We start from the raw sequence: 72,089 nt of genomic DNA on the forward strand, positions 1-72,089 counted from the left end.
GTAGGCAACGAGTCCCGCTCTAATACCACAAATCCTTTTTGACAAATACCTTTACATGAATCATTTTCGAGTTAAGTGATACAAAAAAAATCCACATATTAATCACTAATACACATACTACAGAAAGAAACCCGACAGCGCCCACATTCACTACGTTCGAACACTCCGTCGCAACAATGGAGAGCTCGGCGATCTATTAGACGTAGACCACGTTCGCGCACTGGGCGATCCGCCTTGTGCAGCAGTTACAGGGGCCGTGCCAAATCAAGCGAAGTTACAACATGGAAGAGTTGGCTAATTTTTGGATGAATTTGATTTTTACGTCATTAAACCAAAACAATTACACAATTGATTCCATTTTCAATTTGATTATATTCGGGGTGTTATCGAAGGATACGGCTAAAGTATATGCTACGTACTGCCTCCTCTTATGAGATGACCCCTGTAACTGCTGCACAAGGCGGAATCGCCCAGTCTCGAAATAGATCGCCGAGCTTTGCAATTGTTGCGACGGAGTGTCACGAAGCGTAGCTGAATGTGGGTGCTGTCGGGTTTCTTTCTGTAGTATGTGTATTAGTGATTAATATGTGGATTTTTTTGTATCACTTAACTCGAAAATGATTCATGTAAAGGTATTTGACGTCAAACATAGGATTGTTGTGGTATTAGAGCGGGACTCGTTGCCTACCGTTTGGTAGTCAGGAATTGCCAAAAAAAGACATAGGTTGGTCTCTGACTGTAATGAGAGCGTGTTTATGTCCAAATGTCCGTCTAGCTCTCTTACAGTCAGAGTACTCGGGCTAGCAAAAGGTATGCTACATTTTTGTGCCTCTATTGTAGTGAATAGTATTCATAATCCATTCATAACAGTTGTAAATAATTTTGAGTATATAAATTGTGTTAATTTAGAATCAATTCATTCAAAAAATGATATTTTACAAACTATTCACAGGTATGAACGTAATGCCTATCAGTATTGACATCAAGTGTGAGCGATGTGTGTTGATAAAACGCGGACCGGACCAGAACGCTTGATAAATAGAATTTTACCTTTAAAAAAAATTAATAAATTAAGTGTTCAGCAATTGTGCATAATTAAGAACATATATTTTTTCATGTAGTTGCCTTAAAAATGGAAAATGACGAACGGTACATGCGCAGTACAATACTTTTTGCAAACGCATGCGCCTGAACGCAGTTAGAAACATCGCACTATTTCCTGTTTACCGGATGGTGTTTCACTTTTGTTTACTAGAATGGATTTATTTTACGTCCACATTGTTGATTTTTTACGTTACTTGATTGCAATTTATTTTGTTTCATGTATTGTAGCTAAAAAAATGTAGAATAGTATTTCCGTAAATATCGTATTTGTGTTTTTGTCGTTAGGTGAATGCAGTTTGGGACGTCGATGGTATGCCATTTTGTCGTTAGGTGAACGCAGTTTGGGACGTCGATGGTATGCCAAGTTTTGGGGCATTTTCACCATTTTCGGGGCACTTGTATTTCATTAAAAATGCACAAAAATTAATTGAAATAAACATTAATGCAATTTATGTGCTTGCTTTAATAAATGAATGGCAAAAGATATAAAAGACATATTTTATTAATTAATAATACATTTTTGGGTGTTTTATAACTCTAGGCAAATTTAGAATTAATTACTGAAAAAGGCTTGTTTAATCTCAGGGCAGCATGGCGCTGATTAAAGCAAGATGGTGCTAGACTATTGAGGCATGGTGCCGCACCATGCTAAAACAAGCTAGGAAAAACACTAATACATATCCTCGAGATAATGGACTATTTACCCCCAAGACACCACAAGATACCCCAAGACACCGCCTATTTACCCCAAGATACCCCCAAGACACCGCCTGTTTATCCCAAGACCCACATGGTTGAAAATTAGCGGTCGTCCGTGGCAAGTTTTATTGGCTATGGGCGACTAAGAATTTTACAAAGGTGATCCATTGGGCGACCATCGATTTTAAGGTCTTGCGAGTGTGGTACCAGTTAAAAAAAAGAAAGAAACTGAATTGAATGTGACAAACACACATCGTCTGTGTTGGTATGACCTACAGATCTGGTAGCACATGCTCTATATTTTGACAGTGCCAGACTCGGCTTCTATGGCTTTGGGCCGGGTCTTTCTAAAAATGGAGCTCAAAACATATTGAAGCCACTGCATGTATACTGAAGGCCAAAAGAAACTTTACCATAGTTTTAAATCACTCTGGTGTAAAAACAACAAAAGATAGTCGCATGAGGTAAAATATATTGACTAGATCAATATGTCAACATTAACATAACTAAAAATGAGTGTCATTCAGCATCTGATAATGACGTCACATTTTCCCAAAGCGAGGTGGTGTACACAAATCGATCTTTCAACTTCATGGACGACATGCAAAGCATACAGACAATCACTCAAGTCCAATAACAAGTCACATTAATAGCATGTGTGACCACCCCTTGCCCCAATTCAAGCAATAATTCTCCGACGCATAGAAAAAATCAGTCGTCTGATGAGGTCACGTGGGACAATACTACATTTTACATTTTATTGCAACTTTATAAACCAGTTTAGAGATTTAAAAAGTTTAATTAATTATTTTTTAATTATTTCAAGTCAATTTTCAAATTTATATATATTGCATTCAGTGTCGGGGAAAATGCTTGTTTAACAATATAGGCTACGTGTTAGTGGTTGGGATGCTAATTTATGGAAATAAAACAAGCTTTCTGATAATTATCGTAATATTCATCATATTTTAAATTTCATAATACAATTATACTAATATATTATTATTATTATTAGCTTTCTTCTTCATTTTTTCTTTCTCTTTGACCATAGCAATATTTTTAGGGGTTTGTATGTAGGCTAGTGCGTGCCTTAGCGGGTTCTTTTGAGTGGTATATTGTGGAGAAAAATTAAATTATCCGGTCATCAAGTGCCTACATGTATACATGTATATTAAAGGTCACTTCCGTCCTTAATGATTACCAATTTGCATGCCTTTTCTATTATTATATACCCGAGTTCGACCAAGTAAGTTTTTTAATTACTTTGTATAATATCTACATTTTATTGCAACTTTATAAACCAGTAAAGAGATTTTAAAAGTTTAATTAATTATTTTTCAATTATTTGAGGTCAGTTTTCAAATTTATATATTTGTGTTTAGTGTCGGGAAAATGCTTGTAACAATTTAGGCTACGTGTTAGTGGTTGGGATGCTAATTTATTGAAATAAAACAAGTTTCTGTTAATTATCGTAAATATTCATCATATTTTAAATTTCATGATACAGTTATACTAATTGTATTATTATTATTATTATTATCATCTATCTTCTTTTCTTTTTTTTCTCTCTTTGACCATAGCAATATTTTTAGGGGTTTGTATGTAGGCTAGTGCATGCCTTAGAGGGTTCTTTTGAGGGGTATATTGTGGAGAAAAATTAAATTATCCTGTCATCAAGTGCCTATGGAAAATGGCTACAACACACACGCATTGTAATCGCACAATCAATTTGATTATTTGATCTATTACCTTATAAATTAACTACAAATATCAGTTAATAAAATGTTTATAACCTTACCAGTGTATTCTGTCCATAAAACACATGCCACAGTTGAATGTATATATTCCAAGGCCTGAATCAGAAAGTGTCCTATACGTAAGATGGGCTTCCATAATTCATTTTTTGTTGAAAGAATACGTACGTCACGTGACCTGACCCAAAGATGAAAGCAGACGTGACAACCAAGTTGCTTGCCTTTTCTATATAAATTATATACCTTGTTTTGACAAAGTAAGTTTTTTAATTGCAAACTTCTCATGTCATTCTAAAGTACTAGTGGAATCTATATCCATCCATTTGTAGTTCTATGATACTCTCTGTAGTCATTGCATGTCATATTGATATGGTAAATCCACCATCTTCTAATCAACCTTTTTATCTTCTTGTTTCTTCTGTTTCTATACCAGGGACCCGTTCCACGAAGCAATTTTAGCACTACTATCTCCGTAAATACCCACTATCGCGACCTTTATTTTTGTCTACGATCGCCAGCCCGTTCCAAGATGCGGTGTAGCTTACTATCGTCGTAGATTACTGTGGAAAAAAAAATAAAATCACATTCGCCAGTTGGCGACTGTCCAATAATTTTACTTTAATCGGCAAACAAAACTGGACATCGGAAAACACAGTGGACCAGTAGCAATTTATCTTCTATAAAACTTGTTTTCTATGAGTGGTTTGTTTGAAACAAAGTTTGACAAAATTTAATCGACTATGAATAAAGATTTTCCAGTATTCAAGAGTAAACACGTTAAGGGAGCAAATACTTCGTTATGATGTTATCTCCCTTAACTTGAATTTCAAGCATTTTGAAATAATTCGGCCCCAGTTCAGTTTTAGACCAAGTCAGTCCTGTCCCATTTAGAACCCGGTTTTATTTATGTATTAAAATAAGATTGTGGAGTCACTGTGTGTCTTTACTTGTCTGTTTGAAACGTTAATTATTTTAAATGTTCGACTTATATATATGTTATGCTGCACTCCAATTGTCTCGTGCTTATTGTGATAACGGGTCCTTCCACGATAACGACTACTCCAGTCGTGAATGTTGTTTTAATCACGTCGGAAGTCATGTTCACCAGTGGGGGATGAAAACATGCTTCTATTTTCATGACTCGACTTTAGACGGCTTTAAAGACAAAACTATTTACAAAACAGTATTTATGGATTTACAAGGCAGTGTGTGACGAAAATAAATTTTATTTAAACCAAAAGTAAGGTAGCCGATTGGTAACTACTAATAACACACTGAAGGCTGGCAGATACTATTACAATGCTTTTATTTAACTTTTAAAGAATACTGCAATTTAAATGTATATCTTAGCAGTGCCATTAAAATATTAATTCGCTTAATTTCGTTTAATAAAATTATTAGGTACGGAATTTGCAAATGACAGTTAACAGTCATTCACTGTTTTAATGGAACCAGACACAAACAGTAACTATTTAACAGCAAGGAATTACCCCTTCACAAGTTCATTCGAATGCGCTCTTAATAACAATTACGACATTAGTAATGTGCCATAAAATGGCACTAAAAGCACATGGTTTACATCTTGTCATTTCGGGGGGGGGGGGGGGGGGGGGGGGGGGGGGAAGAATACAGATGAATTAATTTAATTACAAGTATATATTAGCTGGCTACTAAATATAAGTGGCTGGTGACTAAATATTATATTTTACTGGCCAGGGAAGAGTAAATTTGAACTTGCTTTGTAGAGCACTGAAAATTATCTTAAAATTCCAACGTTTCATTTAAAACCTTTAAACTTCCTCAGGGGAATAAAAGACAAATGAAATGAAGTTAAAAACAGACTGGCTATAAGTGAACAGAATATATTATTATTATTAAGTAATTTAACGGGTCCATGTACCACTATGGTTTCGAACACGCCTATCCCGAGTTCAGCCTCCGATAAGATCGGGGCTTTGACTCGGGACAGAATATAAAGCAACACCAGCTAAATAAACAAAGGGAACTAATCAGGTAAATTGGTAATGAAAGGGACTGATGAAAGCCACAAAGGGAGAGTCAAAGGCCACCCAAAGCCACTGGGATGATTTTCATTTAGTCCACGTGGCCAAACTGAGTTCAGTCTGTGAATTCAAAGGGACTCTGCTATGTTGAGTTTCTTTTTATCCCGACTGGATACCTTTTCAAGTAGTTGACACACATAACAGTGTTCAGACTGATTAAAGTGTGGAGCTACATGAGGGGCTTTAAAAGTTTTATTGTATTTTATATTGTGAATGTGATCTGAAAGAAGTGTACTAAAGGGGGTGATAAATATATTTTATAATTTTAGATGGATGGTAGTGAAAGAATTGCTGTTTAAAATTTGTCAGAAAGAGTAGCTCAATGTGTTGCGGAAGTGGGTTTCCTCTTTAATTTTATGTGCTCCTTATGCCAAATAAACAGTAATTAAAATGTGTTGAAGATCCATTCAACACAACTGGTGAAAGGCCGTGGTATGTGCTATCCTGTCAGTAATTAAAATGTGTTGAGGATCCATTTCACATAACTGGTGAAAGGCCATGGTATGCGCTATCCTGTTAGTAATTAAAATGTGTTGAGGAACCATTTAACATAACTGGTGAAAGGCCATGGTATGTGCTATCCTGTCTGTGGGAAAGTGGATATAAAAGATCCCTTGCTGCATGAGGGAAAATGTAGTAGGTTTTCTCCGACTACGTATCAGAATTACCAAATTTCTGACATTCAAAATCCGACAATTAATTAATCAATGTGCTCTAGTGGTGTTTTTAAACAAAATTTAACTTTAGCTTGGAATGTACGACAGAGCTTATAAAACAAACCTGTTCTTCCTGACCAGTAGTTTCACTAGTATTTTATAAAAGAAAGAAATGTTTTATTTGACGACGCACTCAACACATTTTATTTACAGTTATATGATGTCAGACATATGGTTAAGGACCACACAGATATTGAGAGAGAAAACCTGCTGTCACCACTTCACGGGCTACTCTTTTCGATTAGCATCAACGGATCTTTTATATGCACCATCTCACAGCCTTGATATATCAGTCGTAGGATTGATCCCACACTGACCGGGCATTGAGCGAGTGCTGTACCACTGGGCTACGTCCCGCCCTAGTATTATATAATGCCTCACCTTGTACAGTATAGTTATCTGCTGCCCATGCTAGTATTATATAATGCCTCACCTTGTACAGTATAGATATCTGCTCCCCATGCTAGTATTATATAATGCCTCACCTTGTACAGTATAGTTATCTGCTGCCCATGCCAGTATTATATAATGCCTCACCGTGTACAGTATAGTTATCTGCAGCCCATGCTAGTATTATATAATGCCTCATGAATAGATATCTGCTGCCCATGCTATATATAATGCCTCACCTTGTACAGTATAGTTATCTGCTGCCCATGCTAGTATTATATAATGCCTCACCTTGTACAGTATAGTTATCTGCTGCCCATGCTAGTATTATATAATGCCTCACCTTGTACAGTATAGTTATCTGCTGCCCATGCTAGTATTATATAATGCCTCACCTTGTACAGTATAGTTATCTGCTCAGCCGTGCTAGTATTATATAATGCCTCACCTTGTACAGTATAGTTATCTGCTGCTCCCCATGCTAGTATTATATAATGCCTCACCTTGTACAGTATAGTTATCTGTCAGCCGCCCATGCTAGTATTATATAATGCCTCACCTTGTACAGTATAGTTATCTGCTTATGCTAGTATTATATAATGCCTCACCTTGTACAGTATAGTTATCTGCTCCCCATGCTAGTATTATATAATGCCTCACCTTGTACAGTATAGTTATCTGCTCCCCATGCTAGTAGTATTATATAATGCCTCACCTTGTACAGTATAGTTATCTGCTGCCCATGCTAGTATTATATAATGCCTCACCTTGTACAGTATAGTTATCTGCTGCCCATGCTAGTATTATATAATGCCGAAGTTCTTGTGTCGCAAGATCAAACCACCTTGGTGGATCCATTCAACTGGGTTTTTTCTCGTTCCAACCAGTGCACCACAACTGGTCAAAGGCCGTGGTATGTGCTATCCTGTGTGGGATGGTGCATATAAAAAGATTCCTTGCTACTAATGCAGCAGGTTTCCTCTCTAAGACTGACAAGAGTTACCAAATGTTTGACATCCAATAGTCAATGATTAATCAATGTGCTCTAGTGGTGTCGTATGTTACAATGATCAAATGTTTGACATTCAGCAGTGTTGTCTGTCAAATTTAACTTTTATTGCTAAAGCACCTGCCAATGACTGATTTTCTTGAGACTCGTGTCACAAAAGCCATCTATAAAAGGACTCTTCACAGAAACTATGATGCTGTAAACTTCAAGTTTGGAAACTACTGTCGTCAGTATTGTGTATTTAATACTCAATTCATTTTATGTTTCATTCTTGGATGTACAGTGTATCAGCTATGATATTAATAAAAACAAAATCGAAGTTAATCAGATTGTGGCACCAATTTATTGCACTTGTCAGCACGACATATTGAAACATGGGTTAGAAAAAACAATGAAATAGAGAATAACTAGTTAATGACGTCAGATATTTGCTTTTTCCTGTGAAGGTAAGAATGGGGAATTCTAAGTCTCTGCCGAGCGGAATTTCTCATTCGACCTGAACAGGATAAAGCTGATATCCGACATCATTAACTAGTTGTTATCTTTATCCTGCAGACCATAAATATTCAGGGGAAAAAAGCTATTATTTCTGTTATTTCAGCCACATTGTACGATGACCTAGAGGTCAAATGAGCGATTCTGTAATGTAGGCTATGCGTGTGACGTCACTGTGACGTCAGAGTCATATACTACTAGTAGCAGGATACATCTATCACTTTGCTTTATCCGTCATCATATTCTGTCAATAGAAACGGTGGTTTCAGGATAAAAAAGAAACATCATGGTGTCATTTTACAGGATATTACTGTTTTTATCCATCATCATATTCTGTCAATAGAAATGGTGGTTAAAAGATAAAAAAAGAATAACATCTTACAAACAAGACATGGATGTAAAATGTCTAGATCAGCCACATTTCAAGAAAAGATCTATTACTTTTGTTACACTGAAATACATGTATGTAGGATGGGATTGCATATGGAAGGGGGGGATGGATGAGTGGTCGGTTTGGGGGTGGGGGGGGGGGTGTTAGTTTTTTTAACCTGTAGCCTGTAGCATGAAAAAAACCCTAAAAATTGTCTGATACATTTCTACATTAAGAGAACTGCCACTCTGAAATGAGAACTTCAATCTTGTAGATCATTGGAAGTTGGAACTTCATTAAACGTTAGTTTTGTTTAACATCACCACTAGAGCACATTGATTTATTAAACATTGGTTATTGGATGTCAGACATTTGGTAATTGTGACACATACATGTAGTCTTAAAGGAAACCAACAACATTTTTTCATTAGATTCAAGGGATATTTTATGTGCACCTTCCCACAGACAGGATAGCACATGCCACAGCCTTTGATATACCATTCATGATGCAATGGCTGGAATGGGAAATAGCCCAGTGCATCCCCCAAAGGGCATCGATCTCAGACCGCCCCTTGAACTTCATTAATGCAAGTGTATTCAAATTAGTCTAAATCACAGGTACTCTCAAACTGTAAACAACAACACTGGGTGGATGGGGGTGATAATATGGTTATAAATATATTTAAATATATAATGACAGCATTACACACACAAAACACACACACACACACACACACACCCCTACATCACCTCTCCAGGTTTGTTGTTTGTAAGCACCTGTGGTCTAAGCAAACTGCATTCTACAGAATCAAGCTTAAAATATACATGTGCAACTTTACATAATTGAACAGTAGGTTACATACATTCTTTTTTAATAGAGAGAAATATTGCCACAGTTGAGTTGTCTGTTTATAAAACTAAGATTGCTTGTGGTTCTATATATTATAGGTGTGAAGGCTACAAAAGCTTTATAAATTTTGAGAAATCTTCTTTTGGTATTTTTCTCAAAGAGCTGCAGAATAACATTGTGTGTATCAAATCACATACTTGCTACTGTACAGTCTGAATGTCTGCATTCATATTGTGTCATTATGATAACTGATGAAAAGAAATACGAGAACCCACGGTATGTATTTGAGACCAAATTTAATTGAAAATTAGAGTAATTATGCCTACATACAAAGATGTAATGAAAATGAGTACTGTTGAATTGGATGTCAGTAACATAGTTAACTTCCTGATTATGGATAAGGGTTCTGGTAGCAGTCCATTTCGGCTGTAATGTATCTTATCTCTTATTCTTTCTATCAGTTTTTTAAATGTTTCTGCCTGCGTTGTGCAGTATAATTAGTTACCTACTGGTCCAACCGGAGGGGAATATAGGCTTCATCTCTGTGACTGTCTGTCTGTCCATCCATTCGTTTGTCCCTTAAGATGTTTTTCACAATATCTTGAGATATTGATCTGCAATTTGGTGTATAGCTTTATCCTGCACCATTACAAATCAAGTTTGACTTTCATGGCGATTTATCCATTTTTGACAGAGTTATGGCCCATGAACTTATTGATACAAAACTGTGTTGGGCCTGATAGAGGACATGTATTGCTTTAGCTGTACTCTCAGAATGCTTGCTAAGTTCAAACATACACAGAACATCATATTTTTTCTTAAGCAGTGTTGGATCCATGGAGGGTCCCATTTAGGCATGTTTTCTGCATGTGGCTGCAGCTGTTGGTTCCACTAAACATCAGCTACTTCAATTGAAGATAAAGTTCAAAGCAAAGTAATATTTACATTGATGTAAGTGACAGTTAAGGACATTATTAAACTGCATTTGAATTAAAAGAATCATTCTGGTCTTGGAAATCCTTGAAAGTCATGGAAAATTGCAACGGTAATTGTCCAGGCCTGGAAAGTCAGGGCATTCTGAGTTAATGGGTTGTGGAAATTACATGTATAAGTTATGAATGGGAAATCAGGGAATATTTTGTTCAATGTCACATCACACTTTGCTACAGAGATTCTTCACAATTCTGTAATGTTAGCTACTACTGGTAGCTAGTCAATTTTCAGAGTGATAGTAAATGTTGCTAATCAAAATTTTGTTCGAAAACAAAATGTGCCTGGAAATGATAATTGGTTGATAGTTTTATCTCATATAAATTAACACAAGAAATAGTCCAATAGGCTGACCAATGAGTATCGTTCCTAGAATGACTGGATATCAGGTGAGTGCCTTACCATTGGGCTATGCCACCCCCCCCCCCCCCCCCCCCCCCCCACATGTATAATTACTGATTATGTATATACGTGTAACACATGTACATTGTAGTTGGTAATGTAAACAGTTTATAAGGACAGCATTAAACTAAAATGATAATTTCCTGTTGCCACATGTTGATGATCTGTTTCTACTTTCAGACCCTTCTAGACAAGTGTCTGATTTCCACTGTGTGGTGCTCAACTGGGAAACCATGCAGTGTAACTGGACACTGGGACACTATGAAAACTTAGACAACATCGCTGTGACACTTTTGTGGACTTCTGCAGGAGCTGAAGGGTTAGTTTATTCAATAGTCATGTATAAGTACTCAGATCACAGCAGACATATATGACTATTAATTACCAAATTCATTGTCCAGCTGTTCATGGTTGTAATCAATAAAGGTTGTGTGCGCACACCTCAGCTATCTTAATATACCAATTGATGAATGCTAATAATGTCTGTTTGACAGATTTTCTAAAAAGCCTCTAGCCTAAGGCTAGTGGGTTTGTGATTTTCACTAGCCCACCAAGTTAATCTACTAGCCCAGATTCCTGACCAAGTAGAAATACAAATTGACTCACATAAATACTTTAATTTATTACATACCTATTCAATCTTACTATAGTGATAAAGACATTTTCAAACCATGTGATAAATTTATTTTGTATCGCACATATGTACGATCTGGACCGGAACTTCTAAATGGGGTATTCCCTTTTTCTTTTTACTGCAGTTAGCACCTTTTATTTATTCATTTATTTTTCTACGCGGTCTCGTGGTATATATTCTTCCACAAAATAAACTTGTGCAATAAATAGTAAGCGAAAACAACGTATGTGAAGTTCTATATATTTGTTTTATTGTTTTATTTTACTTTGTTTATTTAATTTAATTATTTTATGATATTTATTTAGTTTTCTATTTTGAAATCAATATTAATTTACAGAATCTGATGTATTTATAGTAATTACTAATATACGTGTTTTTTTATGTACATGGTAGGTTATAGAAAACAGACTCTTGTTGTGAAATATACTGGTTGCCGTGTTTGTAAGAGGGCCTAGTTTCTTTAACAAAAATCTGGTAAAAATAATAGAAACTTAAAGAAAATCCTCTTCTTAAAGGCATACTGTCACAGATTTAAGGACCTTATTCCTCTGAAAATGGATAATAAATAGAAATTACATTAATTGTTGGAAACCAAATCTAGCTATTGCATCACCGTAACTGAACCATGATGGAGCAAAATCCATGTTAACCCTCTCGGCAATTTTAGTTTATGAATTATGGACCATTGCCATAATTCAATTACTTTTACAAAATATCCTTAATAAATGGAGTATGGTGGTTATAAAGATGGTTGAATAAGGTACATTTAGGTACAAATCAAATCATTTTTGCTTAGGTAATACTTTGTTAGACCATTAAATAGGTCAGTGGTCTGTGACAATATGCCTTTAACGGTTTGGGGAGTTTTAGATGTGCTGTTCATCTGCGCGCGTGCCTTTCCCCCCCCCCCCCAAAAAAAAAATCTTAGCTATGGCCCTGCAGATACACTGAGAACTAATAACATTTCAAATTTTTTAGCTGTAACCTTTTAACTTTGTTGCTCTCTTTTCAGGTGGAGTAACTGTATCAGTTTTACAAAAACTTCCTGTTTCTGGAACAAGACTGAGTTTCCAAAGATGAATCCGCTTTGGATGAATGTAACAGTGCACAATCAAAGAAGACCTAGTAGCGTGGCCACATCCATGTTTAACATCAACAAAATTATGATAGGTACGTGCAAGTTTAGTGACACTTTGTTTAGCAAATGGGATACATAATCACGTTTAATATTAAAGCAGATAAAATATGTACACTTATGTGCAAGTGTATTGACATCCAGGGAACATTGTATTTTCAAAATTGTGATTAGCGATATTTCTAGTCGATAGAAAATTTATTAGCAACTACTGTTTAATGTTTTAAAATTGTATAGCGATCTCTGAAACTTGTGTAGCGAATCACGACGTGATATTGAAAACAAAGGCCGTGGTATGTGCTTTCCTGTCTGTAGGAAAGTGCATATAAAAGATCCCTTGCTGCATTAGAAATTTAATCGGATTGCTCTGATGACTAGGTGTCAGAATTACCAAATGTTTGATATCCAATTCATTCATTCATTTCAACTTATTTTCGTGCTTATATCCAATTAAGGTCCAAGTATGCTGTCATGGGCACAATCCTTGGCTATTTGGGCTTTCTGTCCAAGACAGTGGGTTAGTTGTTAGTTGGTTAGTGGTTAGTGAGAGAGAAGAGGGTATAGTCGTCTTACACCTACCCATTGTGCCCTTAAGAACTCGCTCTGGGTTGGAGCTGCGAACTCTGTACCTACCAGCCTATAGTCCAATGGCTTAACCACTGTGCCACATCCAGTAGCCAATTTTTAATTAATCAATGTGCTCTAGTGGTGTAGTTAACCAAACAAACTTTAAAGATTTAATGTGCACCTGTTATATCACATCTATATATAGAAAGCTCAGTTAACTTGTTAATGAACCTTTATTTGTTTTAAATATAATTGACAAGCAGTTAATTTGAACACTTCTGTTTGTAACTACATGAAGTCTGTACAGAAGTTTACAATTAAGAATTAATAATTTGGTTATAGACCCTACTAACACAGAGAGCGCTGATGAATTAATGACATCTCCATCCTTGTGTCTGTCTGTCTGTCCGTCCGTCTGTCCCTCGTACAGTTTTCCGAAGATTTTTGCACAAGGGGTCAATGCCTTGAGGTATTGAGCTGAAATTTTGTATATAGCTTTATCATGTACACTTATAGATCAAGTTTGACTTTCATGGCAAATTACCCAGTTTTGACAGAGTTATAGCCCTTGAACTTAAGAGATACGAACATTTGTTTTCCAGACCTTTTTTTTTGCAATGCCCCAAGATATCAAGTGGTAATTTTGTGTATAACTTCATCATATTCTGTTACAGATCAAGTTTGACTTTAATGGCAATTTACCCATTTTTCACAGAGTTATGGCCCTTGAATTTAGGCGATACAAACATTTGTTGAGCCTGGTAGGGAACATGTGTTGCTTTAGCAGTACTCCAGAATGTTGAAAGTCAGAGACTTTATCAATGGCAGTTTATTACTGTCGGTTGAACAGATAATTTGTGCTTTTTATATTTCTTGCAAAGGCAAGATTTCATGGAAACGATTGTTTCTAGTAACATGTCAGGAACCGAAATTTTGTTTCCCATGATTATTATATTGATTATGACTATTCAATGAAAATAATATATATATAATTATTTTTAAAAAGCTGTTTCCAATAGGTTCCCATGATCACAAGGTACAGAACTGAAAAAGTGTTTCCCATGAAATTTGAAATCCTATGACTTGATAGGTTACTGGTTTATAATTGCTGTAGGCAGGCTCATAATTGCTGTCAGTGAGAATGTTGCCTACGGCAAAAACATTTCAAAATTACCATTGGCAGGCTGTGTACTTTACGGTTGCCCGATTGCCCATGGCGAGTCAAAGTAGTGTCAGGCAAGTCAAAACCTTATTACATGTCGCCCGCTTGACAACTGAAAATTTCCGCATATTGTATTATGTATCCAAATGCAAATAATTAATGTTTGTAAGAGATCAGAAAGTTATTTTTTATTTATTGTTTTCAACTGGTTTCCTATTAAAGCGGCAGTATCCGGAATATTTTAATTATTTAAGCATATAGAACAGAAAATCCAATTACGTTTGATGCATATGTGATGCCACACTCCGCACTGGTTTCACTACGCTGGCTTATCCAGGTCAAAAACAAAGCCAGTATTTCGAAAGTGAGAAAGTGTGGAATTCCCCAACAAAAGATCACGTGAGATTTCACAATTTTTGAACAAATTTAACTGTCTTGATTGAGGAGTCATCTCATATCTCCAAAACATATTTATATCCATAGAGGTATGGTACAACGCCTTTCCCGGGGTCGGTGTGTGGGGGATTTGCCGTGTAATTTTGACAGTGGCCAGCTGTTGGCATACGCGTTACATGTAAGGCGGTGTTACTAATTACGTAACACTCTAGGGGTAGAGGAAGAGGGTACTGTGTTCGATTTACGTAACATTTTTCAAGACTATATGTTATTTTTATTCATTACTTAGACCTAAAAAGGTGTTTTTTGGAAATGCACGGTCAGTCTAGGATCGATCCCCATCAGCGGGTATATAAAAGACCATGGTATGTGATATCCTGTCTGTGGGATGGTACATATAAACGATCCCTTGCTAAAAAATTTTTAGCAGGTTTCCAAGGCGAGAGTGCAGGGATTTCAGCGGGGTTGGAGGTTATAGACTGTTGAGCTAAGTTTATATGGGGCCATGCTTCCCCAGAAAATACATTTCAATTTTTTTTAAGCTTGGGCAAGTAAGGGTTTCAACCTTCAATACCCTCCCCCTGCACATGCACCCAATTCCTCTCTAAGATTATATGTCAAAATTACCAAATGTTAAACATCCAACAGCAGATGGAAGGAAGGATAGGATATGTTTTATTTAACGATGCACTCAACACATTTTATTTATGGTTGTATGGTGTCGGATGATTATTAAATCAATATGTTCTAACTTTGATGTCCTTAAACACACACACACACACACACCCAACTTTACCCTTTCCAAACAAAAGAATATTTATTTGAATTTGTCGATTTTAACACATAAAATTAAGAAGTGAAAACATTCATTGTCTACTTTAGTATATTTTATTTAAAAAATATATACATGATTAATGTGTTACTAGTATACAAACTAAACTTTGAAAGTTCTACTAACCCTTTATAAAATATTAATTCTGAAATAGGAAGGTACGATTGTCGATTATAAGTTCTATATTACTGTATAAGTACTGTATCCTCAACCAAACGTTCTTCGTACAGCGCAAGATTTCGTTTTTTTTTTTTTTTGACGAACCCTACAATTTGAAATCGGCAAATGCACGTGTTAACTGAAACTGACAACAGGCTGTCATTTGTGCTTTGCCGAGCTATGGCGGCACAGGTGACGAATCAAGCGTATACTTTTTACTATCTCCATTCACAGCGAACACACACAAGTTTTTTAAAAGTGCATTTGAGCTTGTATTTCATATTTGTACATGATGTTATAATATGGTAACCAGAGAATGTAACTTTAATATCTGCGCAACCAAATCCATAATAGTGACCGAGGGATGCTCTCAACACGCTGATGTGCGAAACGCCCGCAGACGGACCTCCATCTCCCTCTAAGCCACCGCCTACAAGTAACTGGCAACTGTCACCAGTCTTGTCCGTTCGGAAGGCGGTGGTCCGAGCAGGAGCCGTTGCGAAGAGGAAGGCTGTAGCTCGCCCGAGCAACCAGCCTGACAAAGCAAGGCCTCCACCGTCACCAGCACCGTCAACCTCTGCCTCAGAAGCCGTCTGGAAAGTTCAGATCCGGAAAATCAGGTCCGGCTTCCTGAAGTTCGTGCAGGGGGACACCTCGGATCAGACATCACTGATGGCGGGCTAGTGGAACCAGAGCCCGCCTGGTGGAAGCGCTTACGAGCTACACACCATCAAGTCTACAGCCGGCAAGAAGGGATTGGTACTAATATAGTGCCAAGAAGGAGTCTACAGACAAGCGGTCCTGCTTAGAGAGATGGATAGCCACACCATCCACAGGATCAGCAAGTCCCTTTTCGGCAACGACTACCTGAGTGTCATCACCATCCTCGCTGACCAGAGATGGAAGCACTTCATCCCCGCCGTTGCCGGTTCTCCACTCATCAGTTCGCCATTGGCCAACCTCCGCACCCTAATGGCCTTAACGAGGTCTCTCACATGGACATATAGATCGGACTTTAAACATTTAGACCTTTGTTCAAAATTTTATGTCGGAATTATTATTATTATTTTTGTTTAATATTAAATAGTCCGATCCTCTCTTCTTTCTCTTATTTATTTTTGGCCTGTCCTTCTAAAATGCTCCAAATTATATAAATATTCGGCCAAGCAGTCAATTCTTTTTATTTTTGGCTTGTAACTTTTTTTTTTTTTTTAAATTTATTCTATTAACTTTATTACTAATTGCTATTTTCAAAATTCTGCCCATTTTCAACACTACCCCCCCCCCCCCCCCCCCCCTTAACCTGAGTCAGGCCACCGATCTTATGGGATGTCGGACTCGGGATGGGCGTGTTTGAAACCCTAGTGATATATGGGCACGTTAAACTAGTTATCATCATCATCAATGGGACATAATAGCAACCACTTGCCCAGTATATCGAACAGCCTAAAACCATTCGGAATGCCTCGGCCGGTTTTGATTATGTATTCGGAAAAACTCGGCCACGTAAATGTATTCGTAGTTTCAGTCGGAACACCTCAGCCATGTCCGTCTTTCCTTTTCATTTAGTTAAAATCGGAACAACTCATCACATTCCGTTACGCTATGTTTCACAGAAAGGTTTTGTTTACGAGCCTGAGGTTTTCCGAAGTTACATTGTGTTGAAACGTTTTCGTTTCTTACGGAATATACCGAGTCTACTATACCACACACCCAATTTTCACTGCCAACGATGTCAACAACAGCTATCGTTGCCTGTGCACGTGCGAGTGTTAAATAGGAATGCTGGTCAACTCGCTCCAAAGCTAACTCATCTGAGTGTTTTGACAACTCGCCTCAAACTTTACTGTCTGTAAATAATTGTGACAAAATTAAAAATCGATGTCTACAACTTTGGTGTCATTTTATTTATTAATATTACAGTGAAACTCTGCTATTATTTATTAATATTACAGTGAAACTCTGCTATTACCACCGCTTATTAAATGGTTTTATATTGGGCAGATCTTAATATCGGGTAAATAATAATCTATTGCAATGAACTGTCAAGCCTAATTTAACGACGTTTGTGAGTAAATTTGCCCCTTATTTCCTTCAAGGAATGATCAGGCAAGGCTTTCGAACTCTGACCCGACTGGTGTGCATATTCAACAATATTTAATGCACATTAGCTTAAAATGTTGGTATATTAATTTTTAAGATGGTAAAGATATGAGTTGACTAAACAGTGTGGGGCAAGTTGACCTGCTCCCATTAAATAGTAATAATTATGCCTTTAACTTGTGTTGTATGTTTATTTTTCTAGTGGATGTGATTATTGTTTATATAGATTGCTGTTACGTGTAGCTCAGTAAAAATTTTAAATTTCTCATCACACGGTCATAAAAGCACCTTATTCATTCCAAGACCGAGCCTTGTTTGTATGATATGATAACATGTTTTTAAAGTGCAATTTCAGTAAGTTCTTTTTTAAAACGAAACTCGGTTGCGGGCCATTCAAAAGTTGTACAGGCGAGTCAAAGTGTTGCTGTGAGTGGCCCGATTGGCCAATCAAAACAAATCCCAAGTGCATACCCTGCATTGGTATTCAATTCTGACATTAAGTTTGAGCCCTGCCATCATTAATATATTTTACATGGTGGTGTGTCTTTACAAAATTGTTCATTCTTTCTTTTGTTAGGGGCAGGATTTAGCTCAGTCAGTTGAGTGCTCACTTGAGGTGCTTGCATCACAGGATCAAACCACCTCGATAGATCCATTCAACTGGTTGGAGTTTTTCTCGTTCCAACTAGTGTACCACAACTGGTCAAAGGCTGTGGTATGTGATTTCCTGTCTATGGGAAAGTGCATATAAATGATCCCTTTCTGCGTTAAGAAAAATGTTTTCTCTGATAATTACGAGTCAGAAATAACAAATGTTTGACATCCAATAGCCGATGATTAATTAATCAGTATGCTCTAGTGGTGTCGTTAAACAAAACAAACTTCTTTCTTTTGTTCATTCATTTAGTCATTCATTCATTCATTCATTCATTCATTGTTTCAGTTAAGCCATCACCGGTTCAGAATTTGGTGTCTGAAACGGTAAACTCTGAATGTGTTGATCTCCGATGGGAGCACTCCCAGTCTACTAAAGGAGTTATGTATCGTGTAAACTACACAAGTGGAGTGGAGTGGGTCGTAAGTTTATTTCCATTTGTTTTAGACTGTTACAGATAATCCTTTATATATATTATATACCTAATTGTAGCATGTAAAGTAAATGAACTATATCGAAACTCCTGTGTAAATATGTGAGAATTTAGTTTTGAACCTTGATAGAAAGAAACATTATTTTCATTTGGTTTGTATTGAACCAAATTATTTTTGTGATGTTTTTAAAAATTGAAATTAAAATGTTTTTTTAAAAGTTTAGAGCTAACTTTTTGGGATGTAATTGAAGCTGTAGAAAGGTTTTTGGTGCCTTGTACTGGCACTTTGTAAAGTAGCAGTCCTCTTACAGACCGAGCTGGAACCATATATCGGACAGTAGTCAAAGTACCTGGCAGTGAACCATGGTTGCATACTCTTATGACTGTCGTAACTTCTGTTTGGAATCAGTCTTGTGTAGAGACAATTATTCCGTATGCTAATGGCAGATTCATAATTGCCATGTAATATATTACAACTTCTGCAAATTCTCATGTTAAATTTTATATTGTTTTGGTGTATTACTGGTGAGTAGATTAATTCATAATACGGTGAGTATCATCATAAAAAAAATATTTCCTTTTTAGGACAAAATATTTCCAAAGAGACATACATGTACATACTGTCCATACCTGTATTTATATAACATCAGGCCTGGAAATTGTTATTTTAGTGATGTCTGTCAAAATGACCAATAGGTACATACATGTGTATATATATGAAAATGTGTCTGTCACCATATGTTAAAATAATGTTACTGTTGTCCTTTATTAATAATGTACTGTTACATACATGTATATACCCATAGAACTACATTGCAATTAGCCAGTGAAATCTATCTAAACAGTACACACATGGGCCAAATTGAGCCCAGAGCACTAAGTCTGATTTTGATGGGTATTGAGCTTGCATGGGTTTGGATTGAGGTAAAAGTCTTTTATGTTTTCTGTTAACTATTAAATATAGAACAAGTAATAAACTGTCAAACAACAACTACTATCAAATGTGAATAAAATGATGAAATGTACAAGCACTTGGATGGGGGTGGGGGGGGGTTGATAGGCATTTTGTTCATCATCAAACATTAACATTTTGTGGGACTTTCAGACATGTTGCAATTTCATTTGCAGATTAAAAATAATCAATATCTTTCAACCAAGCCAAGCTGAAGAATTTCCTTGGTTAAATAAATGTTAAAAAAAATCAACTGAAAAATAAAATTCATCACTGTGTTAGGCCTTTGAGATGTCAACAAATTCCAATTTATAATTCATAACTGAAATAACTTTATAATAACAAAGCTCCTAGTTAATGTACGCTGTTAAATAATGTGTTCTGAAATTATTTAAAAAATAAAAGTTTCCATTTAATTTTGATTGCTTTGACATTTGTCAGAACTGCAAACATACATAACTGTTCATAAATATAGACTGACAGCAAACATGGAGCATGCACATATTTCTGTAGCTGTCTAATTAGCCAATGTGATATTCTGCCATAAATAATTACTGCTACCTGCAGGACTGCAGTTTCAGAGGTAAAACTGACATTTTAAAATAAACACAAAGAAACTAGATTATTCATCCACTGTGCAGTTTGGAAGGGTAAACATTCGAGTTAAAAGATCAATTGGTTGTTAAGCAATTTGGAATATATTGGATCATCGGGCTTGCTTGGGTCTATTAATAGACATGAGAAATTCCGGGACAACCAGCAGTTCTAGCAACAGTTCTATAAGCATGTGCAAACTGCATGATATGGTAAAAAAAATAAGAAGATAAATATGCATTTTAAAACGAACTGCATTAACAGCTTCATCACAAAATTACTTCATTTTGTGTCAGACTAAATGACTGTTAATGTTAAGTTTGTGATTGTCAAATAAACAAATGACAAATTTGTACTGGACAACATCTGTGACTGGCCACTTACATGTATTTCCAGGCTTGTAAGTATGTAACATAATGAGTTATTCTATTCAAGTAAATAACCTAGTGCGATAAATTGATTTTTAACTAAATGAAAAAAGAAAAAAGATTGTTTTAGTTTTGTTGAGGTAATGATAGATAGTTCAATGCTAAAAACTTTGGTCTAGTTTTGTTTAATACACACTTACGTACTCATATGGCTTTTCCATAAGAGTGACAAATATACATGTAGGACACATTCTTCTTTCATGAATGTAATTTTACAGATGTTTTCACTGTGATTTTCGCCCCAGTTTATGTCTCGTCTTTATGAAGTTAGGTGAGATATACATGTAGGTATTACTTTTCCAATGGTGGTGTTAGCGACATTGTCAATGTTTGCATTAAAGTTTCGCATTTGGATCTATTTCACAAAAGCTGTAAGTCCTAGATCATTAACCTTTAGACTACTGGATTACTTTTTGACAAAAACCACATTGAGTGGGTACAAGTTTATAATTTTTGCTCACATATATTCACTTAAAATGTTTTATAAATAAATAAAATAAAGTATTATTATTGTGGGTTGTTTTATAATTTATAAATAAATAAAATAAAGTATTATTATCGTGGGTTTTTTTTATAATTTTTATGATATTTTAGATAAGTTAATGTTGATTAAAATTAGGCAAAAAATCTTAAAAGTTGTGTTTAATTCCAGGCATTTGTGGCCAGCTGTCCAGTATTTATGTCCATTATTCCCAATAACAGTGGTTTTCTAAACAGATTTTTTTTTTTAAATTGAACTACGATTCATATCCCAATTTTTGTTGGTTTTCATTGTTGGTAAAATGATCAAATTTATTATCAAATTAGCTGTCACAATCAGCTATTGATCCCTGAAAATGACCATGATGTGCCACCATTGTTGTCAAGCGAAAATACTTGCCGAAAACCAAAGTATTTTCCATTGAAAAACAACAAACAAAATCTAGCATGCTGTCAAATAAACTGTTTCCTGTTTTTAAAAAAAGTTTCCGGTGAGTGTTGTGTGCAAAACGGCGGGAAATGTGAATTGGGGAATGCACTGTATACAGTGTACAGTATGTCGACTGGCGTGATGTTGGGCGAGATATCTCACCTGCAGTAGTCAGAAGGTTAAAACATGGTTTATAGATGCACCTATGGATGTCCATCATTTTGCACTGAAATGGTTTATTGTAGGCGAGACAGTTAATTTCGTTGAATTCTTATTCAAATTATTTTTATGAATTTTTCATCCATTTACTTTTGTTTAAAACCCAGAAGCTGATGCATTTCTTGTGCTGAGGTTTCGTTAAATCTTCATTCATCCATGTTTCAGACTGTCGTGAGCAATATTTCGTTGTGGAACTACCGTGTTTGTGACCTGTCACCTTTCACAAATTACACATTCTTGGTGGAGGCTCATCCAAATAAGAGTGAAGGATTCTGGAGTGATCCCAGACAAACATTGTCCAAGACCACAGATGATGGTAATAACAGTCATCAATTCTTTGGTTTTAATCAGTAAGATAATTGATTATTATAAAAGAAAAAAAAACACAAAAAGCATTGGCATGGGAAATACAGACTATTGCATGATGATATTTTGCTGACACGATCTTTTTTTGACCGGCCTCTGTGGCGTAGTGGTTAGGCCATCGGTCTACAGGCTGGTAGGTACTGGGTTCGGATCCCAGTCGAGGCATGGGATTTTTAATCCAGATACCGACTCCAAACCCTAAGTGAGTGCTCCGCAAGGCTCAATGGGTAGGTGTAAACCACTTGCACCAACCAATGATCCATAACTGGTTCAACAAAGGCCATGGTTTGTGCTATCCTGCCTGTGGGAAGCGCAAATAAAAGATCCCTTGCTGCTAATCGGAAAGAGTATCCCATGTAGTGGCGATAGCGGGTTTCCTCTTAAAATCTGTGTGGTCCTTAACCATCTGTCTGACGCCATATAACCGTAAATAAAATGTGTTGAGTGCGTCGTTAAATAAAACATTTCTTTCTTTGTTTCTTTGTTTTTGATTCCTCTGTATCTTTTTAGTGGGGATTTATTATTTGTCAATCTGATAACTGTTCAGTTAGCATTTAATGTGTTAAATTGTGAATTAAAACATCTTTATGTCACATTATGAGGTGCGTTATGTTTTAAAAATGGTTCATGATGCTTTCGACACAGATATTGGGATCTTTATCATTGTTAGAACAAATATTTTCACTCTCCTTACATATGGTTTATTATTTTTCAGTGCCTGAAGTGGGTCCCAATATAACAAGCGGCAGTTATATCGAAGAGTGTGACAAGGGACGTAGAAACGTAACACTGTATTTTAAGGTTCGTGTCTAATGTACATGTGTAATCATTTGTTTGACTACTTGTTTGACTACTTGTTTGACACTCATCAGTCCAAAGATTGTTATGCATATAATGTTGTGTTCTGGTGTGGTGTGTTATTTTGGGGGTTATGTTATGTTACATTATGTTTTAGGTTATATGTTGTATAATATTAATGTGATGTTAACATAATGTTAATGTAATATAAACGTAATGTTAATGCTGAGCTAGATGCTGCTCCTTAATGAATATTGAATATTAAGAGCAGATTCATAGTTTTCAAAGTAAGTATCCTGTATGCTGTTATGATTTAACCACAGATAACGCTGTCTGGCAAGAGTGCCTGGATCACTAACTTTATGATGTGTTTCCTCAAAACAAAATTAAGGATGTGCCTAGGTGATTTTAGAGCCACTGAAAATCCGCATTTGACGGAGGCAAATTCCGCATTGGAAATCAGTCGATTCTGCGATTTTCCACGTTGTAAAAAATGGCAATTTCATTGATTTTCCATGCAATAATAGCAATTTTCGAGATTTTCCATGCACTAAGAAACCGGTAATTCCGCAATGAACCCATCTTCTGCATACAAACCATCGTCAAAACAGCAATTTCTGTGACTTATATATTGAAGTGCGGACACAAACTATAGCCTAGTATTTGATATAAACAAATAAACAATAAATAATAATACATTGCATTGTATTACAGTATATACTGTAATACATACTGGCATCAATCAATGATGCCAGTCTGGGTTAAATCTGTTTCAACAACAATTTAAATGTTAGTAAATTTAAGATACAATTATTGAATGAAAATGTTTAAATGTTTAGTTGTTAAAAAAATAATCTTTGATACTGCAGTGAATCAGAATATTTTGTTTCGGAAGTATTTAAAAATAAAAACAACATTTAATTTACTATAGATACACAATAATGGGCTAAATAACGGTTTAAGGTTACATTTTGGTTAATACCCTTATTATCGGAAACCGAAAGTGACTGAACTACTGTGCTACATGCCATTGAGTTCAGTGTATTTTAAGTTATTGTCAGTTACCAGTCAACTAAGAAAGCACCAGGTTATTTCAATGAATAAGAAGTCAAACGGTCTCTGTTTATCGACAATTTTGACCCCCAAAAAATGTTTTCCGTGGAAAATGGGAATTTCGTTTTCAACGGCCGATTCCGTGATTTCCGTGGATTTTCGGTGGCTCTATGATTTTTAGTGCCAGAGACGAGAGAGTGGTGAGATGTTTGGAGGTCTGGGGGGGGTGGGGGGGGGGGGGGGGGTACTCACCCCTGTGTTGTTTCTAATTACTTATTGATAAAATATTATGGTTAGCACAGAGCCAAAGTTGATCAAATGTCTGTTTTTTGCTGTTTTCTCAGGCACCAAGAGAAGAACTCAGAAATGGAATTCTTACCAGATTTGAACTGAAGATTAAGAACCGTGAAACAGGCGACACATATTCACAGCTTGCCAGTGTCGAAGAGACAACAGCAGTGCTAAATCTGAAGTGTGACACTGTGTACGATGTGGAGATGTTTGCAATGACTCGGGTTGGTGCTTCAAAGACCCCAAGTACCATTACAATAAACAAATATGCTGCAGGTAAGATTTTTAAACTTACTCCTTTGCATACCACTGTTGTCTTGTTCAATATTTATTTAGAAAATGTGTAAATGATTTGATTGTTTAAAAAATATAACAAAGAATGCAATACTTCTAAAAAAAATCATTTTTGTTATGCATACTATAATTATGATGAAATAACACTCAAAAATATAATCAAATTCTAAACAATGCCCAACACTGACAACTAGTCTGTCAAAGACAATGACTTAACCCAGCTAGTGTCCCACAGCTGATACACCAAGGGCTGTGCTATATATTTTCCTGTCAATGGGGAATTGCATATAAAAGATCCCTTTCTGCGTTATCATTAAGAGTCACCTATATAACAGCAACAGCTTTCCTTCTCTCTGTGGATAAAATGTTGAAATAAATATATGTTAAGACACCAAATTGTCGTAGGTTAAACGGTACTGATGTGTCATTACCAACTGCTGATTTATCATTTGTTGAATTTCAGTAACAATGCCAAGGTTGTTCCGTATACAGACCATTGAGAATGGCTCTTCAAAGGTTATGGCTAAATGGGATGCTCCAGAAGATGGTGAAAGAACCATCACAACTACAGTCTTCTGGTGCATACGATTCAGAGCTCCCAACATATGCAAGGTTCGCATTTCAATCAATACATCTGCATTCAACACCAGCCCCTCCCCTACATCCCCACCTGGCAATAAATATCTTAGATATCTTTAGTCTTAAAGTCAGTGACCTTGGTTCCTGAAGGACATAGCCCACAGGTAAAGCTCTCACTTGATGCAAGGTCGACCTAGGATTTATCCTTGTCAGTGAGCCCATTGGAATATTTCTTGTTACAGCCAGTGCATCACAACTGGTGTAACGAAGGCAGTGGTGTGTGCTATCCTGTCTGTGAGATGGTGCATATAAAAAATCCCTTTCTGCTAATGGAAAAATGTAGCGGGTTTTCTCTTGAATCTTATTTGTCAAAATTACCAAATGTTTGACATCTAATAGCTGATGATTAAAAAATCTGTATGCTCTAAGAGGTGTGGTTATACAAAACAAACTTTCACTTTAACTTTAACTGTTTTTGTATAAAATGCATTTTGAATGACTACAAACATCAGGACAAGAATTACATCAGATTGACCAAACTTGAAGATGAATAATGTTGAATTTATTGTTCAGTAAAGTAGGCTGTCTAGAGTCAGTATTTTTAATCCTATTACAACTGTTTTTTGTGTTTTGTTTCTGAAGATGTGAGGAATTACTATAAAAAATCGCAATGAGGGTATTTTCCATCTGGACAATTTCACTGACCAAGGTGTCTGTAAGTACTGTGTCTAAAATACACACAGTATCCTAACTCTGATGCCATATACCTATGAAATGTACATAATAAAATTATAAATTACTTAATTTGTTTGCTTTAAGAAAAAGCATACTTTAGATACATAATTTCACTCTCTTTATGAGTTATAAAGAAATTAGATGATAATAGCGTGCCATATAACAACGTAAAGAAAGTAACACTGCTTCACAACATCATAAGGCGTAAAGCACTTGCTTGATGTGCGGTCGGTTTGGGATTGATCCCTGTCAGTGGGCCCATTGGGTTATTTCTCGCTCCAGCCAGTGCACCACAACTGGTACATCAAAGGCTGTAGTACATGTATGTTCTATACTGTCTATGGGATTGTGCATATAAAAAATCCCTTGCAGCTAATCGAATAGAGTAACCCATGAAGTGGCGACAGCGGGTTTCCTTTCCTCAATATGTGTGTGGTCCTTAACTATATGTCCGATGCCATATAACCATAAATAAAATGTGTTGAGTGTGTCATTAAATAAACCATTTTCTTCCTTCATTCAAGCAGAGACACAAAAAGGTTAAGTCTGGCCGTATTTGTCTTGAGTATTATGCATACATATAGCAGTTTCAGAATAATATTCAGATTTAGTCTTAATTGAATGACACACATTTAATTTTTATTAGTATTATTATTATTTTCAGGAACCTTTTGAATGGATAGTGGTAAAGGGAAAAAATGAAGTTGCACTTCCACTTGAAAATGTTCTGAATTATTTGTTTGCTGTTTCCCGTGACACTGAAGCTGGGAGTAGTGGGCTGTCGTGGACTCGCTGCCTTTACAGGTTCAACAAAAGTAATGCTCTTGCTTTAATATTTATTTATTAGGTGTGTTTTATAGACAGAATCGCAGAGTGTGGTTTATGGGGGATCATGAAATTTATATACAAAACATAAATCTTTTCAATTTATGATGTCTATAATATAGTATTACACATATTGTATAAAGGTGATGATTAGGTGTGGTGGTGGGGTGGGGATATTATTCACAATTTTGGCAATGTATGTTTCTGATTTTGAAAATTCTTACCATTTTCAAAAGTTTTAAAGTAGTGTCATTTGTTAATTTTACTGCAAATATTCTATAATATCTGTGTGGTCCTTAACCATACGTCTGATGCCATATAACCGTAAATAAAATGTGTTGAGTGCATCGTTAAATAAAACATTTCCTTCCTTCCTTCTAACTAAACATATTCACATGCATATTTTTTATGATAAAATACATTCCTTTAATTGTTTTGAGTCTTGTTTTGTTTTCTTTTTTTACCCCAATATTTGAGATTTCTGAAATATATTTCAATAAAAATATCATTTAAATTGCAATAATTCTTTATCTTTTTTTCAAAACTGGTCATACAGGAATTGACTATAAAATGTTGTTATATGTTCAGGGAATATTTTGTTTTAAAATCTAGATTAGCAATATTTCTAGTCAATTGAAAATTGATTAGCAACTACTGAACAAAATATACTGTGCTTAATTTAGGCAGATGAAAATGTTAATGCTTTAGCAAGATGTCTGGTTGATCTGACAGTAACAGTGTTTTGTTTATCTCTCTAGAACCTGACGTCCCCAGCGATGTCCGTGTTTCGAGCAGTGGTAACGACCTCACTCTGAATGTCATGTGGAACGGCCTGTGGTGCAACTCCAACAGCATGTCTCTGCTATCCAAGTACATCATACTCTACAATACAGTTGGTAGTTCAGGTATGTATTGTTCATCCATCACAAGGATCGTCATTTATTGATGGTAATTTGGGGTGGGACGTTGCCCTGTGGTAAAACAGTCACTTAATGTGCTGTTGGTTTGTGATCGATCACCATCGGTGGGTCCATTGGGCTATTTCTTGTTCCAGCCAGTGCACCACAACTTGTATATCAAAGGTTGTGGTATGTGCTATTCTTTCTGTGGGATAAAGATCCCTTGCTACTAATAGAAACATGTAACAGGTTTCCTCTCTAAAATTACCAAATGTTTGACGTCTAATTCGGTGATTAATAAATCAATATGCTTTACTGGTGTTAAAAAAACAGAAAAGAAAGTTTTTTGCTGTGATAATTGTACATCTATCTTTTTTCTATTATATATAGGTATTATAGGTGTTTTTCTATTATATATAGATTTTATAGGTGTTTTTCTATTATATATAGGTGTTTTCCTATTATATATATAGGTTTTATAGGTGTTTTTCTATTATATATATAGGTTTTATAGGTGTTTTTCTATTATATATAGGTATTATAGGTGTTTTTCTATTATATATAGGTTTTATAGGTGTTTTTCTATTATATATAGGTATTATAGGTGTTTTTCTATTATATATAGGTTTTATAGGTGTTTTTCTATTATATATAGGTTTTATAGGTGTTTTTTATTATATATAGGTTTTATAGGTGTTTTTCTATTATATATAGGTATTATAGGTGTTTTTCTATTATATATAGGTATTATAGGTGTTTTTTTATTATATATAGGTATTATAGGTGTTTTTCTATTATATATAGGTATTATAGGTGTTTTTCTATTATATATAGGTATTATAGGTGTGTTTTTTTATTATATATAGGTATTATAGGGTTTTTTTATTATATATAGGTATTATAGGTGTTTTTCTATTATATATAGGTATTATAGGGTTTTTTTATTATATATGGGTTTTATAGGTGTTTTTCTAGTATATATAGGTATTATAGGTTTTTTTTATTATATATAGGTTTATAGGTTTTTTCTATAGGTGTTTTTTTTTTATTATATATAGGTATTATAGGTGTTTTTCTATTATATATAGGTATTATAGGTGTTTTTCTATTATATATAGGTATTATAGGTGTGTTTTTTTATTATATATAGGTATTATAGGGTTTTTTTATTATATATAGGTATTATAGGTGTTTTTCTATTATATATAGGTATTATAGGTTTTTTTTATTATATATGGGTTTTATAGGTGTTTTTCTAGTATATATAGGTATTATAGGTTTTTTTTATTATATATAGGTTTTATAGGTGTTTTTCTATTATAGGTATTATAGGTGTTTTTCTATTATATATAGGTATTATAGGTGTTTTTCTATTATATATACGTATTATAGGTGTTTTTCTATTATATATAGGTATTATAGGTGTTTTTCTATTATATATAGGTATTATAGGTGTTTTTCTATTATATATAGGTATTATAGGTGTTTTTTATTATATATAGGTATTATAGGTGTTTTCACTTTGATCATGGTTCAATTGTTTGAATACGACAGCTCTGTACCCTATTTCTACAAAAACAAAATAATTTTTAATAATAAAATTAAATAAATTTAAAACATTATTCATTATTCAAACAGCTCCAAACCGTGTTTTGACATTCATCTTATTCATGTACCTACCTTTGTTTGACCCCCAATAGCCCATGTGAAATGTTGTGGAGTGTTGTTAAACATTCATTCATTTATCTGTTAGTTCATGTGGTGGGATTAGCTCAGCAGTCAGCAGAGCCCTTGCCTGAGGTGCTTGAGTCGTAAGACCGAACCAAGTCTGTCGACCCATTCTCTGCTTGAAAAGGTCTCTGATAAAAGCATACCAAAAATTACCCTTACCCACACCTACATGATATAACATGACACTTATACTGGGGCAGTACGTAGACCTTTGTTGAAACGCTCACTTGACACACTCAACACATTTTATTTACGGTTATATGGCATCAGACATATGGTTAAGGACCGCACAGATATTGAGAGAGGAACCTTCTGTCGCCACTCAATGGGCTACTCTTTCCGATTAGCAGGAAGGGATCTTTTCTATGCATTATCCCATAAACAGGATAGCACATACCACAGCCTGTGATGTACCAGTCGTGGTGCACTGGTTGGAGCGAGAAATAGCCCAATGGGCTGCTACTAATGGAAAAATGTAGCAAGGCTTCTCTCTAAGACTGTCAATATTACAAAATATTTGACATCCAATAGCCGATGACTAATGCTCTAGTGGTGTCATTAAACAAAACAAACTTTGACACTTATACTGGAAGCTACATGTAACTAACCACACATCGAGTGAGTGCTTTACCAGTGTATATTATAACAAAAAATATTCTCTTTTTTCCTTTTTTTTTTTTTTTCACAATTGTTGAAGGTTTTTAAGAGACTTTTTGTTTGAAATATTTGTTTTTAGAACCTAATAAGTCTGTGTCAGTGGACAGGTTTGACAGCAGCTATAAGCTGGGAGGCCTGAAGAAGGAAAACTACAGCATATGGATGCAGGCTAAGTCCGACAGTGGAATGCTGGGTCCCATCAGCAGACCTGTGTTTGAAGTTCCGGTAGATAACAGTATGTGTTTAGCTTTTTCTACTTATTTATTTACAGTAATGTGCTGTAGATATGCATGAATGGAACAATGTTAGCTGGATCCACATTTTTGGATTCATAATATGTTGATTTCTGTATTATCCATGTTATTCACTTAGGTGTTGGTTGACTTGAAGTCTTTTTTTATACGCCCATCTATGATGGGTCGTATTATGGTATGGATTTGTCCATCCGTCTGTTCACTTTTGTTTGTCTGGACTATATCTTGCATACAGGACCATCAATTCTCACATGTAGGAACAACATAGGTTGGCGGTGTGTTGCATACTATTACTAGGTCACTGTGACCTACTTTTCACGGTCTACTGCACGTAACAGTAAATTCTTGTCCGGATCATATCTTGCATACAGATGCATACAGGACCATGAAAGTTCACATGTAGGAACAACTTGGGATGTAAAATATCACATACCTGTAATTACTAGGTCACTGTGATACAAATAAATCAAATAATTTGTCTATATTCTGAACAGCATAGGAAAATCTTGTTTATCCTTTGAAAATCAGCACCATTTACCATTGCAAAAATTTCACATAATTAGAATTGAATCATACCCATAACATATTCATAAATATCTATGGTTTTCCATCAAACATCTGACGGGCGTATCATGTACCTCACCGGTACACTTGTTTTTTTGATGGACAAATAAAATATTATTTACTGGTTGTGCATTCTCTTTAACTTAATGTTTCCGGTTTGTCAATTCAACCTTTTGCTGAAGATGGGGTGGGAGGACACCACAGAGGTGTTTGAACTGGGCGGCAGGGGCAGCGGTTGCCACCCCAATATTTTGACCAAAAAAAAAACACAAACAAAAAAACAGTCTAGAAAATTTTTTGGTGCGAGTTCAGTTTATACACATGTAAAATGGTATTTGCATTTTGCATACTTCCAAATATGTCAAAGAAAATGGTACTGATGGTGTCATCATACAAATCAATTGTCATAAAATTATCAGTGAAATGCCCCTTTTTATCAGTACTTTTGACCCCCTAGCACTCCCTCGCTTTGCTCGGGTCCAGATTCGTCTCCCCAATATTAATTTGCTTATGACACCTCTGCACCAGCAAATTGCTAGATGTTTTTCAGTCTCACCCATTGGTATGTATATAAGATAATTTTGTGTTCCGCAACACCATAGAAACACACACCCATGTGAGAGATCACCCCATTTTCATCATATATTGGAGATCACTTTTTAGACTCCAGTCATGAGTCATGACCCATTTGCCACAGCTATACCATCCAATGAAATATGCATGAACAAATTGAGTGCTCTGTGACATAAACGTTAACCTGAAACCATTTGCTCTGTGACTCATATGTTAATTGAATGTTAAGCTCTGTAAATATATTTTAGTTGAATTTGTTTTAAACTTTCTTCTTTTGAAAATATATGAGAAAATAATACATTCATGTCAATTATTACCATTTTTCTTAGAACTCTTTGCTTAAAAATGTACCCAACTTATTTTTTCTCATTAGATGATTTAAATCAACTCGCTGGAAGATAATGTCTAATATCCACTCATTTAGTATTCCCTATGTACAGTATTCAACATAACATGTAGTTAAATGTTATTTGAGACTCTTGTTTATGTTTATGAATGTGTTTCCTCCCCTGTCATTTTGATATTCAGTTCAGTATTTTAAGAACTGTGAGTTTCTTGCTCCTGGTTTTTACAAAAATGAAAGTCTGATGCCATCAAGTCTTCATTCATTATTGCCTTTAGTGTCAACTTCTTGTACCTATAATTTGTTTTTAATGTGATTCTTTCAGGTTTATCGACTGGAGAGATAGTGGGCATATCATTTGGCTGTCTGTTTGGTCTGTTCTTTATTGCATCTGGTGTATTCTTCCTGTTCAGGTAATTAACAAAATCGCCAAGTTCATACTAAACTGGAGTAAGACTTACTGGCCAGTTTCTTCTTCATCAGTAGATGGGATGGGATTTCCTCATTGGTAGGGCACTTGTCTCAAGTGGGGGAGCGAGTTAGCTCATCAATTCACCTGAATTGGTATATCAAAATACATGGCATGTGCTGTCCTGTCTGTGAAAGTGCATATAAAGATCCCTTGCTGCTAATGGGGGACATTTAGTGATTTTCTCTGAAGATTACATATCAGAATTACCTTATGTTTGACATCCAGTAGCTGATGCTTAATTAGTCAATATGCCCTATAGTAGTGTTTTTATTAAAAAGCAAACTTTCGTCTGAAGTGTGACACGTTGTAAGATGGATCACCCTTGCTGGACCTTTCCTGGGTATTTTTACTATCCCAACCACTGCCCTATAGTAGTGTTGTTATTAAAAAGCAAACTTTCGTCTGAAGTGTGACACGTTGTAAGATGGATCACCCTTACTGGACCTTTCCTGGGTATTTTTACTATCCCAACCACTGCCCTATAGTAGTGTTGTTATTAAAAAGCAAACTTTCATCTGAAGTGTGACACGTAAGATGGATCACCCTTGCTGGACCTTTCCTGGGTATTTTTACTATCCCAACCACTGCCCTATAGTAGTAGTGTTATTAAAAAGCAAACTTTCGTCTGAAGTGTGACACGTTGTAAGATGGATCACCCTTGCTGGACCTTTCCTGGGTATTTTTACTATCCCAACCACTGCCCTATAGTAGTGTTGTTATTAAAAAGCAAACTTTCGTCTGAAGTGTGACACGTTGTAAGATGGATCACCCTTGCTGGACCTTTCCTGGGTATTTTTACTATCCCAACCACTGCCCTATAGTAGTAGTGTTATTAAAAAGCAAACTTTCGTCTGAAGTGTGACACGTTGTAAGATGGATCACCCTTGCTGGACCTTTCCTGGGTATTTTTACTATCCCAACCACTGCCCTATAGTAGTAGTGTTATTAAAAAGCAAACTTTCGTCTGAAGTGTGACACGTTGTAAGATGGATCACCCTTGCTGGACCTTTCCTGGGTATTTTTACTATCCCAACCACTGCCCTATAGTAGTAGTGTTATTAAAAAGCAAACTTTCGTCTGAAGTGTGACACGTTGTAAGATGGATCACCCTTGCTGGACCTTTCCTGGGTATTTTTACTATCCCAACCACTGCCCTATAGTAGTAGTGTTATTAAAAAGCAAACTTTCGTCTGAAGTGTGACACGTTGTAAGATGGATCACCCTTGCTGGACCTTTCCTGGGTATTTTTACTATCCCAACCACTGCCCTATAGTAGTGTTGTTATTAAAAAGCAAACTTTCGTCTGAAGTGTGACACGTTGTAAGATGGATCACCCTTGCTGGACCTTTCCTGGGTATTTTTACTATCCCAACCACTGCCCTATAGTAGTGTTGTTATTAAAAAGCAAACTTTCGTCTGAAGTGTGACACGTTGTAAGATGGATCACCCTTGCTGGACCTTTCCTGGGTATTTTTACTATCCCAACCACTGCCCTATAGTAGTAGTGTTATTAAAAAGCAAACTTTCGTCTGAAGTGTGACACGTTGTAAGATGGATCACCCTTGCTGGACCTTTCCTGGGTATTTTTACTATCCCAACCACTGCCCTATAGTAGTGTTGTTATTAAAAAGCAAACTTTCGTCTGAAGTGTGACACGTTGTAAGATGGATCACCCTTGCTGGACCTTTCCTGGGTATTTTTACTATCCCAACCACTGCCCTATAGTAGTGTTGTTATTAAAAAGCAAACTTTCGTCTGAAGTGTGACACGTTGTAAGATGGATCACCCTTGCTGGACCTTTCCTGGGTATTTTTACTATCCCAACCACTGCCCTATAGTAGTAGTGTTATTAAAAAGCAAACTTTCGTCTGAAGTGTGACACGTTGTAAGATGGATCACCCTTGCTGGACCTTTCCTGGGTATTTTTACTATCCCAACCACTGCCCTATAGTAGTAGTGTTATTAAAAAGCAAACTTTCGTCTGAAGTGTGACACGTTGTAAGATGGATCACCCTTGCTGGACCTTTCCTGGGTATTTTTACTATCCCAACCACTGCCCTATAGTAGTAGTGTTATTAAAAAGCAAACTTTCGTCTGAAGTGTGACACGTTGTAAGATGGATCACCCTTGCTGGACCTTTCCTGGGTATTTTTACTATCCCAACCACTGCCCTATAGTAGTAGTGTTATTAAAAAGCAAACTTTCGTCTGAAGTGTGACACGTAAGATGGATCACCCTTGCTGGACCTTTCCTGGGTATTTTTACTATCCCAACCACTGCCCTATAGTAGTAGTGTTATTAAAAAGCAAACTTTCGTCTGAAGTGTGACACGTTGTAAGATGGATCACCCTTGCTGGACCTTTCCTGGGTATTTTTACTATCCCAACCACTGCCCTATAGTAGTAGTGTTATTAAAAAGCAAACTTTCGTCTGAAGTGTGACACGTTGTAAGATGGATCACCCTTGCTGGACCTTTCCTGGGTATTTTTACTATCCCAACCACTGCCCTATAGTAGTAGTGTTATTAAAAAGCAAACTTTCGTCTGAAGTGTGACACGTTGTAAGATGGATCACCCTTGCTGGACCTTTCCTGGGTATTTTTACTATCCCAACCACTGCCCTATAGTAGTAGTGTTATTAAAAAGCAAACTTTCGTCTGAAGTGTGACACGTTGTAAGATGGATCACCCTTGCTGGACCTTTCCTGGGTATTTTTACTATCCCAACCACTGCCCTATAGTAGTAGTGTTATTAAAAAGCAAACTTTCGTCTGAAGTGTGACACGTTGTAAGATGGATCACCCTTGCTAGACCTTTCCTGGGTATTTTTACTATCCCAAGCACTGCCCTATAGTAGTAGTGTTATTAAAAAGCAAACTTTCGTCTGAAGTGTGACACGTTGTAAGATGGATCACCCTTGCTGGACCTTTCCTGGGTATTTTTACTATCCCAACCACTGCCCTATAGTAGTAGTGTTATTAAAAAGCAAACTTTCGTCTGAAGTGTGACACGTTGTAAGATGGATCACCCTTGCTGGACCTTTCCTGGGTATTTTTACTATCCCAACCACTGCCCTATAGTAGTAGTGTTATTAAAAAGCAAACTTTCGTCTGAAGTGTGACACGTTGTAAGATGGATCACCCTTGCTGGACCTTTCCTGGGTATTTTTACTATCCCAATCACTGCCCTATAGTAGTAGTGTTATTAAAAAGCAAACTTTCGTCTGAAGTGTGACACGTTGTAAGATGGATCACCCTTGCTGGACCTTTCCTGGGTATTTTTACTATCCCAACCACTGCCCTATAGTAGTAGTGTTATTAAAAAGCAAACTTTCGTCTGAAGTGTGACACGTTGTAAGATGGATCACCCTTGCTGGACCTTTCCTGGGTATTTTTACTATCCCAACCACTGCCCTATGAATGATATATGAGAGACTGTGCTACAAGTACATATTAAAGATTCATCGCTGCGCATGAATAAGTTATTAACCTTTGTTTGACACCCTTTGGGGCAGGTCGTAACCCAGTGGAAAAACACTATGTGCTATCCTGTCTATGCGATGGTGTATATAAAAGATTCCTTGCTACTAATGGAAAAATGTAGCAGGTTTCCTTTAAGGCTGCATCAAAATGACCAAATGTTTGACATCCAATAGCTGATGATGAATATATCAATGTGCTCTAGTGGTGTCATTAAACAAAACAAACTTTAACTTTTTTTATTTTCATTTATTGCTTATCAGTAGGAGTATCCCAGCAGTCAAGTTTTATCGACATCCTGTCATCTGTGACAACCAAATATTTGGTCAGGCAACCTAATTTCGTTTTGTGTAATCTAACCTGTGACCTATTTCAATTCTACACTAATCCTGTGGAGCAGCCCAAACATCCCTGCAGCTAATCGTATGGTTAGATGTTCCATTGTGTCATAGACTAAAGTTGCTCATTGGATAAATAATGATATTATAATCACAGAAAGCTTGTGTTAAAAAGGGAAGTTTGTTATGCACTGCCATGTAACTTCATCAGTATAAATGCCAGTCCCATTTACACCATGTTGCAGTCAGTTGACTGATAAATATCTGAATCTGTAAATAAAATAAAACAGATGGCATATTTAATTTGTAACATTTACAATAAATATGGAAAGGTTGAATAGAAAGTAGAAAACGTAGGTCTACTAGATAATTATGGCGTATCCAGTCCATTACAATAAGCCAACAACTTTATAAAAACAATTCAAGTGTCTTCAATATGTTTTGAGCTATATTTGTTTACAACCCCAGACCAAAATCGTAGAAGCTGAGACCGAGTCTGGTCAGTCAGGCGCTGTCAAAATATAGGACATGTTTTATAATATCGTCTCCTGCCAGATCTGTTGTTGGCGCCACATTGGTCATTCGATTCAGTTTCAGTGCATTCCTTTTTTAACTGGTAGATACTTGTCAGACTTTAAAATTGATGTTCGCTCAACTGACTACCTTTGTAAAATTCTTAGTCGTCCTTAGCCATTAAAGGTCACTATGGGGGACCAGGCAACTGCTAATTTTCAACCCTGCCATCATACAACCATGATGGATTCCTGCCCACACCATGACATTGCCAACACCAAAACGATTGACTTGTTGCATGCAGGTTGGAGCATAATGTTCCCCTTGACGTCTTTAGACACGTGTGCGTTCATCAGCACGTGACAGGAGAAAACGAGACTCATCTGAGAACAAAACAGTCCTCCACCTGGAATGTTTCCATCTCACCCTCTGCTGCAAATGCTCCACTAAGTGACGTGGGGTCAAAATGTAATGTCGCACTGGTCTTCAAGGGAAAATTCCTGCCTCCCTCAGCCGATTACGAACTGTCTGGTCAGAAATTCTGCATAGTCCAGGGATTTGTGTTGCTGTTGTGGTTCGATTTCGAAGATGAAGCACCTGGATGTATTGATCTTGAGCGGCAGTGGTTACTCTGGGACGACCTGACTTTGGCCTGACATTAACACTTTGAGTGGTGTTATACCGTGCCCATAAAGCAGAGATGGTCTGTCTGCTGATGCCAAAGTGCCTTGCCACAGCTTGTTGAGTTGCCCCTGCTTGCAATCTTCCAATGGCATTATTGCGTTGAGCTGATGTCAGTCTTGGCATTATTGCGTTACCTACAGTGTTGTTATGCAGTCTGTTTGAATAAATGCTGATATAGCCTTTTATACCTCACCAACGGAGCGTTTGGCATGCAAAGTTACAGAACTTCATGATGCACGTGCTTCTCTGAGAGTTGCGCTTTTGCATTTTAGTACAAACATTGACTATGGCTACGTTTATGTGAATCAAACATGTTTTTTAGTGTTTTTCAACATCATTCGCTCACTCAGTTAATTGACCCCTCCGTATGACGAGTTAACCACGCCCACCGAGAGACGTGATGGAAGGTTAGACAAACTTTCAATAATGGCTGCCAATTCGCATAGGTCGATAGCAAAATCATCCGATCTGCCGATTACGTTTTTGCCTTAATTTATTTACAAATATCGTTGTTTAAATAAAAAGCCAACAAGAGGAGACATTCAAGTATTTCACTACAGGGTACATTTACGATGACAACGTGATTTAAATCGACGAAACCATTTTTACTTCAGTAAATTGAAGCACAAGAACCCGGAAGTGACGAACGTCGAATGCAACCAAAAGAACATTTAAAACATCCTATGCTTGTTTTTCTTCTTGTAAGAACTGATAAATTAAAATGTCTTGTTTCTTTCTTTTTTCTTCTTCTTTTTCATCTTAATTATTGTTGTTGTTTGACTTTTATATTAATGGAATCCCGATATGCCGAGGAACAAGAAAATAGAAGGCGCGGCAACGACCCGGCCTCGACCCGTTTAAAACCGTGGCGTCTTTATTTTTGGTCGGGTTGCGTTAAATGTTTTGTTTAAAAAAACAAAAGGGAGGGACGTGAGCAGTAACATTACAATACAAGGCGTGTGGGACTGCTATCAGTGTACCATAATTTTATGCACGAAAGGTTACAAAACTATAGCAAGATACAGTCGCCTGTGCCAAAATGTATGCAGGTAGTGGTTTAGATTGTGAGATTGCGATGTTTATGGGGGTGTATTCTTACATAGCTGCACTGCTTGAATCAACCGATATACAGCCAAAGGCATACACGAAATTAAAAAAAAATTAAAAATTAAAAATAAAAATCACAACTGGCGTAGCCAGAGGGTGGGTTGGTGGGGACCACATCTTTGGCCCTCCAGTTATGTATACTGACATATTGGCCCGTCTTCGTTCTGACAAGACATATTAGGGCTGTTTACGTTTGGATGCCCCATCCCCTCTCTTTAAAATCAGTCTGTCCAGCACACCCTTTTGAGAAAGTTGGGACACAATTAGGAATGAAAATATAGAAAATGTAGGACAAAAGTAGGAAAACGTAGAACAAAAGTAGGACTGAAACAGTACATAGCGACATTATTCATGCTCAAAACACCTTTTTATGTGGTGCTTAGTTTGTACATGTATTTTGTGCTCTATCAAAAATAATGTGAATCTTATGTAACGGTCACATTATACAGTTATTTCAAATTACTGTACACTATAGTAATCAATATACATATTTACATGCATAGGAATGCTGATGCACAGTAAAACAGTTAACATGATTAATTTTAGTTTTCCATAATGTATTATAGATTCTGAAGTCATACATACACATTGTACATTATAATCATGTTAATCATTGGAAAATATGTTGGCTTTGAGGGTGTAATTTTAATATGTTGAGATTATATGGTGCCACAAATTGGGAGATATATCTTGCTGCCAAGAAAAATTTAAATAATTCCCCTAACTGATGACTTTTATAATAACACAAGGAATATGCACACTTTAACAGCAATTCGTGGCATTTTAAAACAAAAAAGTAAGAAAAACTAAGTATTCTGAAGAAAAAGTAGGAAAAATAGGACAAAGACCAAAAACTACGAAAAAGTAGGATAGCTGGACAGTCTGTAAAATAGTTGTCAATTAAGCCAGTACAACACAGTGTTTAAATAAATTATAAACTCATGTGTTGTGGCAACAATGGTTGGGAATCAAATTTGAAGCTTCTGCCCCCCCCAATCTCACACACCCCGCCCATTAGTTATCCTACTGTCACACGAAATGTACTCACAAAGCTTTATTGCTTTATCTGTTCTAGAGGCATAGGCAGATAAAAAAATAGTAATAAATATTATAAGACAACCCATGCCTATAATAATAATACAAAATAAAAATTTAATTTAAAAAATGTGTATATAAAAAAAAAAAAAAAGGCAAATATATATATATATATATATATATATATATATATATATATATATATATATATATATAAAAAACATGAAACTAAACCATAGATTGCAGTTCGCACCATTTGTTTAATATTTATTATGAGAATACTTCGGAACATTTTCTTTTTTCTCAAAGAGGGTCTTTACATATTAATCCCCATGCAATCTGGTACAGGTAAATATATTTATTCAAAAATGTATGTTTCTGTGGCATCCATCTTCAAATCATTATCAATTAAGGATTACCATTTGATGGGTGGTGTCAAACTGAATCCCAAGTCTTGGAAGTCTGAATTACTCCTTAGCAGCAATATGTCAAACACAAAATAAACAATAAAATATTGTATTAAATGAAATTTTTGAAAGTGTTTCATTTTCAGCAGCAATTTCACCCCCTGTCCCAGTTTTTCTTTCACATATCAGTTGAAACTGTTCTATTATTTCTATCATTCTGTTCTCAATATCAAGCTGCAATGTAATTTGTTTAATAGTTTGTCTTCAGAATCTCATGTTCGACATCTAATCATTGACTCCACATCCATTGGTCCAGTTGCTGAAATATATAAAAACAAACATGTTAAGTATTTCACATCCATTTGAAGAAGTACATTAGTCTGTAACTTAATTACATATCGTTGTATTAATTTAAAGTTTCATTTAATTTTAGGAAAACATTTTTTTAACAGGAAACAAAATCAATGTGACTAAACAAAGTATAAAATTAAAAAGTATAGCAGTAAATTAAGAAAAGTAGTAAACAATGTATTTAACTTTGATGATGTTATTTGATTTCTATTAAAAAGTTGCACAAAGCTACATATAAGATGACATGTGGAAGAAGAAAAATGCCTATGCTTTGCTAAAATTTGGGGTATAAAATAATGATAAAAAACAAAACTACTGTCTCCAAAAGAAAATCATATTTAGGGTAGGTAATAAAAACAAAACAGATGTAAGTGCCGCATCTAGGTGGTTATGGGTTTGAAATGTTTTGAAATTAGGGTTAAGACATTACATTTCAAGCACATTACCATTTATAAACAGCAGTTCTTTTACTATCATTTATCTAAACATTAAAAAATATATCTATTAATTTCCCAGATTTTAGAGTACATAAGTTTAACCTCAGTAGCCTGTGGCAGAAATCATTACGTTGAAAATTCTAAGAATAACAATAAAGGAATAATAAAATGTCTGACCAGTATTTATTATAAATTACCCAAGATTGGTAAATGATCTGCTGTTAGGTGAGGAATTGTTTTAATATAAATTATGGTAAAATTGGGTTCTTTTAATTGAGGGGTGGGGTGGAGGGGGACTAATGGATAAGTTAAAGTTTGTTTTGTTTAAAGACACCACTAGAGCACATTGAATTATTAATCATCAGCTACTGGATGTCAAACATTTTGTACTTTTGACATGTATAGTCTAGAGTGCAAACCTGCTACATTAGTAGCCAGGTATCTTTTATATATATACACCACCCAACAGATAGAATAGCACATACCACAGCCTTTGATATACTAGTCGTGATGCACTGGCTTAAATCAATCAAACCGAGAAACCGTAACCGGCAGATTTGTTCCAAAACATTCCAGGGTCCCTACATAAAATTTGCCTAATTTATAACTTTCCAGACAATACTTCCTTATCCCCCTAACGCTCACAATCATATAGGTTACTCCCTCACCCCCGCCCCGCCCCCCCCCCCCCCCCACACACACACATTTCAAAAGCACTCACGCCTACACACATGCAAACAAAAAGAAAAGGGGAAAAAGCTAAGACTTCCAAACATTCCAGCATGCTTGTTAATACTATCACTAACCCTAACTTAAGCCTAAATTAACTGAATGCTGGAACGATTGGAAGTCTTGCCAAAACTTTTATTTTGGCCATTCGTCTGACTGTGTGCAGTTTAACGACAATATATACATCGAACACTGATTAAATGAGTCAGTAAATTCCATTACACTGGAGGGAAAGTGATTCTTAAACTCTTACCTTCGTAGAATTTATATATCAGTTGAATTTTGATGAATTTCGGCGAAACTTCACTTTCAATACCATGTGACGGTTTCACAGAAAAACACTGATTTTACGTCAATCGTAGGCTCCGCATAGTTGTCATCGCTGTTAACACTTGTCAGCAGAAATATATGTTTACTATGATTATAATTCAGTTGGAGGAGAAAATTATTTTAACTAATTTTAATGCTAACTATACAAAAATGTTACACATAAAAAAAAAAAAAATGTTGTCTAACCTAATGGCGTCCAAGCAAAGTTGGGCCCGTGGTTTTTGAACCGCAAAACATGATTGGTCCAGCGCGGTTGTCAATCACGCCATACGGAGGGGTCAATTGTCTTTACGATGTCTTTGATTCTGTAAAAATAATCAGATAGCATTATTTTTACCAATGTCAAGTTTCTTTTCTTTGAAGAGTATAAATACAAATACAAATGCATACATATATATAAATACACACAAACACATACACATGCATATATTGGACTCCAAAAAAATTGTGTTTATAATTTGTTCAGCTGTAACATTACATGTTGTTTTTAAGAAGGGATTAATACATATTGAGATTCAGGAGATTTATGTGTTAATACAGGTATATCATTTATCATTTCACAGAATTGAGCGTTTCATTACAAAATAATCATATTCCTGATTTGCTTTTGTTTTGGTATGCAGTATATTTGGTACACCTGCTAGTATGAATATTTTTGCCAAATATAAACCTAGTCTGATCCTTAATTGTGGTTTGAGTGCATTTATTCAGTCAATGTCATTTTGACAGTCAATGTCATTTTGACATTGGGGTAGTATTATCATTTACTGTGTACTTGTCAATATTTACTATCCTCCATTGTTTTTTTTCAGAGTCTGCAAGCATGGATGCAGAAAAGATAAAATTTTGTTTCCTAGAGATACTAAGGTTGGTACTGTATGTAAACTGTACACAGTAAACATAATATGATGAATGTTTCCTGTTTGTTTATCATGTTTTCTGGTTACCATTTATGGATGAATGTTTGTGGATGTTTTTCATGTCTAATTTAACGTAAGTCTTATTAAAGGTTTTATATGTTATGTTCATTCATTAGATACATTTTGAAACTACTCTTAAAATAAATAGTATCTCAACGCAACTTGTGTGGAATTCTCCACGCAACCACAGGAATCTAATATTACATTTGGAAATATGTCATTTACTCTTAGCAACACAGAATTAAATATGCCTTTGATCTTGTTGGCGATCACACGATGAATGATGTGTTGTTTTGGGTTTTCATTCTATCTAGTAAGGCTACCAAATAAAAGAAAAAAAATATATCCAGGTATTATCATGCTTATTGTTTACCCGTACCAAAATGAATAATAGATATCTGGTGATATATAAAATAATTATATAATCTTCCTCCCTGTATGCATTTAAAAATAAAAGTGATGATAACTAAGAATATTTTTTTTAATAACCTTATTGCACATTTTGGTAGTTCCATAGGATGGAGCTTTCAAGTAAATAGTAATCTTTCTTGAATTATAAAAAAAATTGTAAAATATAGCTCACTGATTTATCATGTGTTATAGACCATTTATTATTTCAAAAAATTACGACTATAAAAAATATACTGTGGGGAGGTGTAGGGAGCTGATACTGGTTTATGCTTTAGAAACAAACAAAAATGTTGATAAACATATTCCTTACAAAATCAACATGATTTTTATGTTTATTACTGTGAATTTATTTAATGTTATATTTAGTCCCTTGTTTTTTTCTCTTTTTTTCCGGATTGTTTTGTTTGTTTTTTTGGTAGTGTGTAAAGGTTGAGATTCAAACACTAATTTAAAATGTATTTTGATAAAATATTTTTAGAAATAATTTGTATACATTGTTTACCTTTTTTCTTCTTCAATTTCAGAAATTTATTTCACAGTATATAGTCCCAGACATGGTAAGTTAAGAGTGTTTTATAATTTTGCAGTATATAGTCCCAGACATGGTAAGTTAGAGTGCTTTATAATTTTGCAGTATATAGCCTCAGGCTTGGTAAGTTAGATTGCTTTATAATTTTACAGTATATAGTCCCAGACATGTTAAGTTAGAGTGCTTTATAATTTTGCAGTATATAGCCCCAGGCTTGGTAAGTTAGAGTGCTTTATAATTTTGCAGTATATAGCCCCAGACATGGTAAGTTAGAGTGCTTTATAATTTTGCAGTATATAGCCCCAGGCTTGGTAAGTTAGAGTGCTTTATAATTTTGCAGTATATAGCCCCAGGCATGGTAAGTTAGAGTGCTTTATAATTTTACAGTATATAGCCCCAGGCTTGGTAAGTTAGAGTGCTTTATAATTTTGCAGTATATAGCCCCAGACATGGTAAGTTAGAGTGCTTTATAATTTTACAGTATATAGCCCCAGGCATGGTAAGTTAGAGTGCTTTATAATGTTGCAGTATATAGCCCCAGACATGGTAAGTTAGAATATTTTATAATTTTGACTTTCCATTTTTCATTTGTGTATTCTTCAATGGTTTAGAATGGTTCTACTTTATAAACTGAGATGAAATAATGACCAGAAGTTGGTTATAGTAGCATAAATCTATAAGTGGGTGTGAGGTGATGTGGATGGGTGACTTATTAATTTGTAATTATTAATATATGTATTGATAATGGATGACTTTATCCCGGGGATCCCTCGCTAAGACTGTCAGAATTACCAAATGTTTAAAATCCAGTAGCCGATGGTTAATAAATCAATGTGCTCTAGTGGTGTTGTTAAACAAAACAAACTAACTTTATCGAGTGTTGAATATTGTCAAGAAGAATTCACAGTTTTAACACTATCCAAAAACTATTTCTTGCCTTGTCCTTTGATGAAAAACTCAGAGTAATGGGGTAGTTGCATTGCAAGTTTTCATCCTTTTAAATATAAATGTCTTTACATGCATTCTCTGTCATTTTATAAATCTACGTTTCTGTCATTTTTAAAAAGGATTTATAATATTTGTTAAATATACTAAGAGAAAGAAAGAAGGGAATTTTTTTAGTCTTATTAGTGTTGTCATGTCTATATAAAGTACAAAGATGTAATTTGGGATTAAATGTCAATAATGTGGGATTGAATGTCTGATACAGTGAAGAGGATTTTGGTTGAAGTCACTCAATGCTATTAGTGTTGGTGTTATCACTTATTTCTTTCCATGACTACATTTGTATAACATTTAAATGCATTACTTATCCTTAAATTCTAAATTAATCTTGTTAAAAAAAGTCTTGTTAAACTTGGCAAAGTAATTATAACTGAAGATGCAATCGGAACTGAATGTAACAATTAAATGTATTATATTGATAACAATTTAGTTTTCTTTCCAGAGCAGTGATTATTGTTTCTGACAATATTTTATTTCAGAATGGTGCATATACTAAAGACAAGCTTGAAGAAGAAAGTAAAAAAGTCTCTGTCAATGGAAATGCACAGGTGACTATTTTCATACTCATAGTTAGAGTACTCACTTGAGGTTCACTGATGTCACATCTACTGTACTTCTCATCGCAACAATACTGTCTGTGGAAAAGTTAATTTGAAAGATTTGTGTTGCCAATCGAGGGAGCAGGGACAAGCTCAATCGAGGGGCAGAGGCTAGCTCAATCGAGGGGGAGAAGAGCTAGTTCAATCAAAGTGGGAGGGGCTAGCTCATTCGCAGGGGAGGGGGCTAGCTCAGTAGTGGAGCACTTACCTGAGGTAACCGCCTCAGTGGCGTAGTGGTTAGGCCATCGGTCTACAGGCTGGTAGGTACTGGGTTCAGATCCCAGTTGAGGCATGGGATTTTTAATCAAGATACCGACTCCAAACCCTGAGTGAGTGTTCCGCAAGGTTCAATGGGTAGGTGTAAACCACTTGCACCGACCAGTGATCCATAACTGGTTCAACAAAGGACATGGTTTGTGCTATCCTGCCTGTGGTAAGCTCAAATAAAAGATCCCTTGCTGCTAATCGGAAAGAGTAGCCATGGCGACAGCGGGTTTCCTCTCAAAATCTGTGTGGTCCTTAACCATATGTCTGACGCCATATAACCATAAATAAAAATGTGTTGAGTGCGTCGTTAAATAAAACCTTTCTTTCTTTTACTAGAGGTGTAATGGGACACAGGATCAACCGTTCTTGGTGGACTTTGGGGGGAGGGTGGTGATGGTCCCATCTCAACTAATACAGATTATACCTCACGACTAGTACATCAGAGACCATGATAGATACCATCTTGTCTGTAAGAAAGTGCACATAAAAGATCCCTTGCTTCTTTATCAGTACGTTTCCTCTCTCTGTCAACCAGGTGTCGAAAAGAAAAGAAATATTATACACCAAATAGTCGTAGTTAAAAATGTACTGAGGTGTCATCGTGCAGTCATTCCTTTCACTTCCTTGTCACTAATCAGTAAGTGTAGGCCAGTTTCCAGTTGATTCGTTGATTTCCAGCTTTTTTGTGGTCATTTCAGATACATAATTGTTCAGAATCTTTTTAAGTCTGTGTCAACACTACTGTTTCAATGTTTTTATGACTTTCCGCATGCTACAAACAATGATTTTTACAATCCTTTGCTTGCATTTTTAGCAGCACTTTCTCCTGTTCACATCCTGAATTTAATTCTTTGTTAGCACTGTAAACCAATGAAAAGAAAGGCATATTTGTTAATAAGACCTCAATAAATTTAACTTAGGAGATACAAAAATTAGTTTTCCAGACTTTGTTTTCGTAATGCCTTAAGATATTGAGCTGAAATTTTGTGGATAGCTCTTTCATGTATTGTTACAAATAAAATTGCATGACTGATGCACAGACGAAACAATTTATTTGTGCAGTTTGTTGAGGCCTGAGATGGTTATTCGGTGAATAACATTTTGTTATTTTTACATTTAGGATATCTAGAGAGTTCAAGGGAACTCTCCATAATCAACTTCTTAATAGTAGCAAGGGATCTTTTAAATACACTTTCCATAAGCACGACAGCACATATTAAGGCTATACAAAATGTGGTACATATTGCCAGATTTTCAAATAAATGCATGTTGCTCCAGTAAAAAATTATGAATATAAGGTTTAATACATTATATTATAATATATTCTGCTATGTGCATATATTGCTGCGTAGTAGCAGTTGTGATACATTCTTACAAACAAGTTAAACAGTTTCATGTTAATTTTATTATTTTTAGACTGTACTCGAGAATGACACGGTTATAGGCCGACAGATAAGCACTGTGAGTACAGACAGTGGCCATGGAAGCCTTGAGGATGGTAAGAAAAGTGGTGGAACCAGTCCACTGTCGGCCAATTTCCCACCGCTCAAAGAAGATGATGAGTGGACGAAGGTGTCCACCGACTCTGACTCCACTAACAGCACCAGGCCTGTGGACTACTCCAGGTTTGCAAAGGCTGAAGACTCGAGCCCTGCACAACATCAGGGCACAGTTGGGTTAGTCTTGGGACACAGCAACCCTGTGTTTGCTCACTCCACTATCTCAAAGGAGAGCATCACTAGTGGTCCTTCTGCAGCAGCAGCTAAAGTGCCAGAACCGGTTTCTGGGCATTCCGTTGACTCTTACGTGACTGTGGGAGGTGATGGTAATGTTGAAGTGAAAACGTCTTCAGATGAATCTTTTACAGCACCAGATGAAGTACCAGAACCAGTCTCTGGGAATTCTGTTGACCCATACGTGACTGTGGGAGGTGATGGTAATGTTGAAGTGAAAACGTCTTCAGATGAATCTTTTACAGCACCAGATGAAGTACCAGAACTGATTTCTTGGCATTCGGTTGACCCGTATGTGACTGTGGGAGGTGATGGTAACATTGCTCCAGCTCAGTTACACATCCCTTTTGATGACAAGAATTCTGATTCTCACGACATCAACGAAATATGTATTAAAACATCTGATGAATCATGTGCTCATGCTGTAGAATCACCTTCAGATCGGCGCACAAATCAAATGTCAGTCCAAGACGTGGACTCTTCCTGTGTACAGCACACTGATCCACCCTCTGCTCAAGGTGAAGATAAACCTGGTGAGGACCTTCCATCTGCAGAGGATGGAGGACCATCCTTGTCACAACAGTGTATATCAGCCGGTGTTGAGAACAGCCACCCATCACATGGAATGATTGACGTAAAGCAGGATGACAACTCCGAGCCACTATACGTTGATACTAACTTTTCACCCTGCACCAAGGACACAGATCCCTCAGATTCCAAGTACCACACCTCAGATCAGGTTCAGAAAATTGATCCACCTTATATTCAGAGCACAGATGCTCCCTATATTCAAAATACTGATCCACCATATGTTCAGAATTCTGATCTACCATATGTTAAGAATACTGATCCACTATATGTTCAGAATACTGATCCACCATATGTTCAGAATTCTGATTCACCATATGTTCATAACGGTGATCCACCATATGTTTAAACATGTATTTTTCTATTCAAATTATGTTGCATAATAATGGATATTTTTAGCTACAAAATTCCTCATTTTTGAAGTCTTTGTTTTTTGGATATTTTGTGGGTATTTTGGGGTATTTCTCTACAAGTTAGATGAACTATAAAGATAGCTCTAGATGAATACTATATCACTGTTCATTTACTGTTAACACTGTTCACTGTATGGATCTGCCATGTATTAAGAATTTCCAATATTTATGCCTTCCATGTATATGTGTATTGTCAGTGTATTGTTAATCATCATTTGTCTGACCCATGCCCAGCAAGTGGGAAGGGGATGACATTTTTGTGGAAAAAATGGAAATGGCAAAAGACATCGCTTTGTGTATTACTATTGCGTCTGGAAAGGCTTTGTGTTTACAGGTGTCAGTTCATACATTCAGTGTGTCATGCTCAGAAATCTGTAAGAAACCGATCTGCATAATCTTGTCATTTTGTGTTGGAAATGATGTGTACATATTTAAAAGAAAAGCTATTCTTGCATTTCATTAAATTGCCCATTAGCAATAGGTCACCATCATCAAAACTCTATGACTAGTTTCTGTGCATCTCAGCCAATGGATTCTCAAGGTTATAGATGGTAACAATTTTGTCTGTTAAACCTGATTAGCTTTTTATTAGTATCAATATTATACATGTACAATAATATGTGAATTGGTGGGACAGATTTACAAGAGAAATAATTTTGTGATCTTTTGCATTTTATTCTTGTTTTGTTGAACACCATGACAGATGAATTAGTTTAGGGGTTGTTTGGAAGGGTAGTGTAATTCTGAATCTCTGTTGATTTTTCTAGTTTCGTTCGAATAAGCCATTGAGTTACTGGATGTTTTTTATATTTACATTAACTGACAGTCAGTTGGGTTTTTTTTTATGTTAGACCCAGGAGGGGCTTTTTTGTATGAGATTAACACAGCTATTGAATTGAACTGCATAATAAATTAATGTAGATACAGTATTAAAGTTATAACTTAGTCACTATATAACTACATTGTATATAATCTATATACTAATCAGAGCTTGTTCATAATAAGATTTTTTGCTTCTTGCTTTCAGTTTGGTTTTTCCACATAATAATAATATGTACTGGTACATTAAAATAATCTGCATTTTGTTTTTGTTCTTTTACAGTTTGTAGATTATTTCAGAACCCTTGTCCCTTTAACCAATTGATATCATGGTTAAAGTTGTGGGGGTGTGCCAATATTTTTTGTTAGACAGTTGTTTTGACTTGTCATGTCTAAAAGCTGATTGATGAAGGTTTTGTGGGGTTTTATTGATCTACACACATGTATGTAAGAATATTTTAGATTTTTTATCAGTAATTAATTTTCATGTTCATTAAAGTTGATATTATTTTGTATCAAGGTTACAAATTGGACTAAGTCATGTTCGATTCAAACTGCATTAAAAGTATTATTAAATTAATTTTATAATTATCACAATGCTAAAAGAGTTTCGTTAAAGTCCCTCAATGTGCAGTCAATTGCCAAAGCATTATAAGTTGACGTGTGTGTATGTCAACATATTTGTAAATGTGACCACCTAACCTCATGTAAATGTTCTTCTTTGCATAATCGTTTTATTTTATATTGAGAAATCTCAATACAGGTCAGTTTTATTTTCTTCTCTTTTTTTAAGATCTAAGCTGACAAGGTATTATATTGCTAAATTTGGTTTACATGTAATATTATATATATTATTTTTAAAGTTGTTTATCAATGGATTTGTTTATGGTACAAAGTACATATATGGAGAGAAAAAAAGGTATGCAGTTCTAAATTTTATATTTAATCAGGCAAAGAAGATTTACTGGTAACAAGAATTTTGTTTACTACATTTGATAATATTGATTAAACAAAGTATACTTGACACACCTGTTTTTGGTAGTTTTAGTGTAACTCTGTCGTTGTTCGGGTTTTGAGTAGGGGTGCTTTTTATAAAAAAATATTTATGGAATATGACTTTCTAAAATTGTAAAAATCCATCGCAAATAGTGTAAAAACATAGTGTAAAACATTTATCTTGTATTATACAGTCATAATACTGTGTCAAATGTATGTGACTTCCTATCCAGTTTTTTAATGTTTACTTTATGGTCATGAAGCCATATTTTATTCAGTGTCCTTATGTTGTTGTTTTTTATAATGAAAACTATGTACATGTATCAGATATAAATATGTTGGATCTTTTTTTAAATGTGTTTATAATGCTGTAAACATAAAATGTTAGCGATCTTAAAATTTAGTGAAATCCAAATACGTGATGTATTAGTGACATAAAACTTTAGCGAGGTCATCATGTCAGAAAAAAACCCAAAATAACAAACCAATTTTGACAATTTGCAGCTTACAGATGACTTAAATTCATTAAAAAAAATTGCAGTACTGTGAATGCTAACTAATTACTGTTTGCTATCATTTTGGTTTAATCAATAGCATCTACCGTACCCATTGTTGTGTGTTTAGTTAATCACTAACAAAACAATTGCTAATAAAAAAATTGTTTTTTGTTGGGTTTTTTAATAGTCTGTTGAGCGTCTCTAAATTTCATAAAATTTTATACTCGCTAACATTTCCTGATTTACAGTAATTTTAGACTTGTTTTGGGGTTTGTGTCGGGGGGGTGGGGGGGTGTTTCTGTTTTTGCAATCTCAAGTTGTTGGTGGTTTTTGCTTTTTAGCATATAGAATAGATCATCAATTTTGATTTTCTTTTTTCTTCTTTTCCTATTTTACCATTCTTTACTTTATTTTGGCTGCTAACTTTTATATACATTACACGTCTGTAGTTCACATAAAATCATCCGTTGGCCATTTCAAGATACCAAGAGCAATATGCTTCTGATTTGTTTACCTGTACCTTGTACTACATAATGGCTATAAGAATTGTGTGTTGTAGTATGATACATCTGTTCATTTTGAAAACTAAAACTTGTTTTGGTCAGGCCCGTAGCCAGGATTTTGAGAGGGGGGTGTCATTTAGTCTTATGGTGAGGCACTTTGTGCCTCACACGAGGGCACGAAGCACCCGAGTTGCTTAGGGGGCTCCGGGGGCATATTGAAAACAAAAATCACCGGGGGGGGGGGGGGGGGGGGGGGGGGGGGTGTTGACTGATGCCCCATTGGCTACGGGCCTGTTGGTGGTTTGCTTTAGTAAGTGTTATAAAATGAGGAAGCGGGAATACAGCTGTAAGTAAAATAATAATTTCTTTTCTTACTATAGTTTCTGCAGACTTTTGTTTTTGAAAAACCCAGGATAGTAAAAAGTTGCACCCCTCAAATTGTTGAGGAATGGAAAGTCACCATCTCTAACTACATGTACACATAAAAATGATTAAGTATCCAAAACAATTGCTCTAATAAATTACTTTTCTCGCAATTGTTTTTTAAAAAAGTGGCACATTCTTTTGCACCTCTCCAAGAAAATTTATTATTGTGTGCATTGTTAAACTCATCCCCCTCAAAAAGTCTTGTCTTCCATTTTCAAGTCTGCTTTCCAGTTTTGAATACTAAAACGGGTCATTTAAAAAAAAAGGTGCAGAATAAGCATGGTCTTGACTTTTACACACGTGTATATATATATAATCTCATGAGTGTTCAGCTCTCCATATGTATCTTTTGTAAACTGAACTTTTACTTTTGTATCATGTGCATTGAACCTTTTCAAATGTTTATCATAAGTGCTAATTGATTTTGCTTCAAATATATCATTGTACAGAATTGTTATATGGATTTCATGTACCATACATTGAACTTTTAAATAAATCATGTTTGCAATGTATAAATCAAAAGTAGGCTAAATTGTGTTTTGTGTTGATGTTCTTTAGAGTACATGTATGCTTCCATATGGATAAGGTTCTCCTACCTACTGTAAAGCTGCAGTGTGTCTGTGATTGATTTGACCTGTGAGTGTAATTGGTTTTAAACTCAGGGCTTCTGCCAAAATATCAATAACTTCTAGAAATAGGACATGTGAGGTTATCGGTGACATCTTTACATCAGTAACCATGCAGAGTCCATAACAGCACCATCTGATGGCATGATGTCTGAAGTTGTTAAAGGCTAAATCATCTGATGGCATGATGTCTGAAGTTGTTAAAGGCTAAATCATCTGATGGCATGATGTCTGAAGTTGTTAAAGGCTAAATCATCTGATGGCATGATGTCTGAAGTTGTTAAAGGCTAAATCATCTGCATATGAAACATTCAAATCCAGTTGTTAAACAAAATTCTACAAACTCAATATTCTTCAGAAATATGTGGATAATGGATTAAAATAATTTAAGTGTCAAATTGCTTTTTAAATTTTTCTTTACAATAATAATAGTAAAAATATTATTGTTCATGTGAAGCATTGAATTAATTTGTTCTATTTTGAGTTCTGAAGTACCACCATATATGTTTTTTGTTCATCCCAATATATTAACTGATTTAGGTTAATAGTTTTTTGATTTGCAGACTTAATATTTATATAACACACAACAATAGTTCCATTGCATGTCATACATTTCTGACATTGGTTGTTTAATACCATGTGAATACTGTGATTATATTTGTTAAAGGTAGACTAAACTCCAACAAGAGCCGTATGTGTTGGAAAGATGCATACCCGTCCCACCAACACATATTTACACTTTAACAAATGAAAAATGCGTAATTTTAGAATTAATAAAAAAATATGATTATTCCTGCTAACTGGGGGCAGCGTTTTTGTGACGTCCGGTGGTATAGCTTGGGGCGAAGTGACGTCAGCTCAGGTCCAACTTCTCTATTATGCACAGTGTAAACAAATGCTCTAATTTACGACAAGGCGCTTCGCTTTCATCAACCTGACTTGTAAAACAACATAAATGACTTGATAGTATAATAAACTATTTAACTAAATATATTTCAGTTTGCATCAATATAACGAAATGGAGTTATAGTATTTGTTTCTTTTAAAAAATCCAAAGAAAAAATGCATATTATTAGGCCTATTGGTAGGATACGTTCGAGCAAAAACTACCACTCAGATACCCAAGTATTAATTTTCTTTTCTCTGGGACTACGTAATTGGTCCGTTTTGTGATTTTAGATGGGAAAGTCTACTTAATCAAGGGTTTTACAGAATTGCTTAAAGTAATAAAGCTGGTAAAGTCCATTACGATTTGAGGTTATCACACAATACCCTGTGATCTTAATAAAAGAGGCACGTCTTTTTAGTGTGTCTAGACACAGTGTCTAGGAACCGTCTAAATATACACCTGCCAATCAAGAACCACAGGTACAGGCCACGGAAAGAAAAGACCAATTAAGCAAGAAAACACTCCGAGTATTGCTGTGTTACTGGGATGGATATTATTACAGAATATTGCAATGTATCCGCAAAAATCAGGTATGTTTTGTTTCTTCAGTTCGAAGTCTAATTCCTGACGTTACACATTGGGTATCACGTAACCACCAGCTCGCCAGAGGGCGTATTCACTGGGATGGTACAAAATGGCTGCACCCGTTATATATAATAGCTGTCACATTTAACCGTTTTATTAATTAACTATACAATTATATTTGTTGATATTAAGCAATGATGTGCATTATGTATCGTTGAATATGCACACCAGTCCAAAAGCCTTGCTTTAGCATTCCTTTAAGTAATAAAAGACAAAAATATTGGTACTATCAAAAACATTTATTTAATTTAGCCTCTACTTCTTATGCTAAATGTTTCCAAATGCTACTCATGGCAAATGAGTTACTAAATTTACACAGAGCAAGCTTATGCTTTCTTATTCCGACTACTATCCATGTTTGCATATATATATAGATTATTACTATTAGAAGTATATTTCATTTTGTATTATTATTATTATTATTAGAAATATTTTAGTTTTGATTTTGTACATATAAATGTTCTCCTGTAAACCCCATCGTGTCACTGTCATATAATTATTGTTAATGTACCTCATATGCTGCTGAATAGCGGCCTGAGTGAAATAAAGTTCTGTTCTGTTCTGCAAACCAGCTTTCCAATTAATTAAAACAACACATGGTATGAACTTTCACATCAGTTCACTGCTAAAACAGCATGCTTGTGTTTCCTGTAACATAACTAGTCTAGTCAGGTCACAGTACTTTCTACATGCAGTTTTGGCCATTATTGATCACTCGCAATATTTTCATGACACAATATTTAGTATATTTACAGTATATACAGGAAGCTTAGATTCCATTTTACTCTACACGTTCCAGTATGTGTTCATACTGTGTGGATGTGTGTTGGCATAGGGACTGCCAGTCCATTACAGCTCCATAAACATTTCTTCATCATTGACTACATGTACATATGATGTATTTATCAATGCCAAAGCCCAGTTCATGAATTAGAGGTTGCAAGTTAAATATATATGACATTTTACTAGAGTTTATGACATATGTAACCGTAATGTTTTCAAAATGTTCAAGAGTTTTGAAACATGTTCATAAACTATTGATTAAGATTCTTCTTTGAGTGTCCCAGTAGGATTTAATTAACCATCTAGTGACATTAATTTGTGTTTTAAGTTTCTGCTCCCATCAGTTAGGATGTAATTAATCATCTAGTGACATTAATTTGTGTTTTAAGTTTCTACTCCCATCAGCTAGGTTTACGTAACCATATAGTGATGATGCTAATTTGTGTTTCAGCTTCCATGATCTTATGTTTTTATGAGAAATTAATTAATTTTTACTGTAAATCCTTCAACAGAGCCCTGGCCTTCGTCTCGGAGCGTTTTGGAATAAGTAGAGGCCTGGCTTGAATATCTGCCTACCTTAAGTAAAGGCCTGTTTCTGCAATTCTAGCTTTATCATAGTAATGATCATGTTATACTCGTTACTTTTGTTTATATTAATGACCTCAAAATCAGATAACCACATGGCGAGAACAACAGAAAAGTTTGTTCATATGATGTTATCTTTTCAATGCAACACAGTCTCTAAGTAAAAGAATGTGAGATAGACGATTGACTTTGTTATAAACTAAAATAGAAAGCTGCCTTGAATAGTGGCCGGGTCTCGGAGCATCGCGAAAATAAATAGAAGTCTAGGCTTCTTTCAAAAGATTTACGGTATATTGATAAAAACAATTTAGATACTGTGTTACCACTAACTAATGTATAGTTGTGTAGCATTTTAACATAATCGGGTTGAAAAAGAGTTACAATATGAGCAAGATTGAATTTAAGCTTAAATATTTTATAAGTGTAAGTACAGCCTTCCAAGGTTTTTTTCCCCCATGAATATTTAAATGTGGAGACTGATTATGACATGCCTCAAAATAAGAGCCAAAATAATCACCTACTGCAATTTTGATCCTGCCTACAGCAAGTTTAGACTAGTAGCTTTTGCAAAAATGGACTTTCAATCAAAGACAATAATATCTATCCAGCAGTAAAAAACCTGCCGTCGATAAATCCTCGGACTACAGCAATTCATATGGCTACTATGGCAATTGTCGTCGGTGCTGTTGTTAAGTTCAAGCCCTGTGATGGTCATTAAGAATACAGTATTTCTACTGAACAGGTAGCAAGTTCTTTGTATATTGGAGGGTTTTTTGGTGTGCTGGAATTTTTCACTGTATTATTGACATCCATCTTATTGTATTGCAAACATGTACTTGAAACATTATGTATAATTGTTATACATTTGTTATTATTTGTTGTCTGTTAGAAGCATTATAATAGAAGATGACAGTTGGAAGAGAGACTTGGCAATCAAAGCATCAAAAAAATTTAATATTTTGTTACAAATTATTTCTTGGATGTTAATATTATGTGGAAGATCTTATCATAAAGAAGAAAATTATGAAAATAATGACTTTAAAAAAAAAACCCTGCGGTATAGTTTGCTTGCAGGACAGTACATGCCATGTCCTTTGATAAACTAGTGGGTGAGTTCTGGTTGGAACAGGGGAGGTCCATTAGGTTAGCTGATGTTAATTCTGTAACTCAAATTTATGCATAACCATTAGACAAATTCCTGTCATGTTTTAAAGTACTGATATTTGGTGTCTAACATATGGTTATTCAATGTGGTCGGTACAGAGAAAGCCTTCTGCTGCCACATGGTGTACTCCTATCACTGAAGTAGCAAAAGATCTTTGATAGACCATTGTTAATAGCTAAATTGAAAACTTAACTTCAGATTATCTGGCAGGTTCAGTTTAGATGAGACTTGGTCTTTGATGTAGCATTTGAGGCGACATTTAGTTCAGTTGCTTCAGGCGCATGTGTCATAGGATCGAACCACCTTGGTGGATCCATTAAACTGATTTGGGTTTTTCTTATTCCAACCAGTGCACTACAACTGGTCAAAGGCCATGGTATGTGCTTTCCTGTCTGTGGGAAAATACATATAAAAGATCTCTTGCTGAATTAGGAAAAATGTAGCGGGTTCCCCTCTGATGATTACGTGTCAGAATTACCAAATGTTTGACATCAAATAGCCACTGATTGATTAATTAATGTGCTCTAGCGGTGTCATTAAACAAAACAAACTTTTTTAAAAAGTTTGATGTACCAGTCATGGGGCACTGGTTGGCATGGGGAAAAGCATGTCCATAGGGAGTGATTATCCTGCAGTCTATTACATCTTTCCTGAATGAGCTACCAATTGAGCTACATCCTGTTCCGTTTTGTTAATGAGGACCGGGGAATATGATACCTGCCCAGTTTAAATTTACAGTCTGTATAATTGCTTGGTTTTTAGTTTTTATCAATATATACTCATGGAAAAAAATAAGGGAACACATAAATAGTAACAGTAAATATTGCCTGCCACCAGAATCCTCATCCGTTTTAACATGAAGTTAACAGTTATTAATGTTCAATCTCACAATACTGACATTCAATCCCATATTAGATTTATGTATTTTATACAGATATATCTTCTCTAATTGTGAATTAAATATGGTTTTAAATACCATGTGTTCCCATATTTATTTCCATATGTATAGACATAGCTACGTTCATGTATAGAGTATCAGATATTTGTTTTGATTTTTGAAAAATGACAAATTGTTTTTTGTTCATTTATATACCATGTATTTTTTATTTCAATTTTACCAATGGTACAATCAAAATCTCTTGAGAAATAACGTATGCTAAATAAATAAAACATATTTTCTCATAATTGGTAGAGTGTGTTTTTTCAGTTGCAATTGTTGAATCCTACGAAATGCTGTGAGACAGCAACATATACGTAGAGAAATCTGTAAAATGTTATGGAAATTTTTAGACAACCCATATTAGTATGTGTACACAGCATGCACATTTGAGTGTGTGCAAAATTTCACCGTTTATCGTCCATAGAATGCTGCAGGCTTTATGTTCCTCTCGAATGGTGTACCGCTGTCCCACCTCAATTAACAAAGGAAATGCGAGTGTTTCAAAGCTCAAATCATTCTGTTTACTGCAGGTCAAGAATAGCCGTACAGTCTGTAAAGTATAACCGAGGCCGTGTTATTGTTTGTTTAGCACCATCATGAAGAATTTGAGACTGCAAAGTCGTGGCAACGACATGGATTGTGTATATTAATAAGAGTTTGGGTTAATAATTTTATGCATGACCGTTAACTACCAATTACTTTACAACGAATTGTTTTAAAACGTATCTAACGAGTGGCAGTGAATTGAATACGTTTTAAAACTAGCTGTAAGATAAATCATATATAATGGACACTGAATTCAGTGTAGTAGTCCGTTTCTAACATATCCTAAAAAAAAACAGGTTTAAAATAAATTTACATGTTTTCCTACTAAAACGTTCACGGCGCTTGCGTTTGCAGTTAACTTCTGTGACACAGAGTAGTTCGTTTCGGGATAACTTACATGTCATAGAGCAATCAATGTCAGTCATGCTTATTTCAGTGGATGGTATGGCTGTGGAGACTTGGACATCACACTGGAGCAACTCACAAGTCACAAAAGTGGGTGGGGGGGGCGGAACGTAGCTTAGTGGTAAAGCGCTCGCCTGGTGCGCGGTCGGACTGGGATCGATCCCCGTCGGTAGGCCCATTGGGCTACTTCTTCTTCCAGCCAGTGCACCACGACTGGATATATATAAAAGATCTCTTGCTACTAATGGAGAAATGTAGCGGATTTCCTCTCTAAAACTCAAATGTTTGACATCCAATAGCCAGTGATTAATAAATGTGTTCTAGTGGTATCGTTGAACAAAATACACCTTTTAACTTTAATAAAAAATAGTGTTTTTACATATCTGTAATGTTGTGGAAAGGAATATTTGTTAAATGGCATCACGACATTTTAAACTTCAACGATTCATGTGGTTATTTAGACAGTTGGTCGTGGGAGACCTGTTAAAGCCGCATTCGCTAATCCTTTATTCATTTAAACTTATTTTTGTTCTTATATCCTATTTAAGTTCAGGGATCTTGTCCTGTGCGCACACCTCAGCTGTCTGGCCTTCTGTCCAGGACAGTGGGTTAGTGGTTAGTGAGAGAGACGTCGGTGTAGTGGCCTTACACCCACTCATCGAGTCGTTAAAACTCGCTGGGAATGGGGGCGAACCCATCCCAGTACCTATCAGCCTTTTGTCCCATGGCTTAATGAGGCAGGTCCTTTTGAGAGAGAGAGAGAAATGTTTTATTTAACGACGCATTTAACACATTTTATTTACGGTTATATTGCGTCAGACATATGGATAAGGACCACACATAAAATATTATATTGAGACTAAACCCACTGTCACCACTTCATGGGCTAGTCTTTTCGATTAGCAGCAAGGGTTCTTTTATATGCACCATCCCACAGACAGGGTAGTAAATACCGCGGCTTTTGATATATCAGTCGTGGTGCACTGGCTGGAACGAGAAATAGCCTAATGGGCCCACCGACGGGGATCGATCCCAGACCGAGCGAGCGTTTTACCACTGGGCTATGTCCCGCCTCGCTTTAGAAAGGTGGCAAGGGATCGTTTATATGTAGATCCCTATGACAGAAGAGTTCATACGACGGCACTAGTTGGGACGGAGGGGGGTCTTTTGGAATACAGTAAAAGTGTGATGTATATATGTTTGCTCTTTTATGCAACTTGTAACAATTATGCAGATAGGAGAGCAATATCAAAATTTCAAGGCCCCACCCTCCCCCAGTTCTGGTAAAGTGCCATCCCATGTACATATATGGAGAGACGTGTTGCAGTTTTTACCGGCCTCGATGGCGTCGTGGCAGGCCATCGGTCTACAGGCTGGTAGGTACTGGTTTCGGATCCCAGTCGAGGCATGGGATTTTTAATCCAGATACCGACTCCAAACCCTGAGTGAGTGCTCCGCAAGGCTCAATGGGTAGGTGTAAACCACTTGCACCGACCAGTGATCCATAACTGGTTCAACAAAGGTCATGGTTTGTGCTATCCTGCCTGTGGGAAGTGCAAATAAAAGATTCCTTGCTGCCAATCGGAAGAGTAGCCCATGTAATGGCGACAGCGGGTTTCCTCTCAAAATCTGTGTGGTCCTTAACCATATGTCTGACGCCATATAACCGTAAATAAAATGTGTTGAGTGCGTCGTTAAATAAAACAATTCTTTCTTTCGTGTTGCAGTTTTTAGACGGCCCCTTAGTCAAAACGTATATAACCCAATTCATAAAATTGGTGTAACCCTTTCATTGATGGAAAAGTGTTTGTATGTGACTTAGCTAAGCGAGAGTAGGGAATAGAAAATTAATTTTAATTGGTGTGAAATATACTGGATGATGTATTCCGACTTGTTAAATATTAAAAATATTCTAGAGTTGTCAGCTTTGAGGACAATCGCGCAACGGGCAATGTATCTTGCCACTGCGAATTAAACCGGATGTTGATGCGTGCCAGCTTTCATAATTGATTTAGTGGATACTAATCACAACTCAATGCCACATTATACATATTACACATATTTTATACACACTTAAACATTCAGGAGGAAGGTCTGCATATTAAATTCCTTCTTTCCAGGCCCGTAAGAACGATATCACAAACCCTAGTGGGGGAGGGACAAGCCATATTTTTTTTATATAGAGTAGAACAACAAAAAATGTACACGTCGTCCTCACGTGGGAGACGCATGACACCCATCCTAGGGGCCTGCTTTTTCTTTCTTTTTATATAAGATGCAAGATTTTGTTTTCGTTCTAAACACAATTGCTAGAGTGTATTTAAACAAAACTGAATTAACATCCTTATATTCGCTCTATCAATTTGTGACTATTCTGGTAAAGATTTTAATCTAAAGCATGATGTAAGGGGAAATAATGGAATATTTATCAACAGAAGAGGGAAATGCGTAGACTAAACATATATATTATGTACTATAGGGTTTACAGGCACCCACAGGCTTATCTCTATACAAAGTAACGACCAAGCAAATCACATGTACAATATTTCTGTAAGATTCTAGTAATTGAATGAAAAGAATTGCTATGCAGTTTTTAACGCCATTAAAATCTTCAAAATATCAGTATCATATTATGGTAAACCATTGGTGCGATCAATTCATATTGGCAATGCGTGCCAGAATATCCAACACAGTGTCATCGATACTGACAGGGGGCGCCACTCCTCTTTCTAAGCCGCCTTGCTCGATAATCAGCCTGGTATCGCGTTCTAGTTTAATGGCGCCCATCACCACCGACATGACGTTTTCGTGCGTCACGCCGTGCACGGCAAACGCCGTGTAGATCTCCTCGGCCAGCTTGCGTCTGTAGAAGTCGCCCCTGTCGCCATACAGCCCCACGTCGTCGTGGTTGCCGCCGAGGAACAGCAGGACGTCGTCCATGCAGGTCATCCTCCTGTGTTTGACTAGCTCCGTGTTGTTCATCAGCAGCATGAGTCGCTCGCAGACGACGATGGCGATGCGGTTGAGGGTGGACACGGCAGACATCCTGTCCACGATCGGCGGAGTGCGGTTGTAGATGCTCTGGCTGCACGGACGAGCCAGCGCGTATTTCACGTCGTACGACATTGTGAGTTCTGCAAAAACAAGAGAAGCGGATGTATAAAATGAATAATTATATATGATGCTAGTTCATATATATAGAAACAAGCAAGTGCTGACAATTTCGTTTTGATTTCAGTTGAATTGTGATGTTTTATGATTGGTGGTGGTTAAAGTTGTTGTTGTTTTTGGTGATGATGGTGCTGCTGCTGCTGCTGCTGAAAATGATAATTAATATGGTGATGACTTGACCCCCCCCCCCCTCTCTCTCTCTCTCTCTCTCTCTCTCTCTCTCTCTCTCTCTCTCTCTCTCTCTCTCTCTCTCTCTCTCTCTCTGCACGAGCGAGATTTACTTATGTTTGTGTTTATATCCAATTATGGTTCAAGCACACTTTCCTGGGACACCTCAACTACATGTGATGGCTGTTTGTTAGTGAGAGAGAAGTCGGTGTGGTAGCCTTACACCTATCAAATGAGTCGTTAAAACTCGCTCAGGCTTCCGAGATGCGAACCCAGTACCTACTAGCCTTAAGTCCCATGGTTAACCACCACACCACTGAGGGAGGCTGAACGAGTGTAACATATGAAATTTACGGATCGAGTTTGTTATATTGTGTTCTTGTCCCAGTGAGAGCTAGGCATATAAAACAGTCCGAAATGAGTTCCATAAATTTAGTGTGGCGCATACTAAGCAAGTACGATAATTTAATAAATAGAGAGGTTTCGTGACTACACCGTTTATGTTACGGATAGTGATATGTTGGTGAGATCACAGCAAGTGAGACGCCATTTTAAAATGTATAGGTGTCGTTGACATATCAAAATGTGTATAGTAGCTATTATTTCAGGTCAACGGGTGCTCCGAGCGATGTGTTTGACGTTGAAACGACCTATCTAACCGTTCATTGGAGGGCGGGGCGTAGTAGCCCAGTGGTAAAGCGCTCACGTGCGATCGGCTTAGGATTGATCCCTGTTGGTGGGCCCATTATGCTATTTCTCGTTCTAGCCAGTGGACCACGTCTGGTATACCAAAGGCCGTGATATGTGTTATCCTGTCTGTGGGATAGCGCATGTAAAAGACCTCTTGCTACTAACAGAAAAAGATAGCAGGTTTCCTCTCTAAGACTATATCAGAATTACCAAATGTTTAACATCCAGTTGTTTAACATACACACACACACACACACACACACACACATACACACACACACACCGAATCAGGTTGGAATATATATATATATATTTTTTTTTTTTTTTTTTTTTTTTAATAAATATTTATTGTCCCAAATAATATAGCAGTGTCGGGGTTGGGATCCCCAAATGACTGCTTTACATATATATCCATATTCTAAGCAACAACCAAATATGTTAAAAATAACAAAACTAATAGAAACTGATTCAGACTAAAGTTGGGCATGGACAGTGATCTGTAATATAGTTATATATTTTTATGATCCGAGATTTAAACGAGAACAGAGAAAATAGCGAATAAGAGGGAAGATAATCAGAAGGGAGAAGATTTAGAAGAAGAAGAATACAAGACAGAGCTAGATGGCATAAGAAGTAGAAAAAAGAAGTAAGAATACTATTAGTATTAAAGGGACATTCCTGAGTTTGCCGCAATGTTTTAAGATGTTATCGACTAATAAAATAGTTCTACGATTAAACTTACATATTAAATATATGTTCTTGTTTAGAATATTAGTGGCTGTATATTAAACGTGTTTCTGGTCGTTCTAATATTTGTACTAGGTTAATTTTCATTTTATTTCCTAGTTTGGGCTTCTTACAAATATTTAGACGACCAGAAAGACATAGAATATACAGACACTGATATTCTAAACAAGAAAATATATTTAATATGTAAGTTTAATCGTAGAAATATTTTACTAGTCTTACAATGCAGCAAACTCAGGAATGTCCCTTTAAAAGATCCATTCCAAGTAATTACATGTAATTGAGGAATACCCATAAATGAAATAAGGAACTGTTGTTGATGTTTGTTGTTTGTTTTGTGGGGGGTGGGGGTGGGGGGTTGGGGTATTTTATATTATTAATAATAATGAATTTCTTTATGGGATTCGTTTCTGTAATGAATTTCGTTTCAGTAATGAATTTCGTAATTTCATTTTTGGGGCGAAACGTCTGGTACCCATTTGTACTAATTGCTACCGATCTGGTCAAGTTATCGGTATCCTATCAGTAATGGTGCGAAACCTCTCTAGTATCCACGAACTATACTTTATAACATTATGTACAATTTACAATTTTATTCGCCAAACATTCGATGTCAATAACAAAGACATCGATGTGAACTACAATAACGTTACACGCATTGAAACTAGTTCAAATTTATTGTAACAATCAAACAACACAACACCAGCTACCATTTATTATTATTTTTTTAATTATTTATTTAATTAATTAATTTATTTATTAATTTATTGTTAAGTTATATTTCAATATTAGATTCATCGCTGATAACATTTTCGCAAATTGCAAATAAAAGTGGCTTTAATCATTAATAACGTTGGGTGTGACCTATACATTATATTGGCAGTGTATAGCAATATCGTTATGGCACATGCCATTAAAAAAAGCATCAAATAATACAATAGTTTGTATACAACCGCTTATTGTATAGTAACAGGTAAAACCAGTATTTGATACTGAATGATTGGCGGGGGGGGGGGGGGGGGGGGGGGGACCAAAAACCACCCACTGTTAGTCCTGTTAGAATTGTAAGGCAGAACAAAATACCGAGGATGAATGCGCTCTCTGGCTATGTCAATGTGGATAATAAATAATCCTTTTTTTCTTTCTTTCTTTTTTTTGCGATTCCTTAAAATTGTATTTAATATATAGATATTATCTAAACAATTATAACTTTTAAAGATGTATATTTTAATAAATATTATTGTTATAGTTTGTTGTTTTGTTGGGGGGTTTTTAATGACATGTTTAAAAGAATATATATTATTAATATCGACTAAAACATACGGAGACCTCTCACCACCCTCTCGCCCCGCCCTTATTCCTAAAATAACCCACACAGTAAGGCGCTTATTACGGGTATATAATGCCCAGTAAACGTAAGCCTATTAAGAACTGAAACAAGCGGGTATTTTACGCATTCATGGAACAACTGAGTTAACAAGAAGGAAATATCATATACTGAATGAACTAGTAGCATACCAGATTATTGAATGTTGCCGTTTAACACCGACATCGACAGGACGAAATCCCCGGACGTAACTAGGAGAATCGATTATGACCAATCACGTAAACAAACACGAGGGGAGATAATCACTTCCTAGCAACTAGGTAGTTTTGCGCTGTATGGTTAGAATGTGTTATAGTAGGTGTTTAAAATAGGCGTGACGCCAGGGAAGTTCGGGGGTGCAAATGAACATCCTTTTGGGAATTATTTATGTTTTTCTTCTTCAGTTTTTGTGTGGGTTTTTCTCCTCAGGTTTTATGACTTCAACAAGTTGATTACATATATATATATATTAAAGAACCCCTTTAAGAAAGTCCTGGTGGCCTCGATAGGACTCCAAATAGGAAGTAAAATATGCCATGCTGGGGTTTTTTTATTTTTTATTATTACTATTTTATTATTATTATTATTATTATTATTATTATTATTTAATAGCAGGTCAAAAAACAGCACGGGGTGAAAGGAGGGTTTGGGACAGTGTGTGAAAACTTGGGACCTCTGAAAATGGCTTTCTTCTTCTTCTTCTTCTTCTTCTTCAGTCTGATTGAAATCAGTTCTACTAGTCCACATATATTAGTTATAGACCAGTGGAGCTGATTTTAATCACATTGCTTCCCCCCCCCCTCTCTCTCTCTCTCTCTCTCTCTCTCTCTCTCTCTCTCTCTCTCTCTCTCATTTACTTTTATTTAATTGTTAAGTACTTTTTTTACAATAAATGTATTCAGTTCTTTGGTTGATGTTGTCGTTTTTCACTTCGTTGGTTGTTATTATTAGTATTGTTAGTTGTTGTTGTTGTTGTTGAATAGCAATGCTAGAAATAGCCTGTTACTAATCCAGCCATGCTCTTAACTCAAGTATTTAGTCATTAGTCAGGGAGCATCCGTGCGGAAGGATGCTAGACGTCCAGGAAATGGAACAAAGATCAACTGAGCGACAAGAGACGGAATTCTGTCAAGTTGTGATATCTGCGCAGTTAAATCGGTGTGTAATTCTAAATACAAATACAACTCAGACAAAATCGAATTCAAGGCTCGTTAAGTATTTATAGATTTAAAAAAAAAAAAAAAAAAAAGTCTCACATTGACGAAGTCCAACAGCAACGTATGTCAAGTTTGTACTAGCCTTCACTCCTACGGACAAAATACGTAGAAATGTCCTTTTTATACATGTATGTCACTTCTGAACTAAACAGGACACTGCAGGCCATAAGAAAAATGGGAGCATAGTCTCGTGTGTGTGTGTGTGTGTGTGTGTGTGTGTGTGTGGGGTGGGGGTGGGTGGCAAAAAACGTACGTTTTCGTACATAACTGGAGTGTTGATGGCACGATAGTCAACGAATTATTATTTGACTGGATCGTATAGTTGTGTTTATATATTCAACGTATATAGGCCTACTTAAATACAAGTTTTATACATCGTGAACAATTTGCATTTGTCAGTATTTGTAAAAGTTTGTTTAAAGTTTGTTTTGTTTACCGACACCACTAGAGCACATTGATTAATTAATCATTGGCTACTGGAATGAATGAATGAATGTTTAAAAAAGAAAGAAAGAAATGTTTTATTTAACGACGCACTCCACATTTTAAGACGGTTATATGGCGTCAGACATATGGTTAAAGACTACACAGATACTGAGAGAGGAAACCTGCTGTCGCCACTTCATGGGCTACTCTTTTCGATTAGCAGCAAGGGATCTTTTATATGCACCATCCCACAGACATGGTAGTACATACCACGGCCTTTGATATACCAGTCGTAGTGCACTGGTTATGACGACAAATAGCGCAATGGGGTCACCGATGGAGATCGATCTCACACCGACCGCGCATCGAGCGAGCGCTGTACCACTAGGCTACGGCCCACCCCTCCCAGCACAAAACAATACATCGGATGTCAAACATTTGACCAGTAATATTTGACACGCAGTCATCAGAGAAAACCCGCTACATTTTTTCATTAGTAGCAAGGGATCTTTTAAGCACTTTCACACAGACTGGTTGGAACGAGAGAAAAAAAACAGTCTGTTGAATGGACCAACAGAGGTTGTTCAGTATTTGTAATGATGAAAATGCATTTCAGACCATCTAGCTTTCAGTTTTCCAGAGGGAGCATGTCCCCGAACCCACCGTAGAAAATCTCAATCAGACAGCCCCCTCCCCAAATGTCCACTTGCTTTCGTCATGCCTGACCATGCCTATCTTTTAATATTAAGTGCCAACATGTCTTGCCCTCCCTGACAAACCCCTGCGGACGTCCATGGGGGGGGGGGGGGGGGGCTAAATATTATTATTATTATTATTATTATTATTTATATAGGCCTAAAGGTGATATCAGTGGGGCAATAATTTAATTTAAGTAGGCTACTGTAACCATTTTATTTTTATAATATACTTTATTATTACATAGTAATTTTATTCCTACAAATATAATACAAATTTTGTTTCTCCGTCTGACCTGTACATTCATATTGTTATTATTATTATTATTAATTGTTGTTGTTGTTATTGATGTTGTAGGCCTGTTTGTTTTTATCTGTTTGCTGACACCAGTTTCTTTAGTAATATACAATAAATTGAATTGAATTGAATTGTCAGAAGACTATTTGAGAATAATACAAAGTCAATTCAACCTCATTTAAAGACTATATTCATATCAATGTCGGGTGGAAATCTGTGAATGATTAAAAGCATAAATAACAAAGCACCTATACACGCCAATACAAATTAAAGCATAGCGAATAAATTAAACACACGCAAGTATATACGTTTGATGGTTAAGTGAAACTTTACTGAATGCATCCAAAACAATAGAAAAATAGTTCAGTTATGTACGTTTCTAGAAAACGTCGTGTACCACTTTAAAAAAAGAAAGACTGACCTTAGATCTAGATGTCAACGTTTAGCTTTTACTATTATTAGCTCTGGGATATATTCCAGATGTGATCACATGGGGTTGAAGTGGGGCGCAGTTCACACTTCCATATATTGCTCACTCTCTGTATTATTATTATTATTATTTATATATATATATATATATATATATATATATATATATATATATATATATATGTTATTATGGTATTAAATGTATGCAAATAAAATGATAAATAAATACTTTACTGACGTAACACGCATGCAGGCCACACAAAAAATCGCAAAATATTAGTTTTTAATTATTATTTTTTATTTTATTTATATTTATATTATTAATGAATTAATTAATATATTTATATATTTGTTATTATTTTATTTGTATAAATATTTAAAAAAACAAAAATTGTTTCTAGAAAAACAAATTATAAATTAAATTAATCATCCACAATATTCAACACTAAATTACCCTGAAAACGCGCCTCAGATTAGTCAGAGAATGTTCTATATACTAGTTAATTACAAAACGAACCCCTTTCAAGGGCGTCATCGGGGGGGGGGGGGGGGGGGTCAGGGGGTACGAACCCTCCCTTTTGAACCATCATATTTTTTTTTAAACTAAAAATGGCAAAAATCGAAAAATATTTGTGCTCATATTTCATATATCTTTAAATTGTCTTCCAAAATACACTAGAATGCAGCATTTGGCTGCTAGAAATACATTTCCCCCCCCCCCCCCCGGACCCCCTCCCCCCAGCAGCCTCAGTTATTTTCGAACCTCCCTCCTTCTGTAAAGCTGGCAAACCAACTTTGATATGAATCTACAATCTCTAAATGAAGTTGAATTATCCGATATACTGGTTTTGCTTTCATGTACTAAATGTACTAAAAAGGTAATAAATACTGAAAATGCACCCAGATGCATTGCCTTCACATGTTAATTAATATTGTGTAAGTTTCTCTCCCTTAATGGCGGACCGATCACGTGATTCTAAACATGGCCGCGCACAGTACTTTGACGTCACTGGCCAATAAACCCATCTATTGACGTCATTTTCTGAGGTTTATCAAAGGATAACAGTCATTCAGTTTTTAGTGACGCCGTCCAAAGAATACATCGTATAACGGCGGGACGTTTGTAGTCATACATGGAAGTAACATACACGTACCTTCAGTTATTTGTTTGGATAAAATAAGAAAAGAAAAAAGGTAAATATTGTGGTTGATTTATATATCACATTAGTAGATGCGACAACGTAGTGCTTGCTTCGACACGGTCTTTTGTTCAGCTAAGACGTTAGACCAAATATTTCTGTAATGCTATTGGCACAAATCTACCGATTTGCTCTGCCCATACTCGACTGTTATGCAAATAAATTCTGATCTGATCTTATCTTATCTTAACGCTCACACGAAAGTCGCGTCGGTGATAATCGGTAGGTGTTCAGGGCATAGATGCGTCTATCTTCAGTTTTGCCTCGATTAGACTATCGCGCCGTTAATCTGTAGGTGTGCGCCAAGCGTAAAGCTACATATATATATATATATATATATATATATATATATATATATATATATATATATATATATATATATTAATAGAATCTATCATCGTTGTGAGGTAGAGGCATGGGCGTACGACCCGGGGGGGGGGGGGGGGGGGTAAATTCGGGCAAAACAGTGGGAAAACAGTGGGGAAAATTTGGGCAGTTTTTATCTTGGTAAAATTTCGGGCAAATCATCCCCTCCAGCCCCCCTAAATCAAAGAGTCCCCATACGCCCATGGGTAGAGGTATAGATAAGGCAGTTCCAACCCGTGGGACAAAATGTTTTTTGTGAGGGCCGAGGTTTACATAGTGGTCCCTTATATATGTTCCATAGCTGTAAGTGGTTTGATTAATAGAAACTCATCCACAAATATTGTTGTCAGACAAGTGATCAAAGATGCTGCCAATCTGAAGGTTTCATGCACATCAGGGTGCTTATCTGGAAGATAGGTAATGTGCTTAATAAGCTGGTGTGTATGTATGTGCCATAATAAAGATTGTCAAAGCAGAGCAACATGGGATCACTGAGCTAATAGCATTAAAGTGCAATTCCCACAAAAGATGCTTGTAGAAGGCTAAGCGAGTGCGAATAATGTTTACATACTCATATACCACTAGAGTTTCGAGCATGTCCGTCCCGGGGCTTGTCTTTGGATAGCCAGGGGCTTGTCCCGGGACAGAAAGAAGGCTAAGTTTGCATCAACAATGCTGAAAGCTTCATTTCTGTGGCACAGACATTTTAATAAATCTTTCCAGAGATTCTTTAACTCTACCAAAACTTGGTCAAATGTTAGGCTGTCTAATTTCTGTTGGTACAAGACTTCAACTATGCTGGTTTTTTCTTTGGTTGGCTTGCTTCCCAAATAGTGCTCTAGTGGCGTCGTTAAACAAAACAAACTTTACTTTTTTGGTTTCCCAAGTAGTAAAGTGGCCAGGTTAGTCTCATAAAGAGCTTCATAATATACAAGTAGTACGTGGTTGTACATCTTGACTGCAATGACTCAACTAAGTCTTCCGCAATAATATTCAATCCTATATATAGGCCCTGAAACCACTTTCACGTGGTGTCTGCAGTATTACACATGATGTGGACCGATCCCATTTTAAAGGTAATAGTGGCATAGTCTTTGTGACATTGCTTGATTCATCGGTACGGCAATTGTTTGTAAAGGTAGTTTTATTTTGATATGCTGTGGTTCAAAATTCCAAATATAATCGTCAGCTATGTACTGGATACAGTGATAGTAGGCAGGTATCTCTGATACAGTTTCTATCCAGCTAAAATGGTGATAGGCCAATAAGGGCTGCCCAACAAAAATGATGACGGGCAAATCAAAATGTAATGTTTGGATATCAAGTGTCATAAAAAATGTTTAAAGAGTTTAATCTCCTCTATAACTGAAATTTTGTGTCTGTCTAGTCGACTGTTGTTTTTGGGTAGCCGCGAATTGGAAAAAAACCACATTAGCTTTGACGTATCATTAAAAGTAGGCAAATTTTCAATTAACGTACATATTTAGGCAAGTAAGAGATTCATATTAGAAATCTACACATATTGTTACATAAGAATCAATGTTCAAACCTTCCTGACTCTCCTAAAGATAAATCGACGTGGCTCCCGTACTGTGGGATACCCGGCCAAAGTCTTGATGGGTTAATATGGGATACTCAGCGAAAATGATGGCGGGTCAACATGAAATACCCAGTCGAAATGATGGGTTAATGTTGGATACCCAGCGAAAATGATGGCGGGTCAACATGAAATACCCAGTCAAAATGATGGTGGGTTAATGTTGGATACCCAGCAAAAATGATGGTGGGTCAGAGATGAATTTGAAGCCACTGATGGTGGTGCACTGAGGTTATGATGTCTGGATTGGTGTCTAAAATACATAAATTATAACTAGACAGTGAGAGAGTAATTCTACTGCCAACACAAAATGTATTCCTACTGAATAGCTGTAAACACAAAATGTATTCCTACCGAATAGCTGTAAAGGTGTTGTTCTTTATGCCCTTTCCCCACAGGCATGGTAGTATGAACTATGATCTTTGTTCTACGTTGTACGGTACTGGCTGGGACAGTGTCTTCCTTATAGGTCCACTGAGGACTGTCGATCCCACGACAAATCCGCACCTTAAGCCAACGCTCTACCACCGAGCGACATCCTGTCCTCTAGACAGGTTGGATTTTGAAGAAATGTTGTTTGTCATGTTTTTCATTTCACAGTTTTATTTTGGAGGTTCAAACCAACTCAGCGTAAAGGTGTGGCTAATTAAGGATGAGGGGATGGCAGTTTTCTAATCAAGCAGCTTAATTTTTCGTTCAGTTACTTGATTTAAAATAATAGTAGGCAGCTTAATCTTTCACTTAAATGATTTAAAATAAAACCTTTTTGCTATTTTGGTATCTTAATTGTTATCTTAAAGGTAGACTAAACTCCAACAAGAGCCTTATGTGTTGAAAAGATACATACCCGGACCACCAACACATACTGACACTGTAACAATGAAAAACGCGCAGTTTTAGAATTAATAAAAAAAAACCGTGATTATTCCTGCTAACTGGGGGCAGCCTTTTTGTTTCGTTTTTGTGACGTCCGGTGGTATAGCTTGGGGCGAAGTGACGTCAGCTCAGGTCCAACTTCTCTATTATGCACAGTGTAAACAAATGCTCTAATTTACGACAAGGCGCTTCGCTTTCATCAACCTGACTTGTAAAACAACATAAATGACTTGATAGTATAATAAACTATTTAACTAAATATATTTCAATTTGCATCAATATAACGAAATGGAATTATAGTATTTCTTTCTTTTAAAAAATCCAAAGAAAAAATGCATATTATTAGGCCTATTGGTAGGATACGTTCGAGCAAAAACGACCACTCACGATACCCAAGTGATAATTTTCTTTTCTCTGGGACTACGTAATTGGTCAGTTTTGTGATTTTAGATGGGAAAGTCTACTTAATCAAAGTTTTTACAGAATTACTTACAGTAATAAAGCTGGTAAAGTCCATTACGATTTGAGGTTATCACACAATACCCTGTGATCTTAATAAAAGAGGCACGTCTTTTTAGTGTGTCTAGACACAGTGTCTAGGGACCGTCTAAATATACGCCTGCCAATCAAGAACCACAGGTACTGGCCACGGGAAAAAAAGACCAATTAAGCAAGAAAACACTCCAACTAT

At 36.0% G+C, this 72,089-nt stretch overlaps 3 protein-coding genes across 3 annotated transcripts in view; 2 read left to right on the top strand and 1 right to left on the bottom strand.

Moving 5' to 3' along the window:
- The first annotated feature begins 10,956 nt into the window (after nucleotides 1-10,956).
- Nucleotides 10,957-52,091, top strand: LOC121374332 (interleukin-6 receptor subunit beta-like). Its single transcript, XM_041501400.1, has 15 exons — nucleotides 10,957-11,161; nucleotides 12,489-12,646; nucleotides 18,774-18,907; nucleotides 22,187-22,337; nucleotides 23,103-23,188; nucleotides 24,583-24,805; nucleotides 25,287-25,435; nucleotides 26,802-26,952; nucleotides 27,721-27,867; nucleotides 30,329-30,484; nucleotides 32,309-32,396; nucleotides 42,676-42,730; nucleotides 43,719-43,751; nucleotides 45,208-45,276; nucleotides 47,011-52,091. Exons 1-15 carry the CDS (start codon nucleotides 11,076-11,078, stop codon nucleotides 48,262-48,264), a joined length of 2,940 nt encoding a protein of 979 aa, XP_041357334.1. The 5' UTR covers nucleotides 10,957-11,075; the 3' UTR covers nucleotides 48,265-52,091.
- An 8,108-nt stretch (nucleotides 52,092-60,199) lies between these two features.
- On the bottom strand, nucleotides 60,200-64,595 carry LOC121374965. Its single transcript, XM_041502120.1, has 2 exons — nucleotides 64,448-64,595; nucleotides 60,200-61,287 (listed from the first exon to the last, which is right to left on the bottom strand). The coding sequence occupies exon 2, from the start codon at nucleotides 61,277-61,279 to the stop codon at nucleotides 60,806-60,808; it is 474 nt and encodes a 157-aa protein (XP_041358054.1). The 5' UTR covers nucleotides 61,280-61,287; nucleotides 64,448-64,595; the 3' UTR covers nucleotides 60,200-60,805.
- Nucleotides 64,596-68,403: 3,808 nt separating this feature from the next.
- LOC121374167 (transforming growth factor-beta-induced protein ig-h3-like) overlaps nucleotides 68,404-72,089 on the top strand; it is a 30,047-nt gene continuing 26,361 nt past the window's right edge. Inside the window, exon 1 of the mRNA XM_041501137.1 lies at nucleotides 68,404-68,554. The gene's annotated coding sequence lies outside the window, so the exon portion shown is untranslated. The remainder of the gene's footprint in view (nucleotides 68,555-72,089) is intronic.

Source organism: Gigantopelta aegis, chromosome 6, assembly GCF_016097555.1.
Source record: "Gigantopelta aegis isolate Gae_Host chromosome 6, Gae_host_genome, whole genome shotgun sequence".
Classification (NCBI taxonomy): domain Eukaryota; kingdom Metazoa; phylum Mollusca; class Gastropoda; order Neomphalida; family Peltospiridae; genus Gigantopelta; species Gigantopelta aegis.

Bases quoted from the DNA above. Each gene is read 5' to 3' on its own strand.
- LOC121374332 (XM_041501400.1), top strand. From the start codon at position 11,076: ATGCAGTGTAACTGGACACTGGGACACTATGAAAACTTAGACAACATC. The intron at 18,908-22,186 runs GTAAGTTTATTT...TCCATGTTTCAG, and splicing joins CAAGTGGAGTGGAGTGGGTC to ACTGTCGTGAGCAATATTTC. The intron at 45,277-47,010 runs GTGACTATTTTC...TATTATTTTTAG, and splicing joins CTGTCAATGGAAATGCACAG to ACTGTACTCGAGAATGACAC.
- LOC121374965 (XM_041502120.1), bottom strand. From the start codon at position 61,279: ATGTCGTACGACGTGAAATACGCGCTGGCTCGTCCGTGCAGCCAGAGC.